The sequence below is a fragment of the Mesoplodon mirus genome (genome assembly GCF_964341445.2).
Source record: "Mesoplodon mirus genome assembly, chromosome: 3".
Taxonomy (NCBI): domain Eukaryota; kingdom Metazoa; phylum Chordata; class Mammalia; order Artiodactyla; family Ziphiidae; genus Mesoplodon; species Mesoplodon mirus.
In genome coordinates, this window is record NC_138978.1 from 54,250,873 (window position 1) to 54,308,529 (window position 57,657).

Consider the following 57,657-nt stretch of genomic DNA (forward strand, 5'->3'; position numbering starts at 1 on the left):
CCCTGCTGACTTCCCAGGGGCCATTCGGAGGCAGAAACAGGATGAGCTTGCCCAGTGCTACCAAGTGTGAGGGCCTTTCTAGCTGACCTCTGTGGCTGCCCCAGGGACCGACTTCTCTTATCCACCATTTCGCACCACTCTGACCCGGGCCATCTTAACAGGCCAGAAGCAAGTCCCCGTCTAAGGAAGGAAGCAGGAAGGAGGCAGATCACAGCTATGACTTTTATGATGTGCTTTATGGTTTCCAAATCACTCTGGTTTTTACAGCAATTCTTCCTTTAGAGAAGGAATCACTATTCTCTTTTTATTTCCTGGCTGGAGAGGCAAATCACTCACAACATACCTGATTTGCTCAAGGCTCCACTGGAGATGGCAAAGCTGGGGTTTGGATCCTGTTTCCTCTGAGTCCAGTTCCTATGACCTGTCCTCAGAGGCACTGCATGCTGTTCCCTCACTGCTGAGCAGGCGCTCCTGCCTTGGGGGGACATGGCCATTACTCCTGCTTTCCTTCCCCTCTCCCTCCCCGACAACTTCATGCCCGAGGAACGGCACAGAGGCGGTGGCTGACTGGAGAGATGGTCAGGCTCATTCTGAAGTTCAGACTCAGCTTCTCATTGTTTGGAGGCCTGAAGGTAAATTTTTGCACAAGGGAAGTAAAGAAAATAAACAACTCAGTTCTCGCCAACTGTTCTCCAAGGCACATCCGCTTACCTGAAAGACAAAAATATAAGGTGAGTTACCTGTTCGGGCGGCGTCTGTGGCCAGCAAGGACCGAAACCTTCTACCACGCCTTGTGAGACCTGAGCAAATGGAGGGCCCGCTAGGCCCTGGGGCTTTATGTACTCAGCTTATTTGATCGCAGCCACCTGAGTTAACCAAAGCCCAGCGAGCTTAATCCACAATCACACACTCCGATGCCTTCAGTGATCAGGCAGGTGAGGCACAGGTGAGGCACAGGGTGTAGATGAAAGAAGTCAGAGGCCTGGGTTGATCTAGCAAGTGAAGTCTAGCCTAAGGCCTTTCAAAATTCCATTAGCAAACAATAATGACAAAAGCAGACAAAGAACAAAATTCTAGGTAATTTTTCTCAATTGTTAAAAGAAAATTGTTGAAAAGTATAAGCAAGTAAACATCAGAGCAAGGTTTCTCAAGTATGAGGCATCTTTTCTCTTTATCACGTTTCCCTCCTTAATGACTGGAAATCTCTCTGCCATGGCTACCTGCGCAGGGCAGACGCCATCTCATCTCACCTGTGCTTCACATCTTCTGGGTTTCTGCCACGCCCTCCCCCTCATGAACGCGCTCCTCCTCTGACTTGTGTAAGAGCACCCCACACTGGTCTCTACCACCAGCCCTTTTGTGGGTGTTTTAATAACTTACTTTCTCCCTAAGTAATATATATTCACTACAAAAAGAAAAACAATTGTGAAAAGTATAAACACAATAGAAGATCTCATAATCCAGACAGAACCCTTGTTAACATTTTGACATATTTCCTCGTGGTCCTTGTAAGGATTCTCCAGCACACCATCACTGGGATTACTCTCTGTAGCTAATTCTGTGCGCTGCTTTGACTACTTTGTGTTTCCCCATGTCATGAAACTTTCCTGGAAATAGTTTATATACGCATGCCTTTAATTTGTCCTTGCCTGTAATGAGCTGTTGAGGAAATAAAATTAGAGAGTATCTGCAAAAGTGTTTAGTAAATTGAAATATGCGTCAGAATTATATCGTACTTATATTGTTTTGTGCCTGTTTCCCACCAGCGTGTGCCTATTTATCTCTGTTCCCCTCATCCTTATCTCTTTACCCATCACAAACTGTACAATGAGGAAATTTCATTAAAATAGTACCAGATCAGATGTATTGTAAATACCCAAGATTTTCCGAGAAGAATCCAGATACTGTGACAAAACTGGACCTAGGGAGTCAGGAACCAGGATTAAAGTACAGGTTCCGCCAGTAACCAGCTCTGGGCTATGAGTAAACCCTTTATTCTTACAGACCTAAACATGTCAAACTTGTCAAACATATGAGATAATCTCTCTCCTAACTACATTATGTGGCTGGGCAAGGATACCAGTAAGACAGGAGATAAGAATTTGCTTTTAAAATTATGAAAACAAGGGCTACTTGATTTCAAAGCTTCATCCTGGACCACGGGAAACATAGACCTTCTCCTTGATGCTTCCACTAACTAACCCGGTCAATTACCTCATTAGTAAAATGAGAACACTGACCTAGAGTTTTTTGGGAAAAGTTCTTCCTAACCTTATCTCCTATGATCCAGTGACTTTTTAAACATTTTTTTGAAAAATGAGGATTCAGCCTCTTGCCTTTCATGAAGCTGTCTGCTGCTTTGTTGGATCAAGTGGGAAAAACTTATATGAGGAAAAGAAAATATAAATTTGCGGTAACAGCTTTGCTATTTGCCCTGATTGTGTATGTATCCTCATTCCACACCTGATCACATTTTGCAGAAGGGCAGGAGCTGTCCACACCCCATCCCTTCAGGGAGGCTGTTTTTAGAAAGTGCTGAATGAGGCAAAGCAGCTGTGCACCAAAGCCGGGAGTAGGGCGGGGGAAAGCCAGACAGTGGTGGTGACTTCTTACGTCAGTGCATCTTTCAGGTTTCTTTCTCTTGAAAATTGTTTAGCTAGGCCTCATTCTGTCACAGCTGAGGGAATCCCCAAATTGCTTGCCTTCTAAGAATTTCATTCTTCTCAGGCAGAAAGACAGATAGTGAGACCAATTGCTTGCAAAAATGGCTCCAATTTCCCCTCTCTCCCTGTACCCCCATCATTTGCAATGTGACTGCATAGCTCTTCCCATAAAAACTGTGCTACTTTCCCTTCCCCTTGCACCGGGTCTCACCTTATGACTTGCACTGGCAACAGAATGCGGGGGGTGGGGGGTGGTGATGGTTGCCAGTTCCCAGCCTGGCCCTTAGGAGGCATTGTGTGCTTCCTGTTCTCCCTCTTGGGGTCTTTATCTTCCACATGAACACCAGCCGGCTAGCCTGCTAGAGGATGAAACTTGGAAAAGAGCCCCACTGTCCCAGCTGAGGTCATCCTAGATCCGCCTTCAGCCTGCTGACCTCCCAAAAAGGCCAGAGAGGCCAGCTAAGATCAGTTGAGCTCCCAGCTCAACTGCAGAATCGTGAGCAATAATACACACTTACTGTTTTAAGTCACTGAGTTTTCCACCTTTGTTATGCAGCAATGTAATAATTGATACATATGCTATGAACTTGCTGAATCTTAAAATGGAAGGGCCTTTAAGTGGGGAAATGAGTTACATTGTAATTATGCAGGAAGGAGCACTAGATGAGAACGAGGGAACTTGAGTCTTAGGCCCTGTTCAGCCAATTCTTTGGGCATGTGATCTTGAATAAGAAATAATTCTCTCTTATTCTTAGTTTCCTTACATTAAGAAACAGCATACTGATCAATTGCCTGTCCAACTATTAATAACTGGGTTGCTGTAAGGATTAAATGAGATAATTTGCTTGCAAATGAAACCTGTAATTAAAAGGGTGTGTTATAACTCTCAATAGCAAAAAAAACAGTGAGTCAAGAATAATTATAATACTTAAAATACACAGGTGAAACTTTGCACTATAATAGGAAATCTGAAGCTCGGGTAGTCAGGAAGACTGGAAGGTATTCCCATATCTCATGTCTGCTTTCATGTTAGGAAGTGACCTGTCCAACGTGAGGAAAAGTGGCATAGAACCAGAGGAAGAAAGACACAGAAGATCTAATCAGAATCAGTCCAGATACACTCAGGACAGTGTCCTATAGCAGGAAAATCTGGGCTCTGGATCACACATACACGGGTTCAAATTCAAGGGCCTCCCTTTCTGTACTTTAGTGGCATGATCAACAAAATAATACTGTCTCTATATTTAATTTAATGATAAGAAACCTATCATGAATTTCTGAGTGTCAACTCAGTGTAGCATAGTTACCTTTTTTAGGAGACACTGCTAGGAAGAGCACAGGCTTTAGTGTTTGATAAACCTGGTTAACATTGAGTTCTAGCTCTGCCTTGTGAGCTTTATAGCTTTTTAGATGCTATAAACAGCCCTGCCAAGCCTCAGGGCTTATCTCCAATGTGGTGATAATAGGAATTTGAAACTTGTAAGTTTACACTAGAACACATGCTCCTTAAGAGATATTTTTTTCTACTTCATTCATTGTCATATCCTCAGGGCTGAATGCCTGACACATGATAGATGCTCAGGAAATATTTATAAAATTAAGAAATTGGGAAATTAGTTGAATTGATCTCTGCAACATATTTAACTCAATACATGTAACATACTAAAATTTTTCTTACTAATTTTACATTGTTATAAATTAAAACACCCTTTTGGAACTGGCTGGCTTGGAAACATGAGAGTTTTCACTGCATCTTCTTTTGTACATTTCAAGTTGTATACCATGTAAATGTATTAATTAGGTTTTTAAAGGGTCATTAGAATTTGAAACAGCAAAAGGACCTCTTCAGGGACCTGTTATAGAGTAGAATCTCATCTAGTTAAGCCTGTGGCACTTAGAGTCACTTGTGATGCCCATAATGAGAAGCAAGTAGCCCTTTTCCTTGCCCCTCCCCCAGCCTCTTCTTAGCAATTGGCTCTAGTTCTGTGTGAATGGGTTGCCCTAAAAAGATCTTGGAGCATTTAAAACTCTATAAAAAAGGCAAGTGTTTAACCTTCTATCTGGGAGACAGGCAGGGTCTGAGCTCTTGTTCCAGTGCTCTGGGGGACAGCACAACATGAAGCTGAAATCTCCATCAGAGTCAAGCCAGGACTTAGGAATTAAGGGCATGAGTCCTGGTGATGCTCCACCCAGGGAATCCTGAGTTGCAACCAATAGCAAGAGTGAGTCATGCTGGGACTTACCTGGTGGCACAGTGGTTAAGAATCCACCTGCCAATGCAGGGGACTCGGGTTCGAGCCCTGGCCTGGGAAGATCCCACATGCCACGGAGCAACTAAGCCTGTGCGCCACAACTACTGAGCCTGCACTCTAGAGCCTGAGAGCTGCAACTACTGAGCCCACATGCCACAACTACTGAAGCCCGTGTGCCTAGAGCCCGTGCTCCGCAGCAAGAGAAGCCACTGCAATGAGAAGCCCGCGCACCGCAAGGAAGAGTAGCCCTGGCTCGCTGCAACTAGAGAAAGCCCACGTGCAGCAACAAAGACCCAATGCAGCCAAAACTAAATAAATAAATTAAAAAAAAAAAAAAGAATCTTCCTGCCAATGCAGGGGACACGGGTTCCAGCCCTGGTCTGGGAAGATCCCACATGCCACGGAGCAACTAAGCCTGTGTACCACAACTACTGAGCCTTGTTCTAGAGCCCGTGAGCCACAACTACTGAGCCTGAGCGCCAACAGCCCGTGCTCTGTAACGCGAGAAGCCACCACAATGAGAAGCCTGTGCACCGCAACAAAGAGTAGCCCCTGCCTGCCACAACTAGAGAAAGCCCATATGCAGCGACGAAGACCCAACGCAGCCAAAAATAAATACATAAACAAACAAACAAACAAAAAAAAACATGCTCTAAGAAAAAAAAAAGAGTAAGTCATGCTGGAGTGGACTGTCTGGTGTGGACTGAACACTGCTGCTTGCCATTCTGGTTAAACAGTGAAGGCTGCCCTCCATGAGCCATCAGTCACTGCAGCTGACCCCAGTGATGTGCTCTGAGTGGAATTCAGGCTGCAGAAAAAGAGGATACTGGCCCTAGAGTGTTAGGATACATATACAGGAATAATTTCAATGAGCCCAAACTCTTGCATCTTCCCATAAAAAGAAAGACACTAAAATCATAAACTTGAGATGTCTGGTTTTTTTTTTTTTTTTTTTTTGTGACTAGCAGTAATCTTTTGATGTTTGACTACATGTTTTTTTTCCAGCAAAAACTCCTATATATCCTCATTCTTTCCTTATCTTTTGGGAACAGTCCCTAAGAGCTATCTGAGAGGCTGCCTTCCCAGGGTAGAGTCCTCAGTAATGCCCCGAATAAAACATTCTCAACTTTTAGGTTGTGAGTTATTTCTTCCTGTTGGACCTGGAGACATTCCAACTAAAGCAAAGCACACCAGGGAGAAGAGTAGGGAAGGGCTGAGAGTCTGGGTTCCCACACTCTTATTTCTTGCTACTCACCTACTGAGAAAGGCAGAAAGGCTTCCCTTTTCTTAAACTGTCCATTCTCCAGAAAATGCTCCGGATTGAACATGTCAGGGGTGGCCCACTCTGCGGGGTCCCTGTGCAGTGCAGTCAGGTTGGTCAGGACCATGGTCCCCTGGAGAAGGCAGCAAGGACTCAGGTAAGACTTGACCCACACAACACACATATGCAGAGGGGTGGCAGTCCCCCCGGCTCCCACACCAAGGCTGAGAGCACCCTGAACTCCCTCAGCCTCCCCAATCCGCTCCCTCTGAGCCCAACCCCTAGGACCCTGCTCTTTGCCATGGGACAGCTTACCATGATGGACTGGAATTGTCTGCTGGGAATTTTACCTGGGGAAGTGTGACTACTCGACTGCAGAATGGATCTCTGCAGGGACTTGTCAGCGTATAATTTGGGAGGGAACATGGATGCATCAATAAGAGAAAAATGTGACATCTCCCACTCTCTTCCCTCCAATGTCTAGTCCGTTCTACAGAGAGTTTAATAATAGAATGAGGTCGCCCAGTGAAAGGAACCACTATCCTTCCAGATACATAACAAGAGACCCAGGAGTCCTCCTTAGAGTCTCCCTTTCCCTCATTCTGCCTTCATCCAGTCCTTAAGCTGGGCTGGTCAACTGTACTTGAAATTTATCTTGATTCTGTCACCTCCATTTTATGTCCACCACTGCCCTCTGGTCCAGGCTATCACCTTGCTTGGTTAAACTCCTATAATAGCCCTAACTATGTCCATTTCCTCTCTTCCCCTTCAATGTGCTCCACACACTGAAAGCAGAGTTAGCTTTGAACATGATTTAATCATTCCACACCTGTGCACCCACCACACCTGGAACCTGATAGATACTCTTCAATAGCTCCCATCACTCTTAGGTTAAGGACACATCACGTGCTCCCTGTCTGAGTGACCCTCCTTCTGCCTGCGCTCCCACTATATCAAGCTTCCTTCAGTTTCTCAAACATGCCACATGTTCCCACTCATTTCTGTGCCTTCTTTTTTTTTTTTTTTTTTTTTTTTTTGCGGTACGCGGGCCTCTCACTGCTGTGGCCTCTCCCGTTGTGGAGCACAGGCTCCGGACGCGCAGGCTCAGCGGCCATGGCTCATGGGCCCAGCCACTCCGCGGCAAGTGGGATCTTCCCAGACCAGGGCACGAACCCGTGTCCCCTGCATCGGCAGGCAGACTCTCAACCACTGAGCCACCAGGGAAGCCCTTTCTGTGCCTTTTTACGTGCTGTTTACATTGCCTGAAATGTCCTTCCTCCCCACTCTGTCATCGAGATGACTCTTAATCATCCTTTAATCCTCAGCTCAAACCTCACTTCCTTTGGGAATTCTTCTTTGCCTGTGCTTGTTCCCATTCCTCATTGCAGCTAGCTTGCATCTTTCTAAAAAGCCAGTGAGTTTTTTCCTTTGGGAAGTTACCATGGTTTGTACTTATAAACTTGCATGATTATTTTCCTCTGAGTTGTTTTCTGAGCCCTAAACGTTTTAGGTGCTTAATGAACATCTGATGAATTAATAAAGAATAATAACTGCTATTTTGAGCACTTTCTATAGTCAGCACAAGGTTAAATATTATACATGCATGATCTCATTACATGTTCACCTGTGAGGTGGATTTAAATGCACTTTTATGGATAAAGAATTTGAAGCTCTGAGAGGTTGAATAAGATGCCCAAAGTCACAGGGTGGGAGGAAGTAGAACAATGATTTGAATTAGGACGTTTGACATCAGAGTTATGGCTCCTAGCCTCTACAATGTATAGTCAATGGGATCTCACAGTTCCCAGGATGATAATTCCAGTAAATATTAAAAATCAATATTAGAACAAGTCTGTTGAGCTGGGATGATTCCCTGGAGCTAAGTGAATTGCTATAAAAATGCAAAGATCACCTGTGAGATAATTTACCTCAGCCTTCACCCACAAGATGATCAATCAGCAAGAAAATAGTAAATGCAATTGCTGCAGGAATAGCTGCTTTTCCTGGCTCTGCAGGGATGGTGACTAAGGGGTGTCCAATGCGGAAGCTCCTCTGGCTTTGCCCTGAGATCATCCCCAGGTACAACAAACAGAGCAACTTAGACAAACTGGATCTAATGGATCCACAGAAGCCACCAAGGTGGAGAAAGGACTGTAAATGTGCAGTGTGCAGAGAGGACACTAGGGGGCAGAGGAGAGCTGTCTGCTGAGATCCTAAGAGTGGTGTGCAGAGTGAGAGCAGAATTTCCTTTGTGAGGACCGGGAATTTAACAGGGACCCACTGAGGAATATTTCAGGGAGTCTCTTTTAAAGTCAAAGTAAAGCAACTCCTGTGGAGAGAACATGGTGTAGTACAAAAAAGATGAGGCTGGGAATCAGAACAGTTCCGTTCCTGGAGCCCAACTCCTGTCACTGTAGCTGAGAGATCCTATGCAAGATTAATTACTCTCTGAGCCTCGGCTTCCAAATTTATAAAATGAGGATAACAGAATTATTCCAAGGACTAAGACATTTTAAATAACCCATATAGTCCTGGAACATAATCCTATTTAAAAAGCATTGGTTCCTTTCTCTCCTTTTCTGATATTTAATACTGCACACCATTGGATTGCTTTCCCTGTGAGACAGTCCCATCAAAGGGCTGTAAGTCAAAGCTGGAAAAATACCAGTGGGGATATTATGTTAGAAACACCAGCATCAATGTGATGTTGGCCCAGGAGGTCTCAAATGTCCCTTCATATTTCAACATTCTATAACCCAGGATTATGAAGCAGAATTTTCTAAAGTAAGTCTGGCAGGTCCCTATCCTGTAAGAAGCTCTCCCAAGGCAAAGAAATGGACCTCATGGCAAAGTCTGACTGAGAATTGCTTCTTGCTGTATCCCCAGAAATATTCACAATGCATGTCACGTAGTAAGAAATCTCATAGCAAAGAAAAGCCAGGATTTGCCTAAACACAGTTGACCTAGGAATCCTCCTTCCCCTCCGTAACACCTATTAACATCCAGTTGAACTAATTTTCTAAGATCATACCCAGGGAACAAAACTAGTATTTCATCAGGCATAATATATCTCTCTCCCTATTTAAGTGATTCTCTAGGACAAGAACACATGTTACTTTTCCAGTTGAGATTCCCACCATTTACAAATATGAACTTGGAGATCTGAGGCTGTGAATGAGCCCCTAATTACCTTGGGCAGGTGGTATCCACCCAGGGTGGTGTCCACTGTCACCTCTCTGGGCACATTCATGGGGATGATGTTTCCCATTCTCTGCACCTCGTGGATGACAGCGTTGGTGTAGGGCATGGACTCTCGAGCTGCCGTGCTTGGCTGCTGTGATTGGCCAAGCACCCTGTCGATCTCAGCTTGGACTTTTTCTGGAAAAGCAGAGGAGGTTCTATTATTCTGTTATTCCATAACTTTCCTTGAGCCTCGTTAAGTTAAGGAATGGAATAACCAGGATCAAAATGGCTAAAGTTATCGTAGGCTCTCTAGACTAGCTCCTCAGGGAGGTATGTGAATGGAAAGTGGGCCCTGGTGTGAGACAAATCTGGTGGCAAATTCTTGTGCTACAACACTCCTGCTGCACGTTACTGAAATTCTTTGAGCCTCAGTTTGCTCTTCTCATTCCTTAGGATAAATCCACTTCTGCTTTAGGATGTTTTGAGATTTACATGAACTGATTTAGGGAAGCAACCAACAAATGAAAAAAAAATCCCATTAATTACGCCCCAATATCTGTTTTCTTCTTGTTCTACAAAAATAGATATTTTAGCTGGATACCTGGTTGTACAGCTAAAGACTACATTTCCCAGATTCCCCTGTGACTAAGTTCTGACCAATAGAATGTAAGTAGAGGGGATGTTTAATACTTGGAAGAGGACCTTAAAGGAAGGGTGTGTGCTTCCTCCTCCTTCGTCCCTTCCTACTGGTGGAAAGGCAACCTTAGATGTGAGCCATCTTTGAGAGTGCCAACAAGGGCACCATTCTAGATACAGCAGAGCAACACAATGGAAAGAGCTTGGACCCCAAAAGGGTTCTGCAGAGCCCAGCTTAGAGTTTCTCATTTGAAAGAAAAATAAAACTCCTTTTTTTTAAACTGAATATTTAAAAACTTTTAAAATTGTGTTAAAATAAACATAATATATAATTTACCATCTTAATCATTTTAAGTGTGCAGTTTAATAATGTTAAGTATATTCACATTGTTGTGCTACAAATCTCCAGAAATTTTTATCTTGCAAAACTGAAACTCTACATCCATTGAAGAGGATGTCATTTTGCACTTTCCCCAGGCTCTGACAACCACCATTTTACTTTTGCTTTCTATGAATTCAACCACTTTAGATACATTATATGAATAGAATCACACAGAATATGCCTTTTGTGACTGGATTACTTAGTTTAGCATAATGTCTTCAAGGTGGATCCATGTTGTAGCATGTGTCAGAATGTTTTTTTCTTTCTTTCTTTCTTTCTTTTTTTTTTTTTGCGGTACGCAGGCCTCTCACTGCTGTGGCCTCTCCAGTTGCGGAGCACAGGCTCTGGACATGCAGGCTCAGCGGCCATGGCTCACGGGCCGCGGCATGTGGGATCTTCCTGGACCGGGGCACGAACCCGTGTCCCCTGCATCGGCAGGCGGACTCTCAACCACTGCGCCACCAGGGAAGCCCAGAATGTTTTCTTTTTAAGGCTGATTAATATTCCATTGCATTCCACATTTTGCTTATCCATTCATCCATTGATAGAAACTTGTGTTGCATCTACTTTTTATGCCATTTTAAGCCATTGTTATTTTGGAGCCTCTAATAGGGAAGCTATATCAATACGCTAATTAGGTGGCTTTTAAATTTAAAAAGAACTTCCTTGGTGCTGCAGTGGTTAAGAATCCACCTGCCAATGCAGGGGACATGGGTTCAATCCCTGATCCAGGAAGATCCCACATGCCACGGAGCAACTAAGCCCGTGCACCACAACTACTGAGCCTGTGCTCTAGAGCCCGCAAGCCACAACTATTGAGCCCACGCACCACAACTACTGAACCCCGCATGCCTAGAGCCCATGCTCCGCAACAACAGAAGCCACCGCAACGAAGAGTAGCCCCCGCTCGCCGCAACTAGAGAAAGCCCGTGCACAGCAAAGAAGACCCAATGCAGCCAAAAATAAATAAATAAATAAATAAAATTTATGAAAAAAAGTATCTGATAAATAAAAACACAGAGAATGTAAAAATAAATAAATAAATAAATTTAAAGAAAACCCTGTAATTCGCAGTTACAAGTGCATTTTATAAGTGCATGACTCAGGACACATAAACATAAATATACACACATATAAAGCAAACATTTATTCATATGTATAAGGAAAGAAAGTTTCACAAAAATGCCTTATTCTTAATACACAGAAAGCACTCTGATTTCCCTAATTTATTTTTTTTAATTTAGGGAATAAAGTTAGTCTCGATCCACTACATTGACTTTATGTCCTGTTAATAAACTTTCACCCACAGTTTGCAGAACTGTATCCCAGCAGTTTTTATCCTTCATGTGCTTAAACTGTTCTGGGGCCTAGAAAATGAAAAGTGATTGTAACAGTCACTGTCCTCAAAAGGATTACAGTCTGTGGGGAAGATATATAAATAATGTGTGGTAAGCAAAATAATGGAGGTGCAATTAGGCAATCTCTAAAGGAAGGAAATGCTAGTAGTTTCCCAGAAGTGTGAGGAAACATCTTAGAGGGGCTGTGGTTGAGTAAACTCTTCAAGCATAGCTAGGAGTTTACCGTGCTGAGAAATTAGGGAAATACATTTTGGTATTATTCTTCTAGGGAAGAGCAGGTGTGACGGCCCAGAGGTACAAATAAGGACAGTGAAATTAAGTGACATATGACTTAATGACGCTCCCATGCAGGATGGGTAGAGTCGAGGCTGGACAGGCAGAAAGAGGCACAGCAGAGGGCATGATATACCGGATTAAGGAGTATAAGCATTGTCCACAGGGCAATGGAAGACATTACTTAAAAGAAGGGAAGGCTGTGACCAGATTTCCTACGTGGGTGGAATGGAACTCTTTCCTGGACCTCACCACAATGTCAGTGGACTTCAGTATTTTCCCCACTGGACTGGGAGTTTCCTGAGGGCTGGGACTCTCTGTTATAGTTGTGTTACATGGACCCATCACAATCCTCACAGAAAAAACGCAGAAGGTTCCCGTTCTCAAGTCCACCTGGCCCGGTAACTCTCCTATCTCTCCATCTTACCATGCTATCTTCTGGTCCCACCTTGGGACTGTGTTCCAGGGGGCACCATTCTGACCTGGCCCAGGCCCATCCACTGACACGCTCACCTTGGATTTCGGGGTAGAGGGCCATGTAGAGCAGACCCCAGCGCAGGGTTGTCGAAGTTGTCTCCGTTCCAGCAAAGAAGAGGTCCAGGGTGCTGTAGATGAGGTTTTCTTCATGGAAACTTGAAGTAGCACTGCCCTTATGCTAGAAAGCACAATGATTATTTGTTTATTCAGATGGTTCTTAGTTGCCACAACACAGGGGCCCTCATCCTAGAGAAAACGTGGAAGGAGAGAGCCCAGGAGAAATGACTTTCCCTTTGGTCATCTCAGGAGGCAGAGGCTTATTACTGCAACATCACTAGAGTCCTCCTGCCCCAAGTGCTGGAAGCTTTTATTAGCTTTGGTGGATGAAACAACACAACAAATTTTTTTACACCCATAATTTGGGAGAATCTAGTATTACACTGGAAAAACAGCCTTGGGTTCCAGTATTAGCCACACCATTCACTATCTGTACGACTTGAACAAGTTAATAAACCTTTCTGTGCTTATATCCTATTTCACAAAATAGAAATAACAATACTCACCCTTTAAGATGGCATTATGAATTATGCAAGATGGAAAGGACACATAGCAAATTCTCAACAAATGTTTGTACTGATACCAGAAAGAATAACTGAATTTCTCTAAAGTACAATAATTCTCATATCTCCCTGTTAGTCTTTTCCTTTTTAGGTTAAACTTCTCTGATTCCAACAGCCATTCCTCATGGCACTCCAGCAGCTTTGCCACGTTCCTCCAGAAGCTTCAATGCATCAACATTCCTCCCTCTGTGGTCCCACACCTGCACACCATATAGCAAGTGACATCTCCCCCTCTGAGGAGTAATCAATGCTTCTATTAACGTTATGCCAGTCAGGTGAAACAAGAGTGGAGTTGGAAAGAAATCCACATTTCTGCCAACTCCAGGAGAACGAATGAATAATCTGATGAGTCAAAGGTAATGACACAGACGCAGTGATGTGTGTTAACCAGAGGTGTTACTATGGTAAAGGATATACATCCCATTTTGCTTTATTCCTGCTTCTTTCCTATAGTAATATTAAAAAGCGGATGACATGGCGATGAAGGAGGAAGGCAAAGGTCCGTCCCATTTGAGGCTAATCTCTGGCAACTGACACAGTTTCACCTGTGCTCTGCACTGGGAGCTGGGGGAAGGGGTAGGTAACTGGGCACCGGTCCGACTAATGATGAAACAGCACTTATTCTTCCTTTTGTGTGTATCTCCCTCAGATATACGCAGGGGACAGAGACTAGATCAGGAGAAGGCAGTATTTGGGCTTTCCAAAGCCCTTAAGCCAAATACTGTTAAACCTCTATCTTTATTTCTAATTGTCTCATCAATTAACTCATAAATCAATTCTGAGTTAATGTTATTCCTACACTCTACGAAGTATTGCCTCTATTTTCCTCCCCTGTGGTAGGCTGAATAATGACCTTCAAAGATGTCCATATCTTAATTTCTAGAACCCGTGAATGTTACATGGCAGAAGGGACTTTGTACATATAGTGAATTAACGATACTGATATGGGAAGATTATCCCAGTGGGCCCAATATAATCACAAGAGTCTTTATAAGAGGGAGGCAAGAAAGTCATAAAGAGAAGATGTGAGGATGGTGGCAGAAAAGATGCTACGTTGATGGCTTTGAAGACGGAGGAAGGGGCCCTGCAGCAGGGAGTTACAGGCAGCCTCTAGATGCTGGAAAAGTCAATCAGTGGATTCTGTCCTAAAGCCTCAAGTAGGAGCCAGTCCCACCCACAACTTGAGTTCAGCCCAGTGAAACTGGTTTCAGCCTTCTGACCCCTAGAACTGTAAGGGAACAAATGTGTGTTGTTTTAAGCCCCACATTTGTGGTGATTTTGTACAGCAGCAATAAGAAACCAGAATCCCCTCATTTGCTCTTTAAGAGTAAAACTCAGGTAAGAGCTCTGGTTTCCTCACCTTTTCTATTTCCTTGAGGTAAGCATCAATGAAGTCTCTTGCTTCAGCAGGATTCCAACCTCTCTTGTGGTTTTCAATCACACGGGCAACAAACATTTTCAGTTTCTCCCAGTTCCTGAAGAGCTTTTGGTGGGGTCCAGGAAGGAAATTCATTATCCTTGGAAAGACATTGTAGAGCTGATGGAGAAAACAAAACAGTCATGGAGACAAGGGAGTGCCAGTTTTCTACTTTTGAAGACAATGAAACCATATTCTCTTTCCATCTCTTTTATTTACGTAAATTTAACACTTGGAGTCACCCTTGGCTCTTCTTCTCTCTCTCAACCCTCTTCTTTCCCCTCGGGCAAAGCATTTCAGCTCTCCCTCTAAAATATAACCAGTCTTGGTCCACTTCTCACTACTCCATGTGCTTTGTCTTCCTTGTACAAACCACCAACATTTCTTACCTGGATGCTGTAAAGCCCCAACAGGTTTCCTGATTCTATCCTTAACCCCATTCCCAGTCTATTTTCCACTGAGCTGCCAGAGGGATCATTTAGCTGTTTAATTGATTATTTCACTCTTTGGCTCTCAGTCCTCCAGTGACTTTCCATGACATTTAGACAAAATTCTACACCATTCTCCTAGCCTGGAGCTCTACATGAGCTGGCCTCTCACCCTCCTGCCACCTCCTCTGCTATCACTCCCTGCCATCTTACTCTCTTTTAGTCTTTCAAGTCCAGCCCCATTGGCCTCTGTGAAAACATAAAAAAATATTCTTGTTTAGGACACTGCATTTGCTATTCCTTCCATCTAGAATGGTTTTCCTCTGAAATCTGTATAACTTCAGTTCCTTTAATTCATTAATGTGCTGCTCAAATGTCACCTACTTGGACCTGTCTTACCTGATAATCTTACAGTTAGTAGCACTTCTGGTACTCTCTTTCCATTCCTTTATTTTGTTTTATTTTTTTCTGTGACAAATATCATTAGTATGTGTATGTATATATATATTTGGGTGTGTATGTGTGTGTGTGTGTGTGTGTGCAAAATGTCTATCTATGTATATGTATCTATGTATCTACATACCTATGTATGTATCTATCTATCTATGTATCTATCTCTGTTAAATATGTACGTGTATTTATTTGTCTGCCCCCACTATGATGTAATCTCCATGTGGCTAAGATATTTTTTACTGAAATAAAGTGGTCTTTGAATATATTTCCTCTAATAATACATAGTAGAAAATAGATAGCATAAGGTAATAGAAAGTTGCCTAGATTTTAAATGAAACAGGCATGGGTTTGACAATTAGCTCTGTTTCTTTCTAGCTATAATACTTCGGTAATAATAGTCATAATAATAGTAGTAATGATGTGATTTGTGGCTAGTTTAGCTGCCAGTGGGGCCCGATGTTTACTTTCATGACTAAATGACATGAGATCCATACTGCACTTGACACAGAGCCAGTAGATTCCTATGGGATGTGCTTACATATTCCCATATCTGCTTGCACGCATCAGGATGATCCATTTCATCTTTAAAGGACTGCTGTAAAAAATTATCTGAGATAAAGTATGAAGAGTTGTCCATCAAAGTGCCTGCTCTACTTTGGGTCTCTAAGAAATGCTTCTTACCCCTGCCCTACTGCCCCATCCTACCTTCCCAGGATTTCTGTTCCCTGGGAACAGTCAGCCGGGTACCCACTGAACTCCCATGACTTCCTAGGTTCTGTCTTAACCGGAGGGAAGAAACTGGAATCACTGGATGGGGGGCTACCACGGTTAGAAGTGAGAACAAGGAACATTATTCAAAAATAACACTGACAATAAATCATACTAGCTCACATTCATTATGCCCCTTTAATGTGCCAGGAATCATGCTAACTACTTTATCAGTATTGGTGTGATGGATCCATAAGTCTTCAGCTAAAGATACTTGTTAAGAATAAATAAAACCCTTGGGGCTGATTTTCCCCTAGAAGTGTCTTCCAAATCCAGAAATGTTGCTGAGAGGCCAAGAAGCTGCGTAGAGATTTTGACAGACTCACAGCACTGGCAGGACAAAAGTGGAGAGCAGGGCCCACCAAGGATGGGGTGAGTTTGACCCCTCTAAATCTATACCCTACAAAGTTAGAAGACTGATAATATCAAATATGGATAGAGATGTAAGTAGTGCAACCACCTGGGAAAACTTTAAGTATTTTTTACAGGTGTAAATGCAAGAGAAATGAGTGGATGTGTCCACATGAAGGATTGACAAGAATGTTCATTCCAGATCCCCAAACTGGAAATCCTCCAAGTGTTTATTAATAGGGAACAGAATAACAAACAGGGGCATATTCATAATATAGAAAAGTAAGCAGATTTTTTTTAAAAAAGTGCAACTAATATATGAATCTGAAAACAATGTGCCAAGGACAGTCAGGCAAAGAAGAGTACTTCTGAGGGGGGGATGGACATGGAGGGCTAGGGAGGGACATGGAGAGGAGAGACACAAAGGTGATGGCAATATTGTGCTTTTTAAAGAAAACAACATAGGTCCATAGGCGCACTTCATGTAAAGTTTTGTACCTTACACAAATGTTAGAAACGTTCTTTGTCTATAGTCAATATTTAACAATATTATGTAAAATACTAAATTCAACAGATTGACTACAAACATGTTTGTGTTAAAGTAAATTTTAAAAGGTTATATGTTAGCTTAAAAAAAAAAAGGAAGAGCTCATCTGTGTCTGACATCAGCCCAATATCCTTATCCAAGATAGGAAGTGAGGACTGCCTCACCTGGCACCACATTGATGTCTCGAGACATGTGACCTCATCCAGCAGCCTCAGCAGCTCCTGGAACTGATTATCCTCGTAGTCAAAGCGCTCCCCAAATGTGATGGAGCAAATAATATTGGAAACTGCATTGTTGATTTTGAAGTGAGGGTCGAAAGGCTGTCCTAGAGGCAGAAGAAGCGATGGATCCTTCAGATTGGTTTCCTTCTCTTTCCCTGAGAGTCTACTCTACATGACATATGACATACTGACTACAGAACCACCTCTGAGACTGTGGCCCCAGCACCCAACACAGGGTCTAACATACAGCAAGTATTCAGTCAATGCCTGGGAAGTCAAACTGATGACCAGGATTTAAAACCAATAATAAGTTTAGTGCCCATCTTATTCTTAATTCTTGAGCTCCATGAGGGCAGGTCATGGTTAGCTGTTCACTGTTATCCCCTCAGTGCCCTACGCAGTGCTGGGAGCAGGACAGGCACGTAGACTCTTATTAATCACCTGGTTAGTGAATGAATGAGCCACAGTTCCCTGCACCTGTCCTATGACACACTCACCGTTCTCCTCTTCTATTGCCTGGATGAGGAAGTGGGTCTCTTCCTGAATGCGCTCCTCTAAGCTCTTCCTTCCTAAACCAAGACTCTTCAGCGTTGTCAGGGCAAACCTTCTTTGTTCCTTCCACACCTGGCCTATGGACATGATCAAGCCTGGGAAAAAGAAAGCCAACATTATGAAAAGAAAGCCAACAAGAGCCATGGGGGATAATGCATCAGACGGATGGAAGGAGAAGGGCATTAAGGTGCTTGAAAACTATTCAGAGAAATAATCCCAAAGCAATAGATATAGTGGCTAGCATTTACTGACTGCTTCTAATGCCGACACTTTAACATTTTTAATGCATTGTGTAATTTAGCACTCACAGGACCTCTCTGAGGTAGGTCCTATCATAACTGCCAACCCTCCCAACAATTTTGTTGATAAGGAAACTGAGGCACAAGGGATAAAAGGAAACTCTGCAAGGTCTCAGAGTTAGTAAGCAGCTGAACAGGCATTCAAATTCAGTTCTGCCTAACTCCAAAGCCCATGTTTTGATTACTTGTCACATAAGTAACTGTAAGTAATTATGTTATGCAACATACTAAGAATGCACTTAGGGATCAGACAAAATCCATACTCATAAGGAGGCAAGGCCTTTAGGAGACATCCTATCTAAGCTGGACCTTAAAAAATAAATGAATCAGGGGCTTCCCTGGTGGCGCAGTGGTTGAGAGTCCGCTTGCCGATGCAGGGGACGCAGGTTCGTGCCCCGGTCCGGGAAGATCCCGCATGCCGTGGAGCGGCTGGGCCCGTGAGCCATGGCCGCTGAGCCTGCACGTCTGGAGCCTGTGCTCCGCAACAGGAGAGGCCACAAGAGTGAGAGGCCCGTGTACCGCAAAAAAATAAAAAATAAAAAATAAATAAATGAATCATTCAAGAGCATGAAAGAGTGAAAAATCTATGCATAAAGAACAACACAGGCAAAGGAAAAAAAAACCATCTTGGTGTGTTCAGTAGATGATCATTTATTTCATAATACAGGTGAGGCCACACTTCTTTCATTTCTTCACTTCCAGAGCACTCTTCAACTCCTTCTAATATCTGCCTTTGGCCTCTACCACCTCAAGGACATGGCCTTCCCTGCTGTCCAGTCCAGGATCCTTTTCAACCTCATCTTGATGTGTCAGCAGCATGAGACACTTCTTTCTTCTCTCTTTTCCCAGGACGTGACACTCTCCAATTTTCCTCCTAATTCTCTGACTGCAGAGAACTTACCATATCTTTTGTTAATTCATCTTCTATTATATTTCAAAATGATCTAGTTCTCCATTCAAGAGGTTCTGCAAGCCTCTTCTCCCCTTATCTATGGTCCATTTTGGGGAAAATCTCATTAGCTCTTTCTGTCCCTCAGCTCCAGACATACATACAAGTGTCTGCTTGACTCTGCTGATTGAAAGGCATTTCAAACTCAGCATTTCTATGACTGAATTCATGATTGCTCCATATACAACGCCCCACCCAGACCAGCCAACACCTTGCGCTCCTCCAAATGTTCCTCCTTTCCTTTACCTACCCATTTGGGTAGCTACCTCAATACCTCATTCTCTCTCTGTCTAGGTCATCACATCTCATTGGATTTGCCTCCTGAATATCTTAAATCCATATATCTTCACGGCCACTCTCCTGGTCTAACCTACTGTAGTGTCATTTCTTGCCATCTCCCTAGTCCAAGCCACCACCTTCTCTAACCTAAAATGCTGCAATAGTCTCTTGCTGCCTTTATTCCATTCTTGACATTGCAGCCTAAAGAAGTCTTTAAAATGTACCATGTAAGTACGAAGATTCTTTTCTCTACTGAAACCGTTCAAGAGCTTTCATTATTATTAGGATAAAAAGCAACATCCTTAACAAGGAGATGCATGAACTATTCCTGGCCAAACTCAGCACCTTCATCTCCATTTAATTATCTCCATTTAATCCCTGTGCTTCCCACACTGGCCACCTTTCAATTCCTCAGTTCACTGTCATTCTTCCCACCTCAGAGACTTTTCATACTCTATTCCCTCTGACTGATTGCTTCTTCACATGTGTCATCTACTTACATTAGCTTCTCCTGAGTCTCTGAATCAGATTAGATACACCTAAGAAGTGCACCCTGCTCTTATCTTCATAACAGTTAAGGCCTGAAATTATTAGAGTAATTGATATTGTTTTCCTGAATGGAATGTAAGTTACAGAAGAACAGGATTTTGTCATTCTACTCACTGTTCTGGCACTGGTGCCTAGCACTGGGCTTCACATGGCTGATAATAAATAGAGTGAATGGATGTAGAGTTAATGGATGAAATATTTCAAAGAGGAATTGAGAAGCACCTGAAAAATATGGTGCTTTGGTAAAAGAATAAATCTGAGTTTTTCATTTAGATTTTTAAATGTGTTCGTTTATTTAATGATCATTTTTAAGTGTTCATGCCAAACTCTTCTAATATAGGTGGAAGGGTTAAGATACCTTGTGGGGCACAGCCTTAATAATAGAGCATAAGGAACTAGAGGCAAGAAGGGATTACATAATCAGCAGGAGGAAGCAGATCCACATCCATTTTTCTAGGGAAGAGATCTGAATGGGAAAGCAGAAAGAGAAAGCAAGAACGCATTGCCTTTCTTAAAAAACACATCACATCACTGAGTGATGTGAATACTTACTAATTAAAGCAGCCAGAGTGAGTTCATGCAGGTGATGCAGCTTCTCTCAAATTCCTGACATTAGGGCTAACCCTGCCAGGTTCCCTGAGGGGGTGTCTGTAACAGGGAAAGGTGGCCACTCAGCTTCTTTTAGGGGCAGGAATTTTATGATGGGCCTGGTCCCTGGGAGTGTTGGAGAATTACAGTCACAAAGGCATCTTTCACAGACTACAAGAATATCAAACGTACACATCTTATATTAGTCAAGAAACTTACCATTTTTCTTAAAAACACGTTCTCGAATAGGGGTTATAGGGCGGTTCACAAAGTTTTGGTCCTGGTGGACAAGGACTTCTTTGATTAAGGGCAATCCAGTTATAATAACTGAAGGCAAGTCACCGAATTCCAGGCTAAAAAGGTTCCCATATTTCTTCACAAACTGAAAAATAGTAAAATAGTCACAGAATATGCACATGTCTGTGTGTCCAGTAATAGAGGATTTGTGTAGCTGTGGGAGCTTGGATGGGGGGAGGGGGTGTCTGTGTGCACACCTGTGTGTGCACTTAGGTCTGATGGTCTGATGGGGATGTTTCTACTTGTTTTCATTTCTCCTCCTCTCAACTAGACTCGGGCTGAATCCACTACAGGACACAGACATTCCTTATAAACATTCATCCATATGTTCAACTTCCTCGAATTGAGTGAGTATCCACCATTAGTCCTGAGAATAAGGCCTAAAGATTTAACAAAATAAACAAGGTCTTTAACTGCAAGCATCTTAAAATCTAGTGAAGGGAGAGAATTCATACATGTGACTCACCAGAGAAGGCTGAGATATGTTTAGTGAACATGGACTTCTTAGTAAATCATATCTGTTTAACCAGGAGAGAATGTCCCCTTCCTCAACATGTTCTAGGTGACAAAAAATTCATTATAGGGCTGGGACCAGGTATGGAGAAGAGCACACTAGTTCTGAAGCCATGTGCAAATCTTAACTCTATGGTTGACTAGCTGCGAGCTCCAGGGAAAGTTGCTTCACTTGTTTGGAGCCTCAGCTATAAAAGGAGAAAATTATTCTTCCCTCAAAGGGTTCTGTGAAGAAGAATGAGAGCAGTGATGTGAAAGGCACTTTGTTCCCTGGTACCTGGCAGACAGCCACTCGAGCCTCTGGGGAATGAATGGGCTCTGTGTGCAACGGGATATGGAAGCACTTGCTCATGTGACAGACAGGACAAGAGCACAGGGATGATGTGCGAGAGATAGGAGCTGGTGGTCACAGACAACCACGTCCACTGGGTGCCATGATAAGAACTTTTCACATTTTATTTCATTAACCTCACAACTACCCTATGGTAGTAATGATTTTCCTTGTCTTTCAGTAAGAAAAATGAGTCCTAGCAGAAGTAACTTAGCCAAGGTGACAAAGCTATTGGGTGTTGGTGAAATTTGCCAAGCATTATGTAAGATTTAAGAACAAAGCCATGAACCCGAGATGGTGCTTGGACCTTAGAGTTTAGTGGATGTGACAGAATGAATGTGAGAACGAGGGTGAGGGAGCTGGGAGAGGAAGAGTGAGAGTGAGAGAGAATGGAAGAGTGTGTGGGTGTGTCAGGAGTGTACACAAATGTTCAGGTATGTGCAAATACGGCTTGGACTGCAGTCAAGGATCATAAATCAAAGTCTTCCCTGACATGCTTACTCAAGAGAGGAATCTAAGTAGACCTGCCCATTCCTGCAGACTGCAGGGCTGTGTCTTACTAAGGCTGTGGTATCAAACAGAAGCGTTTATTTCCTCCAGGTATCTGTGGCCCCACCTCCCTAGCTGCCATGCACTTATGCTCTCCCATGTCACCTCAAGCTCCCTGGACTGTGTCACCCCTTCAGAGCAAATACCATGGATTTAGTCTCATTCCACCACCCTGCTCCCATATTAAAGACCAAGCCTGAACTTCATCCTTCCATTGTCTTGTTGGTCTACAGTCTTCCATCCATGTTTGTTCATCACTAGCACAGTAAGTCTGTCTTGTTAGAAAGAGCAGAGCCAAGATTCCATCTTAGTCTGGTCTGCCTCTAAAAGTGCACGTCTTGTTCTAACAAATGGCAGGAATGGGTCTGCATAAATCAAGACTTTTTATTTCATCATGCTGAATGCCTGGATGAACTTCTTAGGTTTTACAGAAAGGATTTCTTGACTATTTCAGAATATACAGTAAAAATATTTTTGGAATGGCTGAAAATCTCAGGTTAAGCTAAAGGACTCCTAACTGACAATGTATACAACCTGGAATCTCAGCTTGTTCTTGGAGGGGACTTGGCACTCCAGTAGTGTTTACTGAAATGAACTTCTACAGAGTTTCACCTCTTACCAACTCTCTGCCCACGCATATTTCTAGTCCAACAGAACTACATCAAACATTTTTATGGCATGATTAACTGTGTAAACGTGGATACATCAAAGGACCTCCTGCAGCCCTGGTACCAACGGTGGTGATGTCTACCAATTCTTAAGTAACCATGCCAGTCACTGTGCCAATGGCTCTACTTGGAGGTAAATGTAAGTCCCAGTGTCATCTGAGAAGACTTTGTAAGGTAGAGAATACATTTCGATGTACAAAAACAAACAAGTTCTTAAGAAAAAGACAGTGTAAGGGAAAAAAAAGAGGTTAAAAATAAGGTTGTTCAGCCTCCTACACTATTGGTGGGGATGTAGGAAGGTACAGCCACTATGGAAAACAGTATGGAGGTTCCTCAAAAAAACTAAAAATAGTGTTGCCATATGACCCAAGAATCCCACTCCTAGGCATATACCTGGACAAAACTAATTCAGAAAGATACACATACCCCTATGTTCATAGCAACTCTATTCACAATTGCCAAGGCATGGAAACAACCTAAATGTCCACTGACAGATGAATGGATAAAGAAGATATGGTGCATATGTACGATGGAGTATTACTCAGACATAAAAAGAATGAAATAATGCCATTTGTGGCAACATGGATGGAACTAGAGATTATCGTACTAAGTGAAGTAAGTCAGAAAGAGAATGACAAATACCATATGATATCACTTGTGGAATCTAAAATATGACACTACTGACACAACGAATTTATCTACGAAACAGAAACAGACTCACAGACATAGAGAACAGACATGTTGCTAAGGCAGGGTGTGGGAGAGGGATGGTATGGGAGTTTGGGGTTAGCAGATGCAAACTATTATGTATAGGATGGATAAACAACAAGGTCCTACTGTATAGCACAGGGAACAATATTCAATATCCTGTGATAAACCATAATGGAAAATAATATAACAAAGAATCTGTATATATGTATAACTGAATCACTTTGCTGTACAGTAGAAATTAACATAGCATTGTAAATCAACTATGCTTCAATTTAAAAAAAGGTGGTTCAGGAGGCTAAAACAGGCTTAAAATCAGAAATGAAAATAGAAAGATCAAGAGAAAAGGAATAGCACAGTAGCTATAAAAGGCAAATAAAAGTAATAGGTTACAGGAAATTTCATATGAACGATAAATGTTCCAAATGTAAGATGAAGCATTTAAATAATAAAGTAGAGCAAAATAAATGTTTAGAATAAAAAAAATTAGAAGTGGTGAGTTAGTGAGACAAGAGACTGAACCACGAGATATAAAGTTGAGGAAGATTCTACTTAATTTAAGTTCTTAAACTCAAAAGCCAACAGAACAAAGACAGGAAAAAAGAAAAAGGAAAAAAGGAGGAGTGTATCAATTCTTATTCCCACTAGCAGTAGGTGAGAGTGTCTGTTCCTCTGAACACTCACCAGCACTGAGCTCTGTGCTCAAGGAGCTAAGATTCTCTCTCACTGGCTAAACTGTATTTTAAAATGTGTCACTCAATGCATTTGTATTGCTTTTATAGTTACAAAGAGTTTCTATCCAATGAAGCACAAAAAAGAAACCTAAGGACATAGGGAATAAAGCTTCATAACACTTCTTACACTTTTTAAGTCATAAGATCCTTCAAAAATCTAGTATGTCATGGATCTGGTAAAGCAAAACCCTGTACACATGAATACATTTATGCATAAATGCAGTTCACCAGTCCCCTGGGGTCTCTGAACTCCTGCTAATAATATTGGTCTCACTGGTAGTTCTTGGGGTTATGCTAGGTTTCTGGGAACAGCCTGTGGAAATCAGATTCAAGTTCAGTCCAACAGGTTTTTATGAAATGCTTTCTGAGTTGTCAGGCACCTTCTGACATTGCTAAGTTATATGTGAGGGCAATACAGAGATCAATATGCTATGGTGCTTTCCTGAAGTGTCAAAGCCTCTCGGGGAAGGCTGACTACAGAAAAAAACTAACGCATAGTGGAACATGATATATGTTATAATGCTGAAGCAAGGGGCATGAAGCTATTGAAAGAAGAGAAGAATTCCACTCCAGGTACGGGAGAAAGCTTCTAAGAGGAGCTGATATTTGGGCCAGATTGTAAATGAAGGTGTGGGTACCTGAAAAAGGATATGTGTTGTGAAGGCAAAGATTTTAGGCTGTGGGAATAGTATACACCAATGCAAAGACAGGAAAATGGGGGCTTTCAGGAACAAGTGAGCTCTCTTTTCTGACTGCAATATAGGTTCATTAAAGAGCACTAACCCTGTGGTTGGTCAAGGCTGGGTGCTGGAGGTACAGGTCCTTAATATTAAGATGCCCCCAATCTAATGGGGCATACAGATAAGTAACCAGTTCTTATTATTACCATTCTGTACAATAAATTATTAAATGGGGGAAAGCAGGAAGCACATAAGGGGACCAAAGGCTAGGATAGGTTTCTGGGAAAAAATACGTTCTCATTTGTGTACGGAGAGGGGAAACAAGCCTGGCAAGGTAATGTGAGCTAGACCAAGGATATACAAATGTCAAGTGAAATATTTTGGATCTTGTTTTGTTTGCAACTAGAAAACTGAATAGGAGAGGTAAGGGCAGTGAGTGCTTAAGAACTTGGATTTTTGAAGTCATACAAATCCATTTATATCCAGCTTCTGCTTTCACTTTCTATGTGATTTTCGGTCAAGTTATTTAACTTCTCTGTGTTCCAGTTTCCAAATCTATAAAATGGGGGATATTACTAATTCCCATCATTGGGATGGTGGGGATAAGTAACCATAATATTAAAAAAAATTATAAAATTATTTATTGTTATTGATATATTTGGGAGTATATTTTAGCAAAAGGACTCTCATTAGATCTGGACAAAGGAATAGAGGGGAAGTGGCCAGAGAGTGGATTAATGCAGCCCACACAGCAATCAGGCCAGACAGGGTATGCAACCTCAACTGGCTTTTCCTTGAGATTGTTACTATAAATTTTTGAAGAAAGGAGGAGGGTGGTAGATATAGAAAGAAGCATCAACTAAGTGCTAGGCACCCTGTCAGTAAACTGATATTCATGAACTTGTTTGATTCTTATAATAACCCTACAATGTATTCTTTGTTTTCAGAAAAAGAAGCACAGAGATTTAGTGCCTAGCTGGTGGTCATACATTTGGGCTCTTCCTAACTCTCTCTGTATGTCTCATCCTTAACTGAAAGCATGAAGATATTCTCTCTCTCCTTCTGAGTGATGAAGCTCCCTAAATATTAGCTGGCCACATGACTTCCCAATCAAAACCACATTTCTCAGCTTCTCCAGGTGTGGCCAATGGGACGTAAGTAGTGGTGATGTGTGCATCTTCTGGGTCATGTCCTTAAAGAAAAGTTGCTTCTCACCACCTGCTCCTTTCCCCTGTCCATGGACTGGAACTCATACATGAAGATGTTGTAGGATGAGAGCAACATGATAGAAGGAACTGGGGTTTCTGGATGGCCTTGTGGTACAAAGCAGCCTTCCTACCCTGGTCTTCCTGCCTACATCTGAACTCACTTCTGAGAGAGAAATAAATTTCACTCCTTTTTTACACCACTGTATTTTGGGGCCTTTTTATTATAAGCAGCTTGATGTATATCCTCATAATACATTTATCCACCTTATCTACCATTCTCCCACTTTAGTCCAATAAGATTTTCTCTTATTTAAATACATGCACATATAGCTGTGGTAGAGGAAGTTTAGAAAAAAAGGGGAAAAACAAGAATGGTTCATGGTTCCCATCACACCATACAAATAGGCCAGTTTCTTCACGGCCCTCTCACTTTGTTTTAGCTCATGTCACTTCCTCCCATTTAAAAATCTCCTGTCCACTTTACTCCATATAACCACTTGCCTGACATTTCTTTCCAGTTCAGCCAAATTTATTTCAACATTCTATAGAGGTTATCCCCAGGGCTTCCCATTCACAGTGATCGCACCTCATGATATCTCATTTGGTTACCAAAAGTTTATAACACACATTTCATCATACACTGTCTTGTACTGTGCCTGTCATATAATAAGCACTTCATAAATGTCTGTTGGATAAATGAACCCCTGGGTAAGTCAATTATCCTCTAACTACATCGTGAAAAGTCAGGTAGCATAAGTCAGAGAATAGGTATATGAGTCAAATAGTCCTGTGTCCAAGTCCTTGTTTAATGTTATATCTGATAGGTAATGATAGATAGGTAAGTAAAGATAGATAGATAGGTAATGATAGGTAGTTAATGATAGGTACTTAATGTTTCCAAATTGCTGGAATGTAAATTTAATTACAACTAAATCACACCATTTAACTCCATTTTTTTACAGCCAAAAATATTTCATTGCAAACCTATATAAAATAAAATTTAACACTTCTGATGAAAAATCTTTGGGCCAGAGATAAGACCCTAGCCTCAGTTTCATCCCTGGCCAGTGTTATGACATGAGGCAAATCATGTAACCTCTTTAGTCATATCTGTCTTAATGGTAAAACAAGGGCACAGACCAAGTTTCTAATTCCAGACAAGAGTGAGTAAAAGCATCCCATTTTACTCCTCCTCCTCATCATGATACTGACACATACCAAAAGTAACACCAATAAAACCCTGTTCTCTGTAGTCAAAGGACCAGATAAAGGGTGGTCCACCAGGACAGAACATTTCAACCTTTCTACCTTCCTTTTCTGGAGACAAATACCATAAGAGACGTGACCCTCCCACATCCTAATGAGGGGCTACAGCAGTGAAGAAGATGCATGGAAACTTGCCTTCATCCTACCTTTGCAATAAGTCGGTGCCCCTTCCCTGCTGATTCTATGAGCTGAATTGTGACTATCACCCCTGAACTACAGTAAAGAGACTCCTTGAAGTAGTCAGTGGGCAAAATTCTGATTTCTACCACTCTACAGAAATAAGGAGGCACCTGTATCCCATGGAGATGATATGGTTAGATTACTGACTTTCCCCCCACCCCCTGCAGTAAGGAAGAGGTTACCCTACTCAGAGGGGCCCCAATCTTTTGTCCCCATCCTCATTCTCTCCAGCCTGCACTGATGAGAAGGTGGGTTGGAGTCCTATCAGGGTGGACAACACATAAGTGTGGTAGACCAGTATAGCATTGCAAAGACTTTATAACCTAAATTGACATTTGAACCACAATCCACAAAAGTGAACATTCTGAACATAAACAGATTGACTATCTGCCAAAATAAAAGATTTACATAGAGTCCAGAGTCACATAACAAAATACACCAAATGTCCAGAATATAGTCCAAAATTACTCATGTTACCAAGAACCAGAGAAAACTCAAATTGAATGAGTTGAAACTAATACTGAGATGATAAAGATATTGGAATTATAGGATAAAGATTTTAAACCAGCTATTGAAAATGTTTCAATAAACAATTATACTCTCAAAAAATGTTTAAATAGAAAATCTTAACAAAGAACTAGAAAATATACATAAGAACCAAAGAGAAATTTTAGAACTGAAAAATACAATAATGTAAACAAAAAACTCAATAGAGCAACTCAGTGGCAGAGTGGTAATGATAGGATAATCAGTGAAATTGAAGACATCGATAGAAAGTGTCCAAGCTGAACAACACAGAGAAAATAGATTGAGAAAAGATAAAACAACTGAGCTTCAGGGGCTGATATTAGAATAACAAAAGATCTGTCAGTTGTGCAATCAGTGCCAAAGAGTACCAGAAGGAAAGGAAAAAAACATGGACTTGAAAAAATATTTGAAGAAATAATGGCTGAAAAATTCTCAAATTTGGTACTAGAAAAACCTACAGATTCAAGAAGTTGTGAGTGAACCCAGTAAATCCAAAGAATTCAACACCAAGACATATAATCAAATCTCTGAAACCAATAAAAACAAAGAAAACTTCTTGAAAGCATGCAGAGGAAAACAACTCATTACTCATGGGGAACAACAATTCAAATTACAGCAGATTTCTCATAAGGAACTAGAGAGGCCAGAAAGAGGTAGCACATTTTCAAGGGATTAATAAAAGAAACTGTCAACCTAGAATTCTATATCCAGTGATAATATACTTCAGAAAAGAAGGTGAAATAAAACATTCTTAGATGAAGGAAATTTAAGGAATTTTTTTTTGCCAGCAGACCAGTTCTAAAAGAATAGCTAAAGAAAGTTCTTCAGTTAGGAAAGAAAGAGCAACAGAAAGGGTAAATAAATGGGTAAATACTGTAGACTAATCTTCTCTTCTTGAATTTAACAAATCATGTTTGACAGTTAAAAGAAAATTATAATACTGTCTGAGGTGGTTCTCAATGTCTGTAGAGGTAATATTTAAGACAATTTATATATTATAAAGTGGGGGAAGGTAAAAGGACCTAAAGAGTTTTAAGGTGTCTGTATTCCACCTGAAGTGGTAAACTGTTGATACTTATTGCAATAAGTTATGTACGCATAGCATGTAATCTGTACAGCAAGCACTTAAAAACAATACAAAGAGATATACTCAAAAAACACTATAGAAAAATTAAAATGAAATTCTCAAAAAATGTTCAAGTGACCCACAGGAAGACAGGAAAGGAGAAACAGAGGAGTAAAAAACAAAGTGAAAAATAGGAAACAAATAATAAATTGGCAGACTTATGTTTTAACAAATCAATAATTACATTAAATATAAATGATCTAAATTCACCAATCAAATGTCTGATATTGGCAGAATGAAAAAAAATTACCCACCTATATGTTATCTACAAGAAACTCATTTCAAATAAAATGGTATAAGTAGATTAAAAGTAAAAGAATGGAGAAGCATATATTATGCAAATACTAATCAGAAGAGAACTGGTGTGGCTATATTATATCAAATAAAGTAAAATTCAGGCAAAGAAAATTACCAGAGATAAAGAGTGACATTACATAATAAAGAGCCAATTCACCAAGATGACATAACAATTTTAATGTGTATACACCATCTAAAAGAGCTGCCAAATACACAAATGAAAACTACCAGAACTGACTAGAGACATAGAAAAACAAGTAATTATAGTTGAAGACTTCGACAACCCTCTCCTAGTAACTGATAGAATCAGTAGACAAGAAGTCAACAAGGGTTCAGAAGAACTAAAGAACGCAGTCATTTAATTATATCTAATTGACATACAATATAGAACACTCCACCCAACAACGGCAGAATTCACATTTTTTTTCAAGTATGCATGGTGCTGTATCTTGGGTCATAAAACCAACCTTATTTTTAAAAAATTGAAATTATGCAAAATATGTCCTCTGACCATAAATGGACTCCAACTGGAAATCACTAACAGAAAGAAAACAGGAAAATCTCCCAATATTGGAAATTAAACAACACATTTATTAAAGAAGGGTATGGGTTTAGGTGCCTAGCTTTAAAATTCTGTAGACTAATCCTGTACCAAATGTGTGTTTCTCCCAGAAAGTGATAAAAACCTTCTCCATCTGATCTGAGTTTATATTATAGGCTTGTGTTTAAAGTGCTCCAGGCATTTCTAGGGAAAGGGGAACTATTATTTGTTGGGCACCTATAATAAGCTGTATTAATACTGACCATTCATTGTTTTATTTATTTAATGTTCACACCCACCTATCACAGTGTTGTCTGTCAGCAAAGTACCTGTGCTGAGAGTCAGGGAAGCAGCTGAAAATGCTTGAGAAAGTGCTGGATGTTGGAGGGAATTCTAAGGAATTCAGAGTGGCCACAGTTAGGCAGCCCTGATGGAAGATGATTATAAAGAAGTGGAAAGAGGCTACAGCAAGATTTCCAAGTGGCTTCCTAAGGAGTCTGAAAGCTGGGAAGCAGCAAGAAGCCTTGAGAAAGCCTAAGCAGAGGAGTGACATTTTAAAATGATTACTTTAGTGAGAGTGGATTGCAGGGCGAGAAGGCTGAATGTGAGGGGCTCATTCCTTGTGGGGATGGGAGCAATTCAGTTGAAAAGCGGTGAGGATTTAGGTAGAAGTATCACCATTTCACACATGGGAAACGGAGCCTCCGAGAGGGAAAGTACGGGATTTTTCCCCCCAAAGATAATAATATTAAAAATACAAAGTGATTATATTATAAATATAATGTCCCAATAATATGTAACAAGACACACAATTAAATGACTTAAAGAACATATCGTGTCTGGCACACTTAAGTAGTAAACAGTTAACAAAATTTCATCCCTAGAAGTGGAATCATGCCGGTGGCTGGTGAGCAAAGCTACCCGGGTGCCCTCTTTAGCCTCAGAGCCCCCCAGCCTCCCGCCCTCGGTACCCGGAATGGCCCTTGTCCTGCAGATCAGGGTCAGGACGCGGCCCTGGCACCTTCGCCCACTCCTACCCTCTGAAGCGACAGGTGCCCGTTCTCAAAGTCCAGATGGAAGAAGTTGCCTACGAAGGGCAGGCGCGGGGGTCCCGGCGGGTAGTTCTTCGGGCGCCGCCTTTTGAGGAAATCAGCAAAGAAGAGAAAGGCGACGGCCCCCAACAGGACAGTGCGGGGACGGAGAGCGGTCCAGAAGGCAGCCGCCAGGGAGCCCACCGCCGCGAGCATGGCGGCGACCTCGGCTCGCTCTTCCGCGGTCTGGTCCAGCGAAGGTCCCGGCAGCTCTCAGCCTCTAAGCTGCCAGCACTGCCCTCCTTCCCCGCCTGCCCTCGGCCCCGCCCCGCCCTGCCCCGCCCCGCCTCTCCAACCCTCACTCCGCCGCGCCCCTACCCTGGGAACCTGGTCTTCATGACCCGTCTGGGCTCTTCCTCAGGCCGCGCCTCCTGCCGCGCCCGCAACCCGCCTCCACCCGGTCCTCTACTCCCCTCTGCCTTCTCCCAGCCCGCCTGCCGCCCACCAGATGCCTGTGGCCGGATTCCTGGGAGAACAGCAAGGGTCTCGGAAAAGGCCTGGCTACAAGCGTTTTTATTAGCTAGTTAGAGAGCCTGTCTCTCTGTGAGACCATCGGGGCTCCTGGGTTTATGTCATCGCATCTCAGAGAGGGCCGCGGACACTTGAGCTCTGTGTTTTTCTATCACCGTCTCACCAAAGGACTGGAACCGCACCTGGTAATAAAATAGGAAAACAGCAGCACCTGATATTTCCTGGGCGCTTACTATAATACCAGACTTCTTTAGATGAATAGCTTAATTCTGACAATTTATACAGATACGCTTCGTTCCATCTTGCAGTTGCAGAAACTGAGACAGAGGTTAATATCAAATACGTGGTAAATAAATGAATCCACCGGTCTGCAGCACATTTAAAGGAGGCCCTGTATTTGTAACTGTTTCGAAGTTTAAGAAGCATTACATCAAAGCTCTAACACTGAGGCTAGTCTTTAATAGGTGCTTAATGAACATTGAAGGTAGGTGTCTTAGTCCTTGTCCTTTTTGGTTTGCGTAGTGAGATTCTTCCTCTGAAGCCTCAAGATGGTGTAGGACCCCAGGTTCCAACCTTCTATGCTATCCTGTGTGCCTACCTGTGTCTCACCATTTGTGAGATACTCAAAACGTGAAGCATAGTACTGGAATAGTATAGCACACACTCAGATTCTCAACATATATATAGACAACCTGCTTAAAATATTTCTTTAAAAAGAAAAGAAAAGAGCATTCAAGTCTCTTTTCTATCTTCCAAAGTCTATAGGGAGATACTAGTCAGAGCTTAGTTTTTAAGTTTTTATCCTTCCAGTCCACATCTTCCTGTTTCACTATAGTTGTTATGCATCCATGCAGTGTTTCTAATATTTATATAAATGCTGTTTCTAAAATAATTCTACAATCGATTTTTTTTCTCAGTACTTTGTGTTTGAGATCTATCTGGGTTGATACACGTGGCTTTAGTTTATTCACTTTAACAGCTATGTAGTTCTATCACTACCCCACAATTTTTGGGGGGGTATAATTGACATATAACATTGTATTAGTTTTGGGTGTACAGCACAATGATTCATCTGAGCAAAATGATCACCCAAAAGGTCTAGTTAACAACCAATACTATACACAGTTACAATTTTTTTTTCTTGTGATGAGCGCTTTTGAGATATACTCTCTTAGCGACTTTCAAATTTGCAATACGGTATTAACTACAGTCACCGTGCAATACTTTACATACAGATGATTATTTTATTACTGGAAGTTTGTACCTTTTGACCCCCTTCATCGATTTCACCCATCCCCTTCTCCTGGCCTTTGGCAACCTCCAGTCTGTATCTATGAGCTCTGTTTTTGTTTTTGTCTCTGTTTTCAGGTTCTACATATAAGTGAGATCATATAATATTTGTCTTTCTCTGTCTGACATTTCACATAGCATAATACCCTTGAGGTCCAACCACATTGTTGCAAATGGTAAGATTTCTTTAAAAATATATATAGATCCCACATTTTTCTTATTCATTCATCCATTGATGGGTGTTAGATTGTTTCCGTATTTCCGATATTGTAAATAGTGCGGCAAGCAATTTGGGGATGCCATCATCTTCTGTATTTTCATTTTATTCAGATAAATACCCAGAAGTGGAATTCCTGGATCACATGCTAGTTCTATTTTTACACCACAATTTATTTACCCATTTCCATATCAATGAACATTTAGGTTTGTTATCTCCTTCCTTCCCTTTTTTTTTTGTTTTTGTCTTCTGTGGTTTTTTTTTTTGGCAGGGTTGTTTGTCTTGTTTTGTTTTGTTTGCATTTAAACAATGCTGCAAGTGAGAGATTCTGCCATGGGCTGGAATGGATGATGTAACATTTAAGATTAGCTGATCTCTATTGACTTCTTTTCATGGACTTTGTATAAATCAAGTGCTGGACTTTACCTAAAAAGGTAATGGTTTCGATATATTTATAATAAACTGATTTAAACTTCTTCTACAAGAAGAAAGATTAAGAACACTTCTTTGAAAACAAAGATGAAGCTTCACCTAATTTGCTTTCTCCTTGGTTCCTTCTGAAGTAAGGTCTCAAAGCTGTGATTAATATTTTTTCATATAATGAATACTCTTAGGACATTGTATAGCCTGTGGTAAGTACAAAGGGAAAAAAAGACGTTTTCCACCTTAAGAGCTTTTACCATGATCAGTATGACCTTCCCTGGTTGAATATTGTTCTCTTCTTGTTCCATTAAGTTAAAATACAAGTCAACACAGGTATTTGGTTCCTAATATTTTAAAATCTAGTATGACTTAAAAAAGTATTTTGTATAAGGTTGTGTGTGTATTGTGTCTATACCTCAGGTTCAAGTTACTGACTTTATGTTCTAAAGAAAAGTGAATAACACAAAATTAATAATATCCTTAGTTATAACAATAATGAGGTGATTACTGGTATTGGTGTTCAGTGTTATTTTGTACTTTATACTTTTCCCTTTATGTTCTCTGTCTTGTACCAACTGATCCCCCAAATCACTGAGTTGCTCTTTAAAAACAACAACAACAACAACAAAAAAAAAAACAAAAAAGAAAGAAAGAAAAGGAAGAAAGAAAAAGAAAAATGTTGATATTGTGTACATATTTTTTGTCGATCAAGTCACACACATGAAAGCATGTAAAGCAACTAAGTGGAATATTAATTGCATGCTGGGAAATTATCAGATTAGTCCCTTCATTTGTTCTTATGCCACATGAATTCCTAGATAAATTGGTAATTGATTATGAGTTAATTGTGATTACTACTATAAAGTGATTTATTTCAGCATTAATTGAAAACTCTTATGTGAAACCTGTCTATCCAGAGGTTACACTGTATAAATATTAAGAAGTACTTTAGCTAGATTATTTTTGGTATTAAATTATATGTCAAGTACTTGAAGTGAATTTGAGTTTAAAAGTAAGGCATATTTCCTAAATGACAATAATAAATTCTTAATTTGAAAATTTCTTATTTTGAAATTTTAAAATTCTATAGTTGTCTTTTATATCTTCTTCCACCACATAAATACATTGTTTGACATTTAAAAGTCAAATGTTTTCTGAATGCTTTTAAGTATTTATTTTATTTTATTTATTTAACTTTATTTTTGGGTGCACTGGGTCTTCATTGCTGTGCGTGGGCTTTCTCTCTAGTTGTTGCAAGCAGGAGCTACTCTTCGTCGTGGCGCACGGGCTTCAGTAGTTGTGGCACATGGGTTCAGTAGTTGTGGTACACAGGCTTAGTTGCTCTGCAGCATGTGGGATCTTCCCGGACCCGGGATTGAATGCGAGTCCCCTGCATTGGCAGGCGAATTCTTAACCACGGGGCCACCAGGGAAGTCCAAGGATTTATTTTAAAAATTGATGTGGTATATTATTTTTAGAAAGAAATAACTTGGCCCATCAGGATTTTTTTTTCTCATTATCTGAGAGTTGAAGGGCTTCCTGTAATAATTGTGAACAAACTTAATCTAAATGTGTTAACAAATATTCTTCTGTACTTTATTTGTATATCTTTAATGCCCTGAAAATCTAAAGGGTAATCTAAGCTAACATGTTTTAGAATATCCAAGAAGAAAAAAAAACAACTGCTTTTTATATCAGCCTTTTAGATTTGTTGAAGATTTTGGTGAAGAATAAAAGTACGTACTACAAGTATTGACAAAAATCTGAAAAACCTTTTCTATAAAACACACAATATTTAAATAGAGTTAGTCATGGAGGATCAATGTTTAACAGTGGATATTTTGTCTTTTGTGTTTATATTATTATATTCAAATTGCAAGTACAGCTGACCCTTGAACAACAACATGGGTTTGAACTGTAAGGGCCTGCTTATACACGGATTTTTTTCAATAGTAAATACTACAGCAGTACACAATCCTTGGTTGGTTGAATCCATAGATGGTTGAATCCACAGATGGTTGAATCCACAGATGCAGAACTGTATAACATTTTAATATTTGCCAAAATGGTTTTGTAGAAGAAATCCTAAATATCTAATTTTTTTTTGTAAGTTAAGGAGAAGTAAAGATTTTCTCAAACAAACATTGAGGGAATCTGTTGCTAGTAGATCTGCCTTACAAGAAAGGTAAAAAGTAGTACTTCAGAAAGAAGGAAAAAAATACAGGTCAGAAAATCAGAACTGTATAAAGGAAAAAAAAGCATTAGAAAAAACAAAGTAAAATAAATATTTTGTTTTCTTTTTCTTAATTGATCTGATAAATAAGTTTGTTCAAAATAAAAATATTAACCATGTATTCAGTGATTATAGCTTATAAATAAGTGATATGAATGTTGTAAGGGACAGAAGGAAGGAATTAGGAATACTCTGTTATAAAGTATACTTTCACTACTGATGAGGCGGTTTGATATTACCTGAAAGTGGATTTGCGTCACTAGAAAATGTGTATTATGAACTCTAGGGCAACTGCTGGACAAATTTAGAAAAAGAAAAATTTAATCAATATGCTAAGACAGAAGACAAAATGGAATTATATAAAAGACTCAGTTAAACCCAGAGAAGACAGTTAGGTTGCTTCCATGTCCTGGCTATTGTAAATGGTGCTGCAGTGAACATTGGGGTGAATGTATCTTTTTGAATTATGGTTTTCTCCAGATACATGCCAAGGAATAGGATTGCTGGATCATATGGTAGTTTATTTTTAGTTTTTAAGGAACCTCTATACTGTTCTCCATAGTGGCTATATCAATTAACATCCTACCAACATTGTAAGAGGGTTCCCTTTTCTCCACACCCTCTCCAGCGTTTATTTTTTGTAGATTTTTTTGATGATGACTATTCTGACAAGTGTGAGGTGGTATTTCATTGTAGTTTTGATTGCACTTCTCTAACAATTAGTGATGTTGAGCATCTTTTCATGTGCTTCTTGGCCATCTGTATGTCTCCTTTGAAGAAAAGTCTGAATGTCTATTTAGATCTTCCATCAATTTTTTAAAACAACTTCATTGGAGTATAATTGCTTCACAATGGTGTGTTAGTTTTCTACTTTATAACAAAGTGAATCAGTTATACATATACATCTGTTCCCATATCCCTTCCCTCTTGCATCTCCCTCCCTCCCAGCCTCCCTATCCCACCCCTCCAGGCAGTCACAAAGCACTGAGCTGATCTCCCTGTGCTATGCGGCTGCTTCCCACTAGCTATCTACCTTACATTTGGTAATGTATATATGTCCATGCCTCTTGCTCGCTTTGTCACAGCTTACCCTTCCCCCTCCCCATATCCTCAAGTCCATTCTCAAGTAGGTGTGTGTCTTTATTCCTGTTATACCCCTAGGTTCCTCATGACATTTTTTTTCTTAAATTCCATATATATGTGTTAGCATATGGTACTTGTCTTTCTCTTTCTGACTTACTTCACTCTGACAGACTCTAGGTCTATCCACCTCACTACAAATAGCTCAGTTTCGTTTCTATTTATGGCTGAGTAATATTCCATTGTATATATGTGCCACATCTTCTTTATCCATTCATCCGGTGATAGACACTTCGGTTGTTTCCATCTCCAGGCTATTGTAAATAGAGCTGCAATGAACATTTTGGTACATGACTCTTTATGAATTATGGTTTTCCCCAGGTATACACCCAGTAGTGAGATTGCTGGGTCATATGGTAGTTCTACTTGGAGATTTTTAAGGAACCTCCATACTGTCCCCCATAGTGGCTGTACCAATTCACATTCCCACCAGCAGTGCAAGAGTGTTCCATTTTCTCCACACCCTCTCCAGCATTTATTGTTTCTAGAATTTCTGATGATGGCTATTCTGACTGGTGTGAGGTGATCTCATTGTGTTTTGATTTGCATTTCTCTAATGATTAATGATGTTGAGCATTCTTTCATGTGTTTGTGGGCAGGTGGTATATCTTCTTTGGAGAAATGTCTATTTAGGTCTTCTGCCCATTTTGGGATTGGGTTGTTTGTTTTTTTGTTATTGAGCTGCATGAGCTGCTTATAAATTTTGGAGATTAATCCTTTGTCAGTTGCTTCATTTGCAAATATTTTCTCCCATTCTGAGGGTTGTCTTTTGGTCTTATTTATGGTTTCCTTTGCTATGCAAAAGCTTTGAAGTGTCATTAGGTCCCATTTGTTTATTTTTGTTTTTGTTTCCATTTCTCTAGGAGGTGGGTCAAAAAGGATGTTGCTGTGATTTATGTCACTGAGTGTTCTGCCTATGTTTTCTTCTAAGAGTTTGATAGTTTCTGGCCTTACATTTAGGTCTTTAATCCATTTTGAGCTTATTTTTGTGTATGGTGTTAGGGAATGATCTAATCTCATACTTTTACATGTCCCTGTCCAGTTTTCCCAGTACCACTTATTGAAGAGGCTGTCCTTCCTCCACTGTACATTCCTGCCTCCTTTATCAAAGATTAGGTGACCATATGTGCGTGGGTTTATCTCTGGGCTTTCTATCCTGTTCCATTGATCTATCTTTCTGTTTTTGTGCCAGTACCATATTGTCTTGATTACTGTAGATTTGTAGTATAGTCCGAAGTCAGGGAGCCTGATTCCTCCAGCTCCGTTTTTCATTCTCAATATTGCTTTGGCTATTCGGGGTCTTCTGTGTTTCTGTACAAATTTTGAAATTTTTTCTTCTAGTTCTGTGAAAAATGCCAGTGGTAGTTTGATAGGGATTGCATTAAATCTGTAGATCGCTTTGGGTAGTAGAGTCATTTTCACAATGCTAATTCTTCATATCGAAGAAAATGGTATATCTCTCCATCTATTTGTATCATCTTTAATTTCTTTCATCAGTGTCTTATAATTTTCTGCATACAGGTCTTTTGTCTCCTTAGGTAGGTTTATTCCTAGATATTTTATTCTTTTTGTTGCAATGGTAAATGGGAGTGTTTTCTTGATTTCACTTTCAGATTTTTCATCATTAGTGTATAGGAGTGTGAGAGATTTCTGTGCATTAATTTTGTATCCTGCTACTTTACCAAATTCATTGATGAGCTCTAGTAGTTTTCTGGTAGCATCTTTAGGATTCTCTATGTATAGTATCATGTCATCTGCAAACAGTGACAGCTTTACTTCTTCTTTTCTGATTTGGATTCCTTTTATTTCCTTTTCTTCTCTGATTGCTGTGTGTAAAACTTCCAAAACTGTGTTGAGTAAGAGTGGTGAGAGTGGGCAACCTTGTCCTGTTCCTGATCTCAGTGGAAAAGCTTTCAGTTTTTCACCATTGAGGACGCTGTTGGCTGTGGGTTTGTCATATATAGCCTTTATTATGTTGAGGAAAGTTCCCTCTATGCCTACTTTCTGGAGGGTTTTTACTATAAATGGGTGTTGAATTTTGTCAAAAGCTTTCTCTGCATCTATTGAGATGATCATATGGTTTTTCTCCTTCAATTTGTTAATATGGTGTATCACGTTGATTGATTTGCATCTATTGAAGAATCCTTGCATTCCTGGAATAAACCCCACTTGATCAGGGTGTATGATCCTCTTAATGTGCTGTTGGATTCTGTTTGCTAGTATTTTGTTGAGGATTTTTGCATCTATGTTCATCAATGATATTGGCTTGTAGTTTTCTTTCTTTGTGACATCCTTGTCTGGTTTTGGTATCAAGGTGATGGTGGCCTCGTAGAATGAGTTTGGGAGTGTTCCTCCCTCTGCTATGTTTTGGAAGAGTTTGAGAAGGATAGGTGTTAGCTCTTCTCTAAATGTTTGATAGAATTTGCCTGTGAAGCCATCTGGTCCTGGGCTTTTGTGTGTTGGAAGATTTTTAATCACAGTTTCAATTTCAGTGCTTGTGATTGGTCTGTTCATATTTTCTCTATCTTCCTGATTCAGTCTTGGCAGGTTGTGCATTTCTAAGAATTTGTCCATTTCTTCCAGGTTGTCCATTTTATTGGCATAGAGCTGCTTGTAGTAATCTCTCATGATCTTTTGTACTTCTGCAGTGTCAGTTGCTACTTCTCTTTCATTTCTAATTCTATTGATTTGAGTCTTCTTCCTGTTTATCTTGATGAGTCTGGCTAATGGTTAATCAATTTTGTTTATCTTCTCAAAAACCAGCTTTTAGTTTTATTGATCTCTGCTATCGTTTCCTTCATTTCTTTTTCATTGATTTCTGATCTGATTTTTATGATTTCTTTCCTTCTACTAACTTTGGGGTTTTTTTGTTCTTTTTTCTCTAATTGTTTTAGGTGCAAGGTCAGGTTGTTTATTCGAGATGTTTCCTGTTTCTTAAGGTGGGATTGTATGGCTATAAACTTCCCTCTTAGAACTGCTTTTGCTGTGTCCCATAGGTTTTGGGTTGTCGTGTCTCCATTGTCATTTGTTTCTAGGTATTTTTAAATTTCCTCTTTGATTTCTTCAGTGATCACTTGGTTATTAAGTAGTGTATTATTTAGCGTCCATGTGTTTGTATTTTTTACAGATCTTTTCCTGTAATTGATTTCTCATCTCATACCATTGTGGTCGGAAAAGATACTTGATACAATTTCAATTTTCTTAAATTTACCAAGGCTTGATTTGTGACCCAAGATATGATCTATCCTGGAGAATGTTCCATGAGCACTTGAGAAAAATGTGTATTCTGTTGTTTTTGGAGGGAATGTCCTATAAATATCAATTAAGTCCATCTTGTTTAATGTATCATTTAAAGCTTGTGTTTCCTTATTTATTTTCATTTTGGATGATCTGTCCATTGGTGAAAGTGGGGTGTTAAAGTCCCCTACTATGAGTGTGTTACTGTCCATTTCTCCTTTTATGGCTGTTAGTATTTGCCTTATGTATTGAGGTGCTCCTATGTTGGGTGCATAAATATTTACAATTGTTATATCTTCGTCTTGGATCGATCCTTTTATCATTATGTAGTGTCCTTCTTTGTCTCTTCTAATAGTCTTTATTTTAAAGTCTATTTTGTCTGATATAAGAATTGCTACTCCAGCTTTCTTTTGATTTCCATTTGCATGCAATATCTTTTTCCATCCCCTTACTTTCAATCTGTATGTGTCTCTAGGTCTGAAGTGGGTCTTTTGTAGACAGCATATATATGGGTCTTGTTTTTGTATCCATTCAGCCAATCTGTGTCTTTTGGTGGGAGCATTTAGTCCATTTACATTTAAGGTAATTATCAATATGTATGTTCCTATTCCCATTTTCTTAATTGTTTTGGGTTCGTTATTGTAGGTCTTTTCCTTCTGTTGTGTTTCTTGCCTAGAGAAGTTCCTTTAGCATTTGTTGTAAAGCTGGTTTGGTGGTGCTCAACCCTCTCAGCTTTTGCTTGTCTGTGAAGGTTTTAATTTCTCCATCAAATCTGAATGAGATCCTTGCTGGGTAGAGTAATCTTGGTTGCAGATTTTTCTCCTTCATCACTTTAACTATGTCCTGCCACTCCCTTCTGGCTTGCAGAGTTTCTGCTGAAAGATCAGCTGTTAACCTCATGGGGATTCCCTTGTGTGTTATTTGTTGTTTTTCCCTTGCTGCTTTTAATATGTTTTCTTTGTATTTAATTTTTGACAGTTTGATTAATATGTGTGTTGGCATATTTCTCCTTGGATTTATTCTATGTGAGAGTCTCTGTGCCTCCTGGACTTGATTAACTATTTCCTTTTCCATATTAGGGAAGTTTTCAACTATAATCTTTTAAAATATTTTCTCAGTCCCTTTCTTTTTCTCTTCTTCTTCTGGAACCCCTATAATTCGAATGTTGGTGCATTTAATGTTGTCCCAGAGGCCTCTGAGACTGTCCTCAGTTCTTTTCATTTTTTTTCTTTATTCTTCTCTGCAGTAGTTATTTCCACTATTTTATCTTCCACGTCACTTATCCGTTCTTCTGCCTCAGTTATTCTGCTATTGAGCCCATCTAGAGTATTTTTAATTTCATTTATTGTGTTGTTCATCATTGCTTGTTTCATCTTTAGTTCTTCTAGGTCCTTGTTAAATGTTTCTTGCATTTTGCCTATTCTATTTTCAAGATTTTGGTTAATCTCTACTATCATTATTCTGAATTCTTTTTCAGGTAGACTGCCTATTTCCTCTTCATTTGTTAGGTCTGGTGGATATTTATCTTGCTCCTTCACCTGCTGTGTGTTTTTCTGTCTTCTCATTTTGCTTATCTTACTGTGTTTGGGGGTCTGCTTTTTGCAGGCTGCAGGTTTGTATTTCCCGTTGTTTTTGGTGTCTGTCCCCAGTGGCTAAGATTGGTTTAGTGGGTTGAGTAGGCTTCCTGGTGGAGGGGACTAGTGCCCATGTTCTGGTGGATGAGGCTGGGTCTTGTCTTTCTGGTGGGCAGGTCCACGTCTGGTGGTGTGTTTTGGGGTGTCTGTGGACTTATTATGATTTTAGGCAGCCTCTCTGCTAATGGGTGCAGTTGTGTTCCTGTCTTGCTAGTTGTTTGGCATACGGTGTCCAGCACTGTAGCTTGCTGGTCGTTGAGTTAAGCTGCGTGCTGGTATTTAGATGGAGATCTCTGGGAGATTTTCGCTGTTTGATATTATGTGGAGCTGGGAGGTCTCTTGTGGACCAGTGTCCTGAAGTTGGCTCTCCCACCTCAGAGGCACAGCTCTGACTCCTGGCTGGAACACCAAGAGCCTTTCATCCACATGGCTCAGAATAAACGGGATAAAAAGAAGAAAGAAAGAAAGAAAGAAGGGAGGGAGGGAGGAAGGACGGAAGGAAGGAGGGAAGGAAGGAAAGTAAGAAAGAAAGAAAGAAGATAAAATAAAGTAAGATAAAATAAAATAAAGTTATTAAGATAAAAAATAATTAAGAAAAAAAATTTTTAAGGAAAAAAACAAAACAAAACAAAAAAATGGACGGATGGAACCATAGGACAAATGGTGGAAGCAAAGCTATACAGGCAAAATCTCACACAGAAGCATACCCATACACACTCACAAAACGAGGAAAAGTGGAAAAAATAATAAATCTTGCTCTCAACGTCCACCTCCTCAATTTGGGATGATTCGTTGTGTATTCATGTATTCCACAGATCCAGGGTACATCAAGTTGATTGTGGAGCTTTAATCTGCTGCTTCTGAGGCTGCTGGGAGAGATTTCCCTTTCTCTTCTTTGTTCTCAAAGCTCCTGGGGCTCAGCTTTGGAGTTGGCCCCGCCTGTGCGTGTAGGTCGCTGGAGGGCGTCTGTTCTTCGCTCAGACAGGACGGGGTTAAAGGAGCTGCTTCTTCGGGGGCTCTGGCTCACTCAGGCCGGGGGGAGGGAAGGGTGCGGATGTGGGGCGAGCCGGCGTGGCAGAGCCCGGCATGACGTTGCAGTAGCCTGAGGCACGCCGTGCGTTCTCCCAGAGAAGTTGTCCCTGGATCCTGATACCCTGGCCGTGGAGGGCTGCACAGGCTCCCAGGAGGGGAGGTGTGGATAGTGACCTGTGCTCGCACACAGGCTTCTTGGTGGCAGCAGCAGCAGCCTTAGCGTCCCATGCCCGTCTCTGGGGTCCGCGCTTTTAGCTGCGGCTCGCGCCCGTCTCTGGAGCTCCTTTAAGCAGCGCTCTTAATCCCCTCTCCTCGCGCACCAGGAAACAAAGAGGGAAGGAAAGGTCTCTTGCCCCTTGGGCAGGTTCAGACTTTTTCCCGGACTCCCTCCCGGCTAGCGGTGGTGCACTAACCCCCTGCAGGCTGTGTTCATGCCGCCAGTCCTCTCCCTGCGCTCCGACCGAAGCCCGAGCCTCAGCTCCCAGCCCCGCCCTCCCCGGCGGGTGAGCAGACAAGCCTCTCGGGCTGGTGAGTGCTGGTCGGCACCGATCCTCTGTGCGGGAATTTCTCCGCTTTGCCCTCCGCACCCCTGTTGCTGCACTCTCCTCCGCGGCTCCGAAGCTTCCCCCCTCTGCCACCCGCGGTCTCTGCCCGGGAAGGGGCTTCCTAGTGTGTGGGAAACGTTTCCTCCTTCACAGCTCCCTCCCACTGGTGCAGGTCCCGTCCCTATCCTTTTGTCTCTGTTTTTTCTTTTTGCTTTTCCCCTATCCAGGTACGTGGGGACTTTCTTGCCTTTTGGGAGCTCCGAGGTCTTCTGCCAGCATTCAGAAGGTGTTCTGTAGGAGTTGTTCCACATGTAGATGTATTTTTGTTGTATCTGTGGGGAGGAAGGTGATCTCCGCGTCTTACTCTTCCGCCATCTTCCCCTTCTCTCCTAGGGCTGCCCTCTTTACAAGAACCTTGACTTTGGTGCACTCACGTGGCTGTAGGTAAGAGGCCTCAGTTCCTTGCCACATGGATCTCTCCTTAGGGCTGCTTGAGTTTCTTCATAACGTGGTAGCTGGCTTACCCCAGGATGAGTGATCCGGCCCGCCGTTCCGTACGACTGTCGTGGCTTTGGCCGCCGGGGCCCCTCCAGAGGCGGCAGCCTCAGTCAGGCCGCCCTCCCCTTGGGCTCCAGGGCAGTTCTGTGATGGCGGAGGGAAGAGATCCTGAGCCGGGACTTCCCGGTCTGCGGAAACGTGGGCTCCATTCTGGGAGCAGGGGCTGGGACTGCTCTGTCCCGAGGCGTAGGCCTTCCGGGAGGGAGCTATCTTAATTTTGATTAGAAGCCACTGGAGGTTTTTTTGTTGTTGTTGTCAAATTTATTTATTTATTTTTGTCTGTGTTGGGTCTTTGCTGCTGCGCGGGCTTTCTATAGTTGTGGCGAGCGGGGCTACTCTTCTTTGTGGTGTGCAGGCTTCTATTGCGTTGGCTTCTCTTTGTTGCAGAGCACGGGCTCTAGGTGCGTGGGCTTCAGTAGTTGTGGCTCGCGGGCTCTAGAGCACAGGCTCAGTAGTTGTGGTGCACGGACTGAGTTGCTCCACGGAATGTGGGATCTTCCTGGACTGGGGCTCAGACCCGTGTCCCCTGCCTTGGAAGGCGGATTCTTAACCACTGTGCCACCAGAGAAGCCTGCCGCTGGAGATTTTTAATCAAAGAGTGACATGATCTGCTTCTTTTTTTTTTTCTGTTAAATGACCCTCCTTCCTTGAAGAAAATGGTTTGCAGGTGTAAGAACAGAGGAAGGGAGAATGGTTAGGAAACTATTGTAGTGAATAGGCTGGTGGATAATGACTCAGCAGCAAGAGTGAAGATGGAGAGAAGCGCCTGGGATTCAGGATGTGTCTTCCAGATCTCAGAAATGAGAAGTTCATCCTTCTAGTTTCTCAGGCAAAGAACTTTTGAATCATACTCATTTCCACTGTTTCTTACACTTCAAATGTAAATTCGCAAATCGAGTTGTCTATCTTCAAAATATATCCAGCATTTCTCACTGCCTCCTCTGCTGACACCCTTTCACAAGTATCCTCATCTCTCATCTGGAGTATTGCAAAAACCTGGTCTTCCTGCTTCTGTGGTTGCCTTTGGAACATTCATACACATTCATGCACGTATATTCATGGCAGGGCGGTTCTTTAAAAAACAAAATCAGATCATGTCATTCAACTGCTCAGATAGCTGTCCAACAACTTCAATCCTCATGATGTCCTGGCAGGCCCTACCGTCTGGCTCTTGTGGTTTCTCTGACTTTATCTAGTACTCTCCCAGGGGATCGTCCAGTCTACTGCAGTCCACATGCCGCCATCTTTGAATGTGCCATGCACACTCCTGACTTAGAGCCTTTGCCCCTGCTCTTTTCTGCCTGAAAAGCCCCTCCCCAAGATATCTACATGGCTCTCTCCCTACCCTCCTTCTGGTCTTTGCTCGGAAATTGTGGTCTCAAGAAGGATTTTTCTGACTACCTTATGTAAAACTGCAACTCCTCCCCTTCCTGTTTTCTTTTTCTTTCTTTCTTTCTTTTTAAAATTTTATGTATTTTTGATTGCATTGGGTCTCCGTTGCTGTGCATGGGCTTTCTCTAGTTGCGGCAAGTGGGGGCTACTCTTCATTGCAGTACACGGGCTTTTCATTGCGGTGGCTTCTCTTGTTGCAGAGCACGGGCTCTAGGCATGTGGGTTTCAGTATTTGTGGCACGCAGGCTCAGTAGTTGTGGAACACAGGTTTAGCTGCTCTGTGGCACGTGGGATCTTCCCGGACCAGGGATCGAACCTGTGTCCCCTGCATTGGCAGGCGGATTCTTAATCACTGCGCCATCAGGGAAGTCCGTTTTATTTTTCTTTATAGCACGAATTCTCACTTAGCATACCACATGCTCTGATTTTTGTTTATTCTCTCTCCCTCTGCCCCCCAGTGGAATGTAAGATCCATGAGGAGCACAGAGTTTATAAAACTCTGTTTTGTTCACTGTGATATCGCCAATGACTCGCACATAAATAGATGCTCAATAAATATTTGTTGACTATGTCAGCAGATGAAAAAAAGGAAAGGAAAGAAGAATAATAAAATTTACATTCTAGGAAGTACAGAAAATAAAGCAATCTGAAAGAGATATTAAGGTTAAGTGGGTCAAATATTCAAAAAGATAATGAAGAGATTAGATTTTATAAAGTAAAAATGGGTTATTTTACACATAACAAAACGACATATTTATGTTAGCATCAATAGAATTTCTAAATATAAAAATTTACTCTTTGAAATTATAATGATCACACAATGCATGTAGTACTTGTTAAGTACTGGTAACATTTAAAGCATTTAAAAATATTTTAGAGACTAATTTAATCTGAGGAAGGTGAGATGGGAAAACCGAAGCATAGAAGAGGAGGAACTTGCCTGAAGTTATTCATCCATTAAGTGATGAAGACAGGACTCAGACCGAGGCCGTCTGTGCCCCACCCACTCCTCTTGTTTTTAATTTTTCTAGGTACTTTAATTCCCCAATTGTACTGTTTCTCTGGCCATGACCCTCCTTGGGACTTATTTTTCTTATCTGTAAAATGCATGATATGAGGTTAGGCTACATAGTGTGCTGAATTTTGTAAAGCGAAGAGTCTTTGCAAGATATGTCAGGGGCTGCATTGCCAGGTCCTGTGGAATGTCACCTCTGAAGTTTGAAAACTAAAAGAACAGATTAGAATTTGACCTGGGAAATTCCAAGGCTATTTAGTAAAAACCCATAAAACACCATTAATTTCTGAAAAGGTCATTCTCCCAAAGTCAGGCAACACAGAACAGTACCTGAGAGTGGGGTTATTTGGAAAGTTCAGGTGAAATCTGAAGTTCTGAGCCGCTCCTTGGATGCGATGGGTTGAGACTGCCCCCATGTGGTCACAACGTGAAATTGTAGAAGCAAGCCCGCCCTCTTAGTTTTCAGAACTCTGCTATATCCTTGTTTTCTTCCAACCACTATGTCACCTGATGTAAAGCCATTGATGAGACTCTAGCCATGCCAGCATTTTTCTAGAGAACATTCATAGTTTGAACTGATCACAGGATAAAATTCTGTTGGGACCATGGCACTCCTAGCCCTTGGTAATCTGGGGCCAGATAACCTATCTATCCTTGGTTCCATCTAAGGTTTTTCTCTTTATTTCCTGCACATGACAGGCATTCTCTTCCTTCTGGGCTTCTGCATACACAATCCCATGGCCCAGAATACCCTTTGCCTCCATTTGTACTACAGGAAACCCCCATAAGACCCAACTAAAAAATTCTGTGTGATCCCTGTATTTCTGCCTCCAAGAGCCTGAGTTATTTTGGGAGGAATGTCATACTTTTCTTGACGCTACATCCCCCAGACCCTAGGACCGTGAAACCCAGTAGCAAGCTGGTACCTCTTGCTTTCAAATATCCTTTTTTTTTTTTTTTTTTTTTTTTGCGGTACGCGGGCCTCTCACTGTTGTGGCCTCTCCCATTGCGGAGCACAGGCTCCAGACGCGCAGGCTCAGCGGCCATGGCTCACGGGCCCAGCCGCTCCGCGGCATGTGGGATCTTCCCAGACCGGGGCACGAACCTGTGTCCCCGGCATCGGCAGGCGGACTCTCAACCACTGCGCCACCATGGAAGCCCTCAAATATTCTTAATTGCATTTTATCTCGAGTTTTAAACAATAGAAAACAACTAGTTCAGACATCCTTATTTCCCACCTTGACTATTGAAACATCCTCTTAAATGGTTTCCCTGCCTGCCTCCACTCTTTTTCTCCTTCACTTATTCTCCAAACAGTTGCCAGAGCAAAATGTCCAAAAATCTACATTAATAGGCCACTATTTTACAAAAAAAACCCTCTGCTGGCTTTCCATTACTTGCTGGAGTGGCCTTCAAATATTTTGATTATGTACATTTATTAGTAAAATACTTCTCAGCATGTACGCACAACATAGATTTATTTAGGTCTTTATAAATCATATAGATGTACTACTATAGTCATGAATCAAGTATGTTATAAAACATAAAAATAAAAATTAAACGATAAAAATAAGAACAATTCTTACAATATTTTTGTAAACATATAAAAATCTTATTGCACTAGTAATCATATTTTATGGTGAGAGCCGTATGATTGGATGTACTTGATTGTTTTTGAAACTCTTTGTTCAACATTGCATTACTGTATTTCAGTTTACTTGGGTGCTTCATTTTAATGGCTGTTGTAGCGTAATAGAAGTTCAGAATTTTTTTCAGCATCTCAACGGAGAGACTTGTGCAACCTTTGGTGCAAATGCAAGTGTATTTGGAAAATACTGACTTAAAGAACAGGATTCCAACTCCAAAATGGCATTCAGGAGTCTTTAAAACCTGGCCCAACCTATGCTTCCACACTGGCTCTGAGCATTGTCTCCTGTACCCTGACGTACTTGATCTCAGATCAGCTGCACAACTTTGAGTCCAAGGCTGCACCATGCACTTTCACATTTCTGTGCTTTTGCATGTGCATGGAATGTACTTGACTTCCTTTGTCTGCTATGAATTTCTAATCATCTTTCAAATGTATGCATATAAAAGCCATTTATCTTTGAGATTTTCCAAATTCCACCCATAACCCCTAGACTCAGTTGTTTCCTTGTTTGGTGCTTAGCTAAAATCTTTACATTCTCTCCAACTATAATGTTTTTAGTGAATTATAGATTTTTGATTTATTTGTCCCAATTTTCTGCAAGACTTGTGGGAAGAAACCGTTTATCTCTGACAACCTTCTCAGTTCATGGGAGGAGTTCAAAAAGTGTTGGTGAAGTGATAAGTGAATGCCAATAACTACCAGTAAGTCTGCACATGGCCCCCAGACAATTCAGTCATGAATAAAACACCAGTCACCTCCAATTACTAGATGGCAGGTCCTAACCTCTGTAGTGAGACACCTTGATCTCCTATGGCTAGAAGCCTTTATTACTTTTCCTTTGCAGGAGACTTCTTGCCAGGGACTTTTCATAATGACCTTAGTCACCTGGGATTATCCTCCAGATTATCTAGGATTGCTGCTATTATGTGTACTATGCTCAGCAGAGAAAGAGGAGAATATTCCTTGGACATTCTTGGATATCCAGGTTTGTTTTTTTTAAAAACCTTGTTCTCTATCATCTGACCTGACTAGATTTTGGGGGGTAGGGAGAAGACATGGTCCAATTCAAGAAGCTGACTGGGAGAATCAAGACTTTCTAACCATGAATAAATTGCTCCTTGGGCTGCATGTTCTGTTGTCAACTTGACATCACTAGCATTCCACCTAAGGACTCTAAGAAGCCATGGGCTCCATGTACTAGAATCCCCGTCCTCTGGGTTTTCAGCTTAGAACTAGCCACTGAGCGTCACTAGTAGGAGATTGGGAAAGTGGGAGGGAAGGAAAAGCAAGAGTCAGCTGAAGCCATGAGCAAAGGCAGGTGAGGGCTTCTCAGAGGTTTTCTTACAAGCTCTTGAGACCATTTACTTTTCTGCTATAGACTGACACTATTGGTGGAAACTTTTCAGAGATCTTCATCATCTTTCTGGCAAGCTATTTTGAACTACCCATTTCAGTTCCTTGGGCTCAGTCTTCAGTGTTGGCTTCCCTGACATTTGCTCCCCCAGCTATTCCAATGACGTGTAGTTCCTCAACTCCTATATCCAACTCCTTACCCTTGGAATTCATGGAGTTGTTTCTGTTTTGCTAGCGAAACTCTGTGAGGTATATACAGAATGAGTTAGATAGTTGGGCTGTTGACCATCTGTAGCAGGTATCTAAATCATCCTCAAATGTAGGGGTTTAGAACAACAGCCATTGCATTGCTCTCAATTCTATGGGTCAGGACTTTGGACTTCCAGAGCTCAGCAAGGATGTTCATCACAGTTCCTTGCAGTCCTGCCTGCAGGGGCTTGATTGAGACTGGGAGATCCAATGTGGTTTCGTGTTAATGTCTGAGGCCTTGTGCTGGCTCTCTGCTGAGACACCTTGATTCTCCACCACGTGGCCTCTCTCTCCACGTGGTCTGCCACCACTCAGTAGTCTGGCTTGAGTTTCTTTCTATGGTGGCTGGCTTCCAAGAGGGGGAAAGCAGGCACTTCAAGGCTTCTTCAGGCCCAAGGCTTGATTGGCACAGCATCACTTTGTGATATTCTATTGGCCAAAACAGGTAACCAGCCTAAACTGAAGGGAGGCACCAGAGTCCTCCTTTTGAAGGGAAGAATGGTGAAGTCACTTTACAAGGAGTATGAGAAGGAATGTTGCAGCCACTTTTGCAAACAATTTCCACACCAGCTGAGGAAATGGAAGCATGGAGAGGTTAACTAACTTGCTCAAGGTCACTCAACGGCTAAGTGACAGGGCCAAAATTTGACTCTGATTAATTTGACTGCCATGTTCATGTTCTTTCCCACCACACTACACTGCTTTAAGACTTCCTTTTAATTTATCTCTAAAGCTTTTCCTGACTACATGTTTGTATGTCCAATTTCCACATGGCTTCAAGGCTCAGAAAAAATTCTACCTTTCCAATTTTTCCAAGCTTGAAATAAACAGTCCTCCAACTTACTGTTCTATGGCATTTTTTCTTGAGGTCCTTCACATTAAAAAATAAAACAAAAATGTCTCTATTTCAGATAACTAAATCAGAAGCTTCCCACAGTGTCTTAATATTTCAGTTAGTGTATAGGGTTTTATCTTTCACATAAGCCTGCTAGAATCCTGTAAATAGGCTTGGGTCCTATATATCTCCCTTACCTCTTAGATGATATAGCATAAAGACTAGTGCACAGCAGTTAATGAACAAATACCGAATAAATGAACACGTGAACGAGCCCCACTCTGTTCCTTAGGAACCATTCTGACCTCCCTGTGTACCAGGAAATGCATAGCCATTAAAAGTAAGCTCAAAGAGCCTCAGCCCTACTGTTCATCACTTAGGACCCCCTCTTGGCTTCTCTTCTGACTTTGCTCTTTCCATGCCATGTCCAGGTAACTTCTGGCCCTTGGCTTAGCATCATGGCTTTGGCTTAGCTTTTAAGTGTTGGTTTTGACCCTTATTGACTTCTGAGAACAACATTGGATTGGATCTTATACCTTGCTTCCCATCTTTGTCATCCAGACCATGCCTTTACTCCATTATAATCTTCATGAGAACAGGAACAATGTTTTGCTCATCATTGACTGACCCCCTCAATACAAAGTTTAAAAAGTATTATGTAGATTGAAATAACTGGTGCCCTTAACCAGACCCACCCTAGTCCCTAAGGAGATTGTGGTTCAGACAGAATGAGTGACAGATGTGTTATAATGAAGTGCTGTGGGGCTGCTTTTGCCTTAGGGAGGAGCGTGAGGGCAGGCTGCATCAGAAGGGCTTCCCATGAGCCAATAAGCTGAGCAATCTTGAGTGAGGCATGCTTAACATAGCCATAATGAACCTGGTGTCACAGGAGCCAACCCGTTGCCAATTCTCTACACATATGTTGATCTTTTTTTGTTGAACTTCCCTGGAGCTCCTTTGCTTATTTAACTTTCCTTAATAACTAGCAGATGTCTTCTGTCTGGGCAATCATCAGCTGGTGCTTAGCAATGGCAGATTCAAGAGGAGGCATGGGACTTGTTAGGGGTGGGGGAATCCAGATGCCAACATGCAGGATGCCAGGTGAAGTTATCAGGCGTTGTTTAATTGGTGTTGGAGACAGTGAGGACAGATGAGAGGGGTATTAGGAAGAACCCTTCCTGGGAGGGGGAGGCTACTCAGAGAGCCAAGCACAACTAGAGGAGCCTGACACACACTTCCATGAATACTAAGATAGGGGGAAAGGAATGCTAATTATAATCCACCTCCACAGAATTCTTTTGTGTCCTCTCTCCATTTCATATTTGTATGTCTCTTCTTTCATGGTGAGACTCTTGGTTCCCCAAATCATCAATAAATTTACACATTGGCTTAATCTTATAATGCAATTAAAATGTTTGGGGACTTCTCTGGTGGCACAGTGGTTAAGAATCCACCTGCCAATGCAGGGGACACGGGTTTGATCCCTGGTCCGGGAAGATCTCACATGCTGTGAAGCAACTAAGCCCGCGTGCCACAACTCCTGAAGTCTGTGTGCCCTAGAGCCCATGCACCACAACTACTGAGCCCATGGCTGCAACTACTGAAGCCCGCGTGCCTAGAGCCTGTGGTCCGCAAGAAGAGCAGCCATCGCAATGAGAAGCCCATGCACCGCAGTGAAGAGTAGCCCCCACTTGCTGCAACTAGAGAAAGCCTGCGTGCAGCAACGAAGACCCATCACAGCCAAAAAAAAAAAAAAAAAGTCTGGAGAATTGAAATAGTCCATATCACTACAAAAACCAAAACTACTACTAGGATTTCTTTTTTTTAAATTTTCCTACTACCCACTTCACCCAAGACTGAGGTTATATAGTTGAATATTACATTCTTTCATTACTTAGTTATTTCCCCCTTTCAGCATATTTTATTCATTTGAAATAAGGTGGGTTTCTTTGTTTGCTCGTCATTCTTTTTTTGTTTTGTCATCTATTGTCTGCTTTTGTCTCCTTTTCCAACTATATTCTTTTTTTATTACTTTGCTCTCATATTTTAGTGGAGTTTTAGGGGCAGAGATAGGTAGATAGGCAGATTTAATCCACCATATTAACTGAATCAAAGTGATCTTGAAACGTGAATTAAATTATATTTCTCAGAAAAGTCTTAGTTGTGCTGCAGTAATATAATGTGATCAGGCACTGATCTTCTCTTAAAGCTTTTACTCAAAAGTGGCGTATATCACTTCTGCTCACATTCTATTGGTCATGTCTAACTTAAAAGTGGGCTAGAAAGTGTAATCCCACCATGTGACCATAGGAAGACAGCCAGAATATTTGTGAACAGAATTATTGACACTCACAGTATTCCTTATGTGAAATCCCATGAATTAGAATTAGATGTATCAATTTGGCCTCATGGTTTCTAATATGTATATATACATATACATATAAATATATTACCCACATAATGTGTAAATATATGTTTTATCTTTCTAGTATATATAATAGTACATCTATAATATGGCATATATATAGTACACATTATATATATGGATATATATATATATACATATATAGTGTGTGTGTATATAGATGTGTATATATGCACTCATTATGTATAGATGAGGAGAAGGAAGGGCTCTTGCTTACAATAGAAGGTTCAGTGCCAACTGGTAGACATAAGGGAGTGGGAAATCATCTTTTTGCAACATCATCATAATAAAGAATGGTTCAGGCAAGAATCATCCATGGTGCTAAAGGGGATATTTTAATGAGGAGCAGGATATTTTCATGATCTTAAACTATCTCTTCACTGATTGCTCTATGTATGTACTATCTTTATTCTTACAACTTTTCTGTAGGTTTGAAATTATTTCCAAATAAAAAGCAAAAAGGAAAGGAAAAAATAAGAAAAAAATCCCAAATTCCTGCAGAGCCATTGTGTGGGTTACCACTAGACATGGTCATGTGCAATTTTATATAGAACACCCCACATGAAATTATTGTGTGTCCCTGAATGCAATAGCACAGACGTGTTTTTCACCTATGTTGTGTTTGAATTTACACAGATGAGTTTAGTATTAAGAGAAAGAAAGAGCAGGGAACTATTGTTTTTTGAATTTTTTTGTTTCAAACTTTTAGCTATGTTTCTGTCTTTTTATTTAAACTAATTTTAATAGGTGGTATAATTTGCAAGGAACAACATGCATTTCTTCTGCATTGGAGTGACACACTGCACAGGTTTTCTAAATGCTAATTAATTCCAACTTCACTTTACCTGCTGTTTCAAAGGCTGGCAGCTTGTCAGCATGGTCTGAATGACAGCTGTTTCTTATCTCCTCTTTTTGAAAAGAAATAAGAAAATAAAGATAATAATTTTCAAAGGAATGTAGCACGTTCAAAATGTGACTGCAAATTCTCTGATCTCCCTCCATTGATGGGTGGAGTGTCTCTATCTCCCCTCTTGGATCTGGTAACTGGTGGAACCACAGAGGAAACTGAAGTAGCACTTGGTGACTTCTGAAGCCAAGTCCTGAGAGGCAACGCAACTTCTGCTTTGCTCTCACACCATTTGTCCTTTAGCCCTGAGCCACCAGGTTAAGAAGTCCTGTCATGTTCAGGCCACCAAAGTGACCCATGTGGAGAGACCAGACAGAGAGGCCCTGAGACTACATGGGGAGAGAGAGCTGGCCTTCCCACAGCTGTTCCAGACTCCCATCATTCCTGCTTAAAACTGACTCAAACTGCATGAGTCACCCCAAGCCAGAAGCCCCTAACTTGGGTGCTTCCAGAATTCTTGGCCCTTAGAAATGGTGGGAGAAACTAAAATGATTGTTTTAGTTTTAATCCACTAAGGGAAAGAAGATGGAGATATTAGCAGAAAGATGAGAGTTGAACACCAGGGAAATGACAGCAAAAAGCAAGTTCAACTTACACTGCAGAATCTTGGAAAGCTCTAGAAACTGAAGAACCAGGAACCAAGGAAGGTGGGGGTGATGCATGAGGCTAGAAAGAATATTGTATTATTTCTATTTCTATATTGTAATAAGGTCCTTCTATTATCCTTTGCAGGCAGGCATTTACCCCTTCTTTATCCTGGCAGGATGCAGGATGCTTGTGGAGAAATTGAACCAGAAAGGCTCCAAACTTGGCAACACCAGGCATAGCAGACCATGAAGGAGAGGCTTGACACTGAAACCTGGAAGATTTAGTAAAAGTCTATGGAGAAATCCTGAGTTCCCTTCTCCTCTTGCACATGGATCTTACAATCAGTTTTCGCATGTATCCTTCTTAACTGTGATGAACAAATAAGGAAAATTCCATTGTGAGAGGGATTACAACACACACACACACACACACACACACACAGATACACACTTTCACAGATTATAGGACATTAGTCTCCAGACTAAACAGGCTTACTCAGTATTCAACACAATGCATGGAAAAGACCCATATGATTGTATGTTAGCTTAAAATTTCAGAGCACCAGGTAAAGAGATGACCCTAAAATGTTTCATAGGATGGGAATTAGGTAATATTCAGAGAATTAAATAGAATAATAGGAATTGGACCTCATCCAAATTAAAAACTTTGTGTTTCAAATGACACCATCAAGAAAGAGATATGACAATCTACAGAATAGGAGAAAATATTTAGCTGTTTATCTGATAAGGGATTCCTGTTCATAAAGAATTCTTATAGTTCAATAATAAAAAGGCAAATAACCCAATTAAACATGACCAAAGGATTTAAATAATTATTTCTCCAAAGAAGATATATGAATGGCCGTTAGCACATGAAAAAATGCTCAACGTCATTAGTCATTAGGGAAATATAGAAGAAAACCACAGTGAAATATTACTTTACACATACTCGAATAGTTGTAATAAAAAAGACACACAATTTAAGTATTGCTGAGGATGTGGACCAAATGAAATCCTCATACATTGCTGGTGGGAATAAAGAATGATGCAGCAATCTTGGGAAACAGTCTGGAAGTTCCTAAAAATCTTAAACATAAAGTTGTCACATAACCCAGCAGCTCCTCTCCTAGGTACATATATATATATATATATATATATATATATATATATCTCCACGAGAAATGAAAACACATGTCTGCACAAAAACTAGTACATGAATGTGCATAGAGGCTTTATACATAATAATCAAAAAGTGGCAATGAAGTACTGATATAGGCTACAAGATGGATAAATCTCAAAAATGTGATGCTTCCTGAAGGAAGCCAGACAACAGACCACATATTGTATGATTGCTTTTATATGAAATGTCCAGAATATGCAAATCCTTAGAGAGTGGGGTGGGGTGAGGTGGAGAATAGGGAGTGATGCTGATGGGCATGACGTTTCTTTCTGCAGTGATGAAATGTTCTAAAAATGGGTTATAGCACAGGTCATACAACTTTGTGAATACACTAAAAACCATTGAATTGTATACTTTAAATGGGTACATTTTATGGCATGTGAATTATATCTCAGTAAAATTGTTTTATAAAAAAGAGTGAAGACAAAATGTAGACTTTTTAGAAATGCATGTTTTCAAAAAATTTACCTCCCCCAAATCCCTGTGTAACAAGTTACTGAAGGACATGTTGCATTGAGTCAATGGGATAAACCTAGAAAGTTGAAAACCTATAAACTACACATCTCATAATACTGGGACTTTAGCAATACAGTGGCAAAAGAAATCCCAGGATGGCAGCCATGAGGCAGGTCTAAGAACAACCGTTCTAACAGGAGCTGGAGGAGAAGAGCTTCAATAAGGATGTCTCCAGGTAAAAAAATAAAATCTTGTGGGTGATGTGATGGATTTGACCTTGTGAAAAATATTATTCAGAATTGACTGTTGGAGAGTTAGGGAAAAATTAGGGCTGGTGATACAAACAACTAAACAAACAGAAAAAGAGGTAATTATTAATCCTGGAAGGACAAAAAATTGAATAAGAAATATAATTAGAGTGAACTACTAGGCTCAGCAGTGAACAACACTTAAATGGTCATAATGTTATAATTGAATATTGATACAATTGGTGTTGCCTATTGTCAATAAACAATGCAACACACCAAGAAAATGGTAGTGTTGGGGATGAGTTTGGGTATCTCTGAGTTCAATGTCTGCCAGAACACCATATTGACACTCTATTTCACAAGTTTAAAGGTGAATTTGGTTTCACTCTGGGGTGTTTAAGCAGACCAATTATCCCATCAATCTCTAAGAAGAGCCCTTTCCAGCTCTTTGCAAATATTCAGCTTTTGAATACTTTGTTTTTCCCAATGAACACAAAAGTGGCTCCAATGAATGAGAAGTGATGAGACACTAACTTTTTTTTTTTTTTTTTTTTGCGGTACGCGGGCCTCTCACTGTTGTGGCCCCTCCCGTCGCGGAGCGCAGGCTCCGGACCCACAGGCTCAGCGGCCATGGCTCACGGGCCCAGCCGCTCCGCGGCATGAGGGATCCTCCCGGACCGGGGCACGAACCCGCGTCCCCTGCATCGGCAGGCGGACTCCCAACCACTGCGCCACCAGGGAAGCCCCGAGACACTAACTTTTTATTAAAATGTTTCGATAATTTAAAAATTGTTCTATTTTATCCAGGACATTTTGGTTTTTAAACAGCTTTGTTGAGATATAATTAACTTACCTATATATGTATAATCTCACTTTGACACATACATTCACCATTTAAAGCATACAATTCAATGGTTTTTGTTATTACATTAACACATTTTTAAGGTCATAGGTAAAATATATATAAAACAGAAAACTTGCCATTTTAACTATTTTCAAGTATACAGTTCAGTGGCATTAACTATGCATTGTGCAAACACCACAGTGTTGTGCAAACATCACCACAATTTTGTTCCAAAAGTTTTCATTACCTCAAACAGAAACTATGTTGACATGATTTGGCTTACATGTTAAAAAAATAACTCTTTATGCTATGCAAAAAAAAAATTTATATTGGGAAGGGGCATGATTGAAATATGGGACCTGATAAGAGTCTATTGCAACAATCTAGGTGAGAGATGGTGGAGCTTTGGCCAGAATAATATTTGAAAGGTCAAAAGAATAGGTCAGATTGAGGATGTATTTTGAGATGAGAGATTATAGGATTTGCTGATAACATGAATATGGAGTACATGG

General features: G+C 41.0%; 1 protein-coding gene across 1 annotated transcript; it reads right to left on the minus strand.

Moving 5' to 3' along the window:
* Window positions 1–240: 240 nt before the first annotated feature.
* CYP2J2 (cytochrome P450 family 2 subfamily J member 2) lies at window positions 241–31,394 on the minus strand. The gene is given in 10 exon segments (XM_082616301.1): window positions 241–534; window positions 536–711; window positions 6,171–6,309; window positions 9,367–9,554; window positions 12,522–12,663; window positions 14,466–14,642; window positions 17,234–17,394; window positions 17,788–17,937; window positions 20,726–20,888; window positions 31,170–31,394. Coding segments are annotated over 10 exon segments (1,626 nt in total). The 5' UTR covers window positions 31,380–31,394; the 3' UTR covers window positions 241–414.
* Window positions 31,395–57,657: the final 26,263 nt, after the last annotated feature.